At 40.8% G+C, this 65974-nt stretch overlaps 1 protein-coding gene across 1 annotated transcript; it reads right to left on the reverse strand.

Annotated features, from left to right (window-relative positions):
• Positions 1-52258: 52258 nt before the first annotated feature.
• Positions 52259-55166, reverse strand: LOC148022199 (putative N-acetyltransferase HLS1). The gene is made up of 3 exons (XM_087697840.1): positions 54522-55166; positions 54130-54338; positions 52259-53798 (listed from the first exon to the last, which is right to left on the reverse strand). Exons 1-3 carry the CDS (start codon positions 54930-54932, stop codon positions 52934-52936), a joined length of 1485 nt encoding a protein of 494 aa, XP_087553966.1. The 5' UTR covers positions 54933-55166; the 3' UTR covers positions 52259-52933.
• Between the last annotated feature and the right edge of the window lie 10808 nt (positions 55167-65974).

Here is a 65974-nt window from a genome sequence, read left to right on the forward strand (position 1 = left end):
CATGGTAAAAGAGAGAGAGACATGCACAGAGAGAGAGAGAGAGAGAGAGGACTAGGCTACCATAACGGAGGGAAAAACAATAGAGGAATAAAAGAAAGGAGGGAAAAAACTGAGCGCCATGCTTTTCACCAATTTGAATTTCGATTACATCAATCATTATCATTAATCTAGAAACATCATTAAATAAAAGTAGCCGAGACTCTATGCCATTAATACAAAAGATGTCATAATCACGAATATAAGAGACTAAAAATACATAATAAAAATACAAATTCGTAATATTATTATATTTATATATTTTTGTAAAATGATTTTTTAATTTTTTTTAAATAGAAGTTCCGTTACGGAGGCTTTGCTCTTATTGGTCTAGAGCACTCTCTCTCCACATCCTAAAAGGCATTTTTGAGACCTCAAAACTCCCCTAATGAGTGGTAGCGAGCCTCGAAAAAGAAAGAAGAGCAATTAGGAGAGCGCTAGAAGGCATAATTGCCTACAACCACGAGCAAATGGCTAGAAAGCTACAGCAAGACGTAGATATGTACGAGGCTAGAAGGGTGCTAGACCTAGTTGGGGCAGCCAAATCTGGACCGAATGAAGAGAGGGAACGGGCAGCAAAGGCTGACATGACATTGAGCGAACTTGTAGCCAAGCGACTCATGGACAATACGTCCGTTGAGCAGAGTGCTACAGCCCTAGCCACCGCACTACTCTCGGGATTGGGAGTCACGCAAGGGGCTAAAGGGCAGGCTAGAATCCCTATCGTAGCAAAACAGCTAGCGAAGTATGAGCCTAGCAGTGACCCATACAGCTTCATGGAGCAGTTCGAGCAAGTATGTGAAGCAAATGGTCTTACTGACCTTGCGCAACGCTCTCAAGCTTTTGGTCTGTGCTTAGGCAATAAGGGGAGAATCTGGTATTCTAGCCTCGATGATGTAGAATGTACAAACTTTACTTGCCTTAAGGGCCTCATCATCAAGAGATTCTCAAAGGCAGGGTATTCTGACAACCTCATCGTATGGTTGATGAATATCAGCCAAAGGGAGAAGGAAGACGTCAGGGACTACGTCACTCATGTGCGTAACCTCTTCAAAAGGATCCCTGCCAATGAACGACCTACTGAGAGGGCAATGTCTACAATATTCATGAATGGAATTCGAAGTGAGGAGCTCTACAAGGCTTTGGCCAGTAACTCTACCTTGCAACGAGACGTGCTAGCTAGAGTTTTCGAAGAGGCAATACATGTAGATGATCAGCTTAGGGAACGAAGCATAAGGACTACCAACCGAGAAAGTGCAAATCAGAGGGATCCAGAGAGATCAACTATTTCGGGAGAAAAAGAAACCGCTAGTGTGCAGGAAAAGGGAAAGAGTATAGACCAAGGCCAAGAGATGGCGGAGATGAGAATGGAGATTGCACGACTACAAGAACTAATAAGGAAGCCTGCGCGATCGCATGTACAGTGTATATACTGTGGCGGCAATCACCTCCCAGCTGAATGCCAAGATCCTAGACCTAGGCCATGCTCAAATTGTGGTAGATTCGGGCATGATGCATTGCATTGCAGGATGCCGAGGAGATTCCCATATGCACAGTAGTACAATCCTCCGTACTTAGGTAATAGACCACCCAATTTCTTTGGGAGGAGAGCCCAATTGGCACTCCCTGCAACAAATGACTCAAGACATGCCGTACCTAGGCTGGAGATGAACCCAACAGGTATACCAAGACCACCAGGGCCTCTTGTAACCCACCCACCGAGCGATGCTCTGGTTCACTATGTGGAAGAGCCTAGTGAAGAGAAGACATATGTCAACCCGTACATATCCTATGACGAGGAGGACAACCCAGTCCTGATGGACTATCGGCCGGTGCCGATGATGGCATTAGATAGAGGAAGAGGTAGAGGCTTTGGAGGGCCAAGCCAAGATCCGATCGCATGCTGCCATCTAGGCCACATTTCATCACGTTGCCCAGAGAAGGAACAGGCTAACAAGGACAAAGCGGATCTCCGATGCACAGAATGTGGGATCACTCACCTATTTCCTGATTGTCCTAGGCGGAAACCATCAGCTAGCTCTACCAACGTACCGTCAGTACCTCTGAGGCTGTTTGGAGTGGAAACCTTTGATAGTGAGGACACACCTATCCCACTACAGGTTATGACGCGAGCTCAAACAAGGCAGGCAAGTATCTCCTTGCCTGGACCAAGTAACCTTGACGCAGTATCAATAGAAAAGAAACGCCGAAGGAGAAGGAAAAAGAGAACAGACGCAAAGATAACCCTTAAAACCGAGGAAGCCACGACGTTAGTGATTGGAAAGAAAGTCACGGATGCAGAGCCAAAGACCTCAGCCTCGAAGACAACTGAGCTAGGGAGTGCCAAGGTAGGGAAATATCTCCATCCCAAACGGCAACTCGAAGCTGTAGCCAAAGTCAAGGAGTGGGTCAAGGATGCCCAGGAGCACCTCAAGGATGCTGAACCCATACTAGAAGATCCAATGGATGATTTTTCCAGCATGAGCACACCAGTCTCACCCACAAAACCACAAACTAAAAGTGTATCCTTGCCACAAGGGGAAACTCAGCAGTAAGGCCAAAGGGGGACTTACTAGGGTAGACAGAATGCATGGCCCAGGAGTGCTAGCCTTAGGGGAAGACAAGAGCCCAGCAGTCTCCTTGCAACCTTGCTGTCCACCCCAGTAACTCTAAGCGTAGAAGACTTGCTTAGGCAGAATCCTTCTTTATGGCAGGAGTTAAAAGATTTGGTGGAGGGACACACAGGACTTACGGGTGCTGATCAGCAAGATCATGATGCAATTACGCAAATCCCAAGTCTAACTCTACACTCAACTCCTAAGTCATTGCACATCAATGCTTTCGGGGAAGGCACTGAAATGCATGCAGTCCTACCTGTTCTAGCCTTAGGAGATATGACACGGAAAGGAATTGTAGACACAGGCGCTGGTGTTAGCGTACTGAGACATGCAGTTTTAGAGGCATGGGGAAACCCTCCTGTACAGACTGCCAGGGTCAATGTCACGTTAGCAAATGGAATGAAGGTAAGGCCATTCGGAGTCTTAAAGAACTGGCCAGTAAAGATTGCAGGTGTGCAATTTTTCGTGAACTTCATTGTCATGAAGGGAGTGGACTACAACATACTGCTAGGCCGACCTTGGATGAGAAACACTCGAGTCATTGAAGATTGGGGGAATGGTTTGATCTTCCTAGGGAGCAGAACTAAAGCAGTAAGGGTAGAGATGGACACTTGGAAAATGACCCCCGTTGACCTAAATGCCATCTCAGCCATGCTGAAAGGCGATACTCAAACGACCAAACCCTATGGATCACTCACTAAATATATTCCCTACCCTGAGGATGAGTGGGATTGGATGCACGTCTTGGCAACCATTGACCTACCATTCTCAGATGAGAAAGAACTATATCGGCAGGCTACTAAAGCCGCAACCATGCCAATAGAGGAGCCAACTGTGCCACTCTGCATGATGGCAGGAAGCTCACTCAACCCAAGGAAACCTGTCTCGTTCCATATCCCCAGCAATAAGCTAGAGCTTCAAGAAATCGTAGAGTATCTGACAGACACACTGAAGGGCAACTTGGCTACCAACCTAAAGCCTCTACGTGATCTGTTGACTAAGCCAAAATGGAAATGGACCAAATTCCACGATCTGAATTTGTTATACAATTGGGCTTTAGTTACTGACAACAAGGAGACTGACGAGGAAAGCTTAGGCGATGATGAATGGTCTGAAGAGCAAGACTCTGACGACGAGGAATATGAGGACTACCGCTCTACAGGAGATGAAAGTGAGGAAGAGATAGATACAGTAGAGTATGACACAGAAGGGAGAACAATAGAACAAATCAAGGAAGACTCGAGACCCAGGAAGGAAAAGACGAATTGGAGTGAAAAAGAAGTCATGCGGATGGAGTGCGATAGATTCTGGCTAGAACACATAGGAGCCGTGGATTACGAGCAAGTCGAAGTAGCACGACCATGGGTAATCCCAGTGCTCAAGACGGATGCACCTACTAAACTATGACCCCCTGGGGAAAATCCTTCCTCGAGCGAGGGATGCGAGTTTAACTCGGAGTCGGAAGTCAGCACTGAGAGTGATCCCGAGATACCCCAACCCTCTAAGGTCAAACGTACAAAAGGGGACTTGCCAGTCCACCTAAGGCACAGGAGATTAAAGGAGGAGGCTAGGACGCGAGTGAAGGACTCAGAAGCAGAGAGGCAAAAGAAACTGCAGGATCTACCCAAACAGTTTACAAATTTTAAAAAGGGTGACAGAGTAGTGATTCTGCTAGGTGCAAAGAGGCAAGGCCAAACTAGTGAACCGATCGAAGGACCCGCCAAAGTCAAGGAAGTCAACTTAGCTGGGGAGGGCGAAAAGCCAAGACCTTTATTCATTACAGACGATTTGATCGAGGATGAGGAGGCCAAACTTGTTCTTGCAAGAGTATATTGATGTATTTGCCTGGACATTGGAAGAACTTAAAGGGGTCGACCCTAGGGTTGTGACTCATAATATCCCAATGGTCCCTGATGCAGTGCCAACAAAGCAACGACCTTACCCCATGAATCCCAAACACGCCCATGCAGTAAAAGAGGAGATTGATAAGCTCATGAAGGCAGGATTCATATATGAGATTGAGCACACAGACTGGGTATCACCGATTGTGATCGTGATGAAGAAGAACGGAAAAATCCGAGTGTGCATTAATTACAAGAAAGTTAATGCCGCTACGAAGAGGGATAACTACCCTTTACCATACACCGAGCACATGCTTGAGAGGGTAGCAGGTAAAGAGGCCTACAGTTTTCTGGATGGCTTCTCGGGCTACAATCAAGTGTAAGTGCACCCTGATGACAGGCACAAGACTGCCTTCGCCACGGAATGGGGTGTATTCGCCTACATTGTCATGCCCTTTGGGCTGATGAATGCGCTTGCGACTTTTCAACGCTTAATGTGCACTATCTTCAAAGATATGCTTAGGTGCGAACTAGAGGTGTTTGTAGACGACTTATGTGTACACTCTAGTTGGGCCGAACACTTAGAGAAATTGAGAGCTGTCTTTGAACGGTGTCGGTTATACAACCTCTCGTTGAACCCCTTGAAGTGCCAGTTCTGGGTGAAACACGGATGTATCCTAGGGCACGTGGTGTCAAAGAACGGAATTGCCACGGACTTTTCAAAAGTCAGAGTCATTGTCGACCTTCCGCCACCTAACTACAAGGGAGTTCAGTCTTTCTTAGGACATATTGGATACTATCGCCGCTTTGTACTAAATTATGCACTGATTGCTAGACCATTGTACAAGCTGTTGATCATGTTTGAGTGGACTAAGGAATGCCAGCGCGCATATGAAGAGTTGAAGAAGGCTCTTACCACTGCACCAATCTTACGAGCCCCAGACTGGAACATAACGTTTCATGTGCACATAGACGCCTCTAAGTTTGCTATTGGGGCCGTGCTATGCCAACCTGGTGAACATAACTTAGACTATCCGGTGAGTTTTGCCAGTAGGCAACTCACAGAGACCGAGATGAATTATTCCACCACAGAAAGGGAGGAGTTGGCCATGGTATTTGCTGTAAAGAAATTTAGACATTATCTGTTGGCCACTCCCTTTGTCTTCTTTGTTGACAATCAAGCCTTGCGCTACAAGACCCATAGCTAGATGGTTACTTCTCCTATTGAAATTTGACTTCTCTGTGGTTGTACGCAAAGGAAAGCAGGATTACATGGCTGACCGTATGTCCTGCATACCCACAGGAGAAGCCGCTAGACAAGGCATACCTAACGATTTACCGGATGCTCATCTCTTTAACCTGTCTAGTGAGAGAGAATTGTTTAAATCTGATCTGACGCCATATTGGGCCGATGATGTAGTTCAAGTGCTGGAGAACGGATTACTTGAGAGACCAATTGAGAAGGTCAGGATGAGGAGACTTATTTTGAAAATCCAACCATACCAATTGATAGCCGGCCAACTCTATAGGTTAGGACAAGACGGTTTGTTGCGCAGATGCGTGTGTGAGCACGAGATGCATGATGCATTGAAAGAAGCACATGGCGGAATCGCTGGAAGACACTTTAGCGGGGATACAACAGCCCGAAAGGTGCTGCATTCCCAACTATGGTGGCCCACCCTATTCCGTGATGCTGCTAAATTTGTGAAGCACTGCGACGAATGCCAAAGAACCAAGGTGCCCATCCACAAAGATAAAATGGAGTTGACCCCTGTCATAGCCCGACCAACCCTTTGAAAAATGGGGCATCGACTTCATTGGACCTATCAGTCCCGCGGCACAGTACTCTCAGGCTCGCTACATCATAGTGGCAACTGATTACCTAACGAAGTGGGCAGAGGCAAGAGCTACAAGGAAGAAAGATGCTAGAACCACTACAAAGTTCTTGTGGGAGCAGGTCATTTCACGGTTTGGGTGTCCAATAGAATTAGTCAGTGATCAGGGCACACACTTCATTAATGAGGTGATATCGCATCTGCTCTCTACTTTTCTAATCATTCACAGAAAATCCTCGCCCTATTACCCTCGGGCTAACGGACAAGCAGAATCCACCAATAAAATCCTAGTCAATGTACTCACAAAGGTGGTATCTACATCTCAGAGTGACTGGGACAAGAAGTTAATGGCGGCCTTGTGGGCCTATTGTACGGCTTATAAATTGGCTATAGGCCAGACGCCCTTTAGGCTGACTTATGGAACGGAGGCCATTCTGCCCTTAGAGTTTTTTGTCCCTAGCTTAAGGATAGCAATGCAGGAGCGCTGGGAGGGAAGAGACGCTTGGACAAATCGCTTGGTAGAGCTAGAACGTCTCACGGAAACCTGGCTCTTGGCCACCCATGCGCTGATTTGTGAGAAAGCACGGAGGAAAATGTGGTTTGACAAGCATGTCAAACAATGCGACTTTGAACAGGGGGATCTCGTTCTGCTATACTCTGTGAAGGGTCGCAAAAAAAAAATGAAATTCCGTGGACTGGGACCTTTCCGAGTATATGCAATTAGTCGAATGGGCAACGTTGAATTAGAGATGCTCGAAGGTGAAGGAATCGGCTTTTTCAATGGCAACCGCATAAAAAAATACTATCCTCCTTCTCACCCGTTGCATGAGCCACCTATGTTGGAAGCCCCTATCAACGTCTGCGTGGCTACTATTACGGAAATTACAGATCAAGATGAAGAAGCAGTGGCACCCGCCTACTTACGAAACACCATCACTACGGAAAAGACCTATTCTTTTGATGCTTTGATTGACGAAGGTGCCGATTACAATATCTTGACGCATGACCATTGGACATGCATTGGTCAACCTAAACTGCAGCCCACCGACACCAAACTCACCCCATTTGGGGGCAATGCTTACACGCTCTTAGGGAAGTGCAAAGTGGTCATTTCTATCGAGTCAGCTTTCTTTCACGTGTTGCCTAACACAAAAGGGGTCGGTAATATGTCACTATTAGGTCGTACTTTTAAGAAGCAGACGAATTGTAATGTGGATTATAATCTAGATCGCATCCATCTTGCTATAGGCAATGTGCACATAGTGAAGACTTTCAGCAAGGGTGGTTCTGACCCTTTCAACATTGTGAAGCCACCAGTAGAAATCACTACGACCGCAGTTACGCTCAAGTCTACACAGAAGGACACTAAGGTCTCACGCCAAGCTCTAGACCCTAGACCCAAACCCACCAAGAGTGCTCACAAGGCCAAGGAGTCTAAGCTTATATGGGTGCCAAAGCGGCAAAGACCACCTTCGGGTAGACCACCCAAACGTGCTTCTAAACGCCAAAACAATCAGTCATCACGGCCTAAGAGGCAACTTGGACACTATCAACGTAGGCACAAAACCACGCCACGATGGATCCCCAAAGATCTCTTGCGAGCGCAAGGCTACTATGAAGGCAACCCCTAGATTTGGGTGCCTAAGAATGGCAAGTCTAAAGGCTCATCTCTAGGCAACCTCACTCCAGTGAGAGAGGCTTACAAACATAGCGCCCGGGCCTTAGTTAGCAAACCACTGCCGGCTGTGACTAATAAGTCCCAGCTAATTTATCGACCAAAGCAATCACTAAAAGCCTCAAGCTTACCTCACTCAAAAGAGTTGAATACTTCCGTGACTATGCACTCAGAACCCAACACAACTTCCATGCCACCAGAGCTTCCTACAGCACTTCAAAGTGCTTCGGAGTGCAAAGCCACACCCGTGACACCAGCAATGGAGTCACTGTTGTCCAGCTCAATTGCACCATCACCACCAGCAGGTCTTAGGCCTTCCTATGCGGTACGATCTTTCCTTTCCTTGGCTAAAGACATTGCTGAAACTTCGGGAGATGACCTTGTGACCTGCATTAAGGTGTTAGACCACACTTTCACCACATTTTCTAGGAGTTATGAGCGGTTGGACCTAGGTCTTCTTGATGAACCACTTGCTTCCGATGTTCGTGCATTACCATGCACTTGGGAGGAATACGAGTTTATGACCGTCAAATTCCCCAAGATTGCTATGCTGAACTAATAGCAAATGAAGAAATCTCAAAGGAGCAAGCTGTTCTCAGGCGACTAATCACCTCATACCGTAAGCCTCCTCGTTCTACTCCCGAACAAGAATTACATGAGCTCACGCAACTTGCAAGCTCAACTTCCTCGTTCTTACAGCAGTGGTTCACTTTGCGGACCCAATGGGAAAAGAAAGGTTGTTGTATCATGACAAATGCTGAACAAAGGAGGGCAATCAAGACCATTAAGTACGATCCTACTTATGTGGCACCTCTTTCATTTAGAGTTTTGGCCATTACCCGGAACCAACACTTACATGACCAGGTCCTAGCCCATCCTTACATTGACCAATTCCTTACGGAAGAAGAACTGCACGTTGCAAGCTGCCTTAATACTGGAGATATTTTTCACGATGTCTTGACCTATATCTCCCAAGTTTCTGTACAACCCTGTGAACTCGATCGACACGCTCAACTTGAGTACAACCCTGCATTTTATGAGTGGTTGTTGGCCGGAACACACCATCACAATCACCTTTGATATCCTCACCACTTCGTTCAATCTAGGAAGGATTTTCATCTTTCCGAGGGGGAGGAATAAGGCTAAGAAGGCATAAATAATTGTTGAAAGGTTGAACTCCGTGATCAAAAAATAAAATAAAATAAAAATTAGTTAGCAAAATTTTTCAAGTTCTTTGCATTCCTGTTTTGCGTATTTTTCATGCTTAGCTTCATTTAGCCATGTTTTCCTTTTCCACTTGTGATTAATGAAAAGTATTTTTGCTGGGCAGGAACCCAAGATGGCTCATCAAGATCGCGCTCATAAGCTTCCCTTCACGGAAGAAGAAAAGCAAAAATATATGTTGAGTCTGCCAATTCAAGCTTACGGACGGCTGAATTTCTGAACTATCCACAACCTATCCAGGGTCGTGGAACACGACCCCACATTCATGCCGTATCCTCGAAGGGTAGGCGTGGATTTTAATCCATCCATCCACGGCATGTTTGACTTCCCTATCATCTATAACACCAATAGCACCTCCTATAAAGATGCCCTTGTATTTACCCTCCCTAATTTGTACAGTTCCATAGATAGATTCCTTAGTGAGTTCACATCCTGTCCTGACCCCGCCTTCATAACAACCTATAATTATCTTAGACTAATTAGGGTCCTAATCTACCAAGAGCCTGCACCTCAAGAATGCCACCTTCCATCCCTTTACTTCGACCTCAATGCCATAGATAGCAACACCATGACTCGCCTCATGATGCGGGCTACTCTTTTGCAATCCTTCTGTATTGCACTGCTTGAGGATATGAGTGATAGTAAATTCACACAGTGCAACCACCCTTTCCTTTCCACTACCACTCTCAAGACCTGCCTCAATCTCAAGGGCTACATGCTAAGCCGCAGATTCCTTAACAAAACCCCTCGCCCTCCACCATCCCCTACCCGCCATTCGGACAAAGATCTAGTAATCACCACTTGAGGAAGACGACACGATTGTTCTATGTTGTAATCAACCCTATGTTGTAATCAGCATAGTGGGGGAGAAGAAACATAGCGAAAGGTGGGGACTCGGGAGAAGCTGAGAGAGAGAGAGAGAGAGAGAGAGAGAGAGAGAGAGAGAGAGAGAGAGAGAGAGAGAGAGAGAGAGAGAGAGAGAGAGAGAGAGGGAGTCAGGGGAGAGGAAGAGCAAGGAGGGTTGATTTAAATGTGATTGTATTATTTAAATTTAATTTTTTAAAAGAGGAAGAGAGAGCATGTGTATTATTATGGAGAGAGAGAGAGAGAGAGAGAATGAAGAGTTAACCCTAAACCCATTACAATGAAGAGCACTTTTAATTGCATTTAGTTCTCTTCACTACAGTGTCTACATAGTGTGCTAAGAGTTGGGTTGCCCTGAGGGCTAGTAGGGGGAGTTGAACACCACTTCCCCCACTAGCCCTTGATTACACAATGTGGGTTTGAGAGGAGTGGGGCTATGCAAACCTTAGCCTCCCTCTACTAAACATTTGAGAAAACATTGTGCGAATACAAGTTTAGCAACATTAACGAATCACTTTTTCAACATGAAGGTAAATGTGCACATGATTGACCAATTGTGTGTTTATTCCTACCTTAAATGTTGAAAAGCTTTTGAACTTGGCCAATCATATGCTTGCATACTTCACTAATACTCAATAAGCTTATTACACAGAATGTTGGTGCGACCACACTATTTTGAACATTGCTAAATTTTGTATTTTTCCTCCTACCCCTAGTGTAACCTAGCCCTAAGAATATGTTTATGTGTGAAAATAATATACTAAGAATTTGGTGAGAACTTACTAGCAATGTGCTAAAGGTGAACTGGAAAGAAGAGACAACAGCAAAGAATAGCAAAGCCAAGGGATGAATCTACTACTAAGCAAAGATAAGAGAGAGAAGACTTCACATGATGAGCTTGCAACTTCCCTTCGCCTTGTTGTGCACCATAGTCACTGCATCTAGGGTTCTTTCTAGCCCCTTCCCCACTTCACACTTAGGGCACATCAACGGCAGGACTTTCAGACCTGTCACCCTAAGATTTGCACCGCACCTCCAACGACACACAAACTGGGTCCTCAAGTGTGGGACATTACCAAGGGCCTGCCCAATGTTAGACCCATCTCCCAGTTCCACTTCCATGGGCACCATGCACTACACGGTGAGGCGGACACACCCCTTAAGGAGTGTACAACTTTTCTTGCAGGTTATGTTCGTGTTTCAAGAATTGGCTACTCAACTAAAGAAGATCATCCACGGCATCCTTTAATGACCAAAACTTTTTCCATGTGTCGAACATGACACCATTGCTGCTGTTTCAAGAGCTTTTCTGCATTGGATTGGACGGACCAACATGCTTCATGTCGCCAACCATCTGCCTGTTGATGGCTACCATGACTGAACCAAATCAAGCAAAAGGAGTACTCAGTAATAGATCTGCCATTGGCATAGATTTTGGAACCTCATCTTACAAAGATGCATGCCTAACGCCTCAAGATCTACGGATCGCTTATTGATTCCATAAGCCTGAAGATTTTCAATGCAAGGTTGAAGATCTTAAGAAGGATACAAGAGGAGATGCATTTGGTGTGATAGTTTATAGCATGAAAAGCAAGATTGTACAACCTACTGTGAAGCGGAAGCAAAAAGGTTAGTCTTTTGGAAAGATGGCAAAATACATGTAACAGAAATTGATCTTCCAATAGAGTCAAATTTTGGAAATGGTGGCATACAAAAGAGGTTGGAAGAGATGGCTGCAAGGAAAACATTTGTTGCCATAGATGCAGCCACATATGGGTTGATGAAGCTCGTAAAGGAGGCATGGCTGAAGCAAAATCTCGCATTTGGATGTAAGCATTAGATTGCATGGAAAAGGGCAAAACACAAAGTATGAATTGGCTGATGCAAATCAGAGTATATGAGGGAGAACAGGATGGAGTGCACTAGTGGATTCATTTTAAGGTTCATAATCAAGAAGCTCTTGTGGAAGAAAAGAGAAGAAGAGATGAGGACACTGCTGGTCCTTCCTTTTCACGTCCATCTAAATGCATAACACGAAGTAAAATGGAGCAACAGAAAGAGGCTGAAAAAGCCATACCTAAGCATGTTATGGAGGATGCATCTCAAGAGAAGAAACAATAAGGGAAAATAATGTCAAGAATTGCGTGGTGGAGGGGGTTGCTCGAGATGCTGCACCGAACACACACAAAATGCACAAGGAGAAGCTCACTCAAGAGACAAGAAGAGAGATGGAGGCCAAAAAATTTTCTTGCTGATTTCTTCTTCTTCTTCCACACCCTTTACAATGTACACAAAGTATAGATAAGATACAACATAAAAGGAAAGTGGCCTACTAAGTCAAACAATGAATAACCGACTACACTAGTCGACTGGCGCTATAACTATGCCAGCTGTAAATAGGTGTAACGATCTGAATATAATAAGTAATGAGTCAGTGGCCATGTGAGATGCATAATGACCACCGACGTGCTAAGTGTAGACGTGTGGACCCATCTAACCAGGCGGTCCATCATCAATGTCTGCATGTGTTGAGCTTGTCATCTCAACACTCCCCCTCAAGCTCAACTGCATCTCTGCAACTCCAAGTAAGCTTCAAAACTTTTGAAGCTTCTCTGTACCCAATGCCTTCGTGAAGATGTCAGCTATCTGATCCTGTGTGCTGACATACACCAAGTCAATCTCACCTGCTAGTACCTTCTCTCTCACAAAGTGGTAGTGTACCTCAATATGTTTTGTCCTGGCATGGAACACAGGGTTCCTAGCCAACTGTATACTGCTCATGTTGTCACAATAAATGACAACTGGACCTTCCACCTGGACATCCAAATCAGCCAATAGCTTTTGCAGCCATACTACCTCACATGCTGCAACAGCAGCACCTCTATACTCAGCCTCTGTACTCGACAAAGCAACTGTAGATGCTTTTTGCTGCTCCATGCAACTGCTGCACTACCAAGACAGAACATGTATCCGCTGGTAGATCTTCTATCAGACATACTACCAGCCCACTCTGCATCTGTGTATCCAAATACCTGTATATCTGTACCTGCCTCATAGAAAAGTCCATAATGTAATGTGGACTTCACATATCTCAATATGCGTCTGACTGCATCCAAATGTGGCTTTCTAGGTACTTGCATAAACTAACTCACAAGACCAACAACGTAGCTCAAGTCTCGCCTTGTAATGGTCATGTAAATCAAACTCCCCACTATCCTCCTGAACATAGTAGGGTCTTCTAATTCATCCCCAACATCAGCACTCAGCTTTACATTCTGCTCCAACGGGACTGAAAGTGGTTTGCATGCAGTCATACCATACTTGGACAACATATCCAAGCCATACTGTCTTTGGGACAGCCATATACCATCATCACATCTGATCACCTCAATGCCAAGGAAGTACCTTAGCTCACCTAAATCCTTCATCTCAAACTTCATCTTCCAATACCCCTTGACTTCAGCAATCCCACTATCACTATCACCTGTAATAATCAAGTCATCCACATAGATGACTATGATGACCAAACCTGCATCTCCCTTTCTCACATAAAGTGAGTGATCAGCATCAGAAACATAAAAGCCAATATTGACAAGATACTCTCTAATCTTGTCAGACCATGCTCTAGGTGCTTGCTTGAGCCCATAGAGTGTCTTCTTCAACCTGCACACATACGTGGGATGCTCTAAATCTTCATAACCTGCTGGCTGATCCATATACACTTCTTCCTGCAAATCACCATGCAAGAAGGCATTCTTTACATCCATTTGCTGCAACCTCCAACCTTTGGCTGCTACCAAAGCAATCACACATCTGACAGTTGCCATCCTAGCAACTGGACTGAAGGTTTCATCATAATCTATGCCATATGTCTGGGCATAGTCTTTTGCAACCAGCCTAGCTTTGTAGCTACTAATAGAACCATCTGCATTGTGCTTAATCTTATAAACCCACTTACATCCAATAGCTTTCTTTCCCTTCGGCAATGATACTAGATCCCAAGTCTTATTGGCCTCTAATGCAGCCATCTCCTCATCCATTGCTGCATCCCAATGAGCATGACCAACAGCCTCCTCAAAACATGTGGGCTCAATATCCTCAACTAGTTTCACCATATAAGCATAATGGTGAGCTGCATAACCTTCAAAACCAAATCGTTTAACAGGGTATCTCACCATGCTAGACCTGCGTACCACTGGATCACTCAATGGAGTCTTTGCATTAACGCGTGCTCTCTGCACACCTGGAGTCCTCACTGAAGGAATGCCAAGCTCATCATCTAAGCTCTCTGAGCCACTGGAGTCTCCATCAAGAACTGCATCAATGCCTTCTGACACTTTATTCTTTCCTTTGTCTTTACCTGTAGTGCTACTAGATGCACCCGAAGATGTAAAGGTACTCCTTAGTCTCCCAGACCAAGGACTACCAGATGATGTCTCTGGTCCGCTAAGAGTTCGTGATTCTTGCTTTTCAGCCTGCACATGAGTGTCATGATCATCATCATCATCCAATACATCACCACTAGATGCATACCAACTACTCATTTCATCAAAGATGACATCCCTGCTCACTCTGAACTTACATGTGATAGGGTTGTAACAACGATACCCTTTCTGCTCTAAAGAGTATCCAATAAAGACACACTTTTCAGCCTTTGGATCCAGTTTCTTCCGCAACTCATCTGGCACATGAACATACGCAATGCAGCCAAATACTTTCAAGTGTGAAACATCAGGCTTCTTACCTGTAAAACATTCTTCGGGGGTCATACCATGAACTGCAGCTGTGGGAGTTCTGTTCATAATATAAACAGCAGTATGAACAGCCTCAGACCAAAAATGATTAGGCATATTCTTTTCAGCCATCAAGGCGCGTGCAACTTCTGCAATATGCCTGTTTTTCCTTTCTGCAACCCCATTTTGCTGTGGGGTATACCTGCATGTGAACTGTCTCTTTATCCCATGAGACCTCAGAAAATCACTGAACTCATTGGAGAGGTACTCTCCCCCTCCATCTGACCTCAAGCACTCTACTTTCAAGCATGTTTCTCTTTCAACTGCAGCCTTGAAAGTTCTAAAGTACTCAAAAGCTTCACTCTTTTCCTTCATAAAATATACCCACAGCTTTCTAGAACAATCATCAATGAATGTGACGAAGTATGAACTACCTCCAAGAGATACATTTTGTGTAGGCTCCCAAATGTCTGTATGCACAACATCAAGAATATTTCTGCTTATGTCATGTGAAAAGGGTTGTCTTTCCTGCTTACCAAACTGACATGCTTCACATACCTTCTGAAATTCTGCAACTTTAAATGTAGGCAAACCTGTAACCAACCCTTTGGACTGCATTAATTTCAGCCTTTGTATATTTGCATGTCCAATGCGTTTGTGTCAAATTTCAATGTCTGCAACAACACCTTTTCCTTTGGCATACATAGCAGCATTCATAGTAGGAATTCCAGCATCTAGAGTGAACATACGTCACTCTACTTCCCTTTGCTACCAACCTGAACTTGTCATTGAAGTCTTCTACAAAGCAGCCCTTTGCATTAAATCTGACTTGCAGCCCTTGCTCTACCATTTGACCGACTGACACCAAGTTCTTTGTAATAGATGGCACATGTAATACATCTAAAAGACTCTTTGTCTTACCATCATGCAAGGACAAGGAAACTTTTCCAATGTGTGAAATTGGGTGGCATGAGTCATCACCCGCCTGCACATAACCTGCATTCTGCAAATCCTGCATCTCTCCAAACCATTCTGCATGGCTGGTCATATAATTGGATGTACCTGAATCAACATACCAAACATCTTCATGTGTTCCCTTTCCTGTAACAGCATTCAGCATATGCTGCATAACGAACAAACGTTCATTTTTGTCTTCATTCTGTCGTGAAGACGATGCATAGTTTCCTTGCTGCAACTTACCACTGCGGATATCATCTTTCTTAGCATAACATTGGGCTGCAATATGACCTGTTTTGCCACAGTAGTGGCACACAATACCAGAGTTGTTAGAACCTCTGTTCTGCCATCCACCTCTTCCTCTAAAGCTCCCCCTGCCTCTAAAGTTACCACGACCTCCTGAAACCTGCATATCGCCAAATTGCTGATTCAATCTGTTTTGCTGGTTGTCACTACCACGTCCTATACCACGGCCTCTTGAAGAAAACCTGCCACATCCCCTTCCAGAACTGGAGTAGAAAGCTTGGACCTGTTCACCACTTCTTTTAGATGTCTCACTCTGCATGTTGATCTCTTCAGTGATCATAAGGGAGACCAATTCATCGAAATCTGGAAATGGCTTTCTGACATATATGGAAGTTACAAAAGACTTCCAAGCCTTTTCATTGTTAAGTCCACCCAAGGTAGACGACACCAAATCATCATCATCGGGCATTGCATCAATCGATGCCAATGCATCTGCAATGCTTCTTACCTTCAGTGCATACTCATTGATAGACATCTTCCCTTTCTTTAATGTATTCAACTCTTGCTTGAGTTGAATCTTTCGTGCCTTTGTATTTACAGAAAACATACTTTCAAGTATGGTCCAAGCTGCATATGAATTCTCTGTATTTCTAATGTGTCCCAGCATATTATTGTCAATTACTGCAGACAACCAATACATGACCTTTTTATCCTTTGCATTCCATTCTTTCCGTGCCTTTGTCTCTTCTGCAGTTGGAGGATCACTCATCTCCGGCTCCTTTTCTTCACCTGAAACGAACTCGTAGAGGCCTTTTCCAATAAGGAAGTTCGTGACACGGAACTTCCATGAAGGGTAGTTGTTCTTGTCGAGCTTCTCAATGATGGGGCTTCCACTGTTCTCTGCCATTATCACAAAATTAATACCAACAGCAAGCAAATCTTCTGCAACCCTGGACCTGTAGTGCACAGCAATACACCAGACAGTCTTTTTCACTGTCTGCTCAACAATACATGAAATCTGCAACCTGTTTGCAGATAAACCTTGTGTTTACTCACTGGTAAACACCTTTGAACTTACAGATCTGAAATCTGTAACCTGCGCACCCACTTTCAGTCAATACAGTCGAAGTCACAGCGTACCCTGAAACTGCTGTCCGCAACCTTGCGGCTCTAAAACGGGCCCTGAAACGGTCTCAGATGCCCAAAATAACTGCGCGGCTAAGTCGTAAAGGGCTTATTTGCACAATACACAGCGCTCTTCGCGCACACCAAATCTCACTGCAATCTGAGATTTTTGCTCTGCCCTTCTTCCGGTGCCTCCACAGGCACTATCCAAGAGAAAGAGTTGAAGGATGGGAGAGCTTCTTACCCGTGGCTTGCTTGCTCGAACCTTGCTTCTTCTCCTTTGCTTCAACCTTCGAAATCAGCCTCTCTCAATGGCGCGGCTCTGATACCATGTCAAGAATCGCGTGGTGGAGGGGGTTGCTCAAGATGCTGCGCCGAACACACACAGAATGCACAAGGAGAAGCTCACTCAAGAGACAAGACGAGAGATGGAGGCCAAAACGTTTTCTTGCTGATTTCTTCTTCTTCTTCCACACCCTTTACAATGTATACAAAGTATAGATAAGATACAACATAAAAGGAAAGTGGCCTACTAAGTCAAACAATGAATAACCGACTACACTAGTCGACTGGCGCTATAACTATGCCAGCTGTAAATAGGTGTAACGACCTGAATATAATAAGTAATGAGTCAGTGGCCATGTGAGATGCATAATGACCACCGACGTGCTAAGTGTAGATGTGTGGACCCATCTAACCAGGCGGTCCATCATCAATGTCCGCATGTGTTGAGCTTGTCATCTCAACAAATAAGGGGCAAGCATCCTGGTTAAAGGTTACAATCGGATCTTGAGACTACCACAAATGTTAAAAAAGTCTTGGAAGATCACATACTTGGTAGTAGAGTGGAATTCACACTTGGTAAAGTTCTTGGAATCGCAAAGCGTAAATTTCATGATGCAATCATTGATATGCTGAAACGAAAAAGATAGTTTAATGGTGAAGTTTTGCAAATATTGATGCAAGTTGACAAAGACATAGAGAAACATCTTCAGAGGGAATATGATGATGCATTTAATGTTGTTTTGGAATGGCTGATGCTAAAAATAGATTAAATGGGAGTGTAGACAATAAGCTTGTGGTTGAAAATGGTATTATGGGTAGCACTAAGCATAGAGAGAAGGCTATGTATAATGGGGATGTCCATCAACAAGCACATAAAAAAGAAGATGTGCATTTTATTCTAAGCAATCATTATCACAAACGCATTGGGCTCGTGCTACAACAGAGACAATTGTTAAAGTGGGCGAAAGAGAGACACCTTGCATAACTCTCTTAGATCATGGTTCCAAAATCAATGTTATGGCATGCAGCTTGTATGAGAATGGAGATTGGCCGATTGATGTAGATCTGGGATGGCGCATGGGAGCAACAAAAAATTCATCAAGTGATCTTTATGTGGCTTTTTTGAATGTACCCATGACTATTGGAGATGTTAGGGATGAATATCATTTTTTTGTACAAGATTCATATAGTTTTCCAGTGATTTTGAGGCAGCCCTATATTTCGAAATCAAGGCTAGAAACAAAAGCCTTGGATGATGGTTCTTCATATGCTCGAGTTCAAAGTAAAGACAATGCAAAGGCGGTACAGTTTCTCACTATTTGTGTGAATCATCCCCGCAATCAAGAGGCTGCAGAATAGTCCCATGCTACCTAATGCACAAGAATTTAAGGGTTTTTAGATAGCACTATTGTAAATGGAGGCTATGGCAGTGCTTGTAGGAAGATAATTATGCCTCCAAGAAAGGGGAAACTATGTTTGTGTCTAGATTGCAGGAATGGATAGCATGTAGTTTTGGCAATTTTAAGAATATTTCAGCTATGTGCAGGGCTGAAAAGAAATATGTAGGCTGGGCTCAAAAATAACTAAAGACATATGGTTTGATGGCTACAAATGAAGGTATTTCAAGGCTGGTGGTTGTTGATACAATGGCTGAAATTTTTGCAGTAATCAATGCTGAAAATAGGGCAAAAAAATAGATTATTTATGTTGACACTTTAGAGATGTATGAAGTGATTCAAGAGTTTACTAAGCATGAACATAAGAATATGGAAGAAGAAGAGGCAGAAGACGAAGACATTGACATGGTAAAGGATATTTCTTCTGACGCTGTAGATCCATAAGACTTTGGCACATACCAGAGGATGTGCAAGTTATGAGGGGGTGGATGTCATGCCACTACACGGTCACAGTGTGAAAAACTCTAGAGTGCAGCTTTCTTATTGATCTAGAGCGAATGCCATATTACTCATTAATGTCAGTGTTCGTAAAGTGGATGGTTCAAAATACTAGATTTTTGAATAAGTTTAGCCAATTTTTGATATTTTAGGTATTATCTCTTGTAAAAATTCAAAAACTATAGACAACTTCTAGAATAGGATGACATGTAAAAGAAAGCATGTAGCTTTCAGCATTTTGGGAGGATTTTATGTAAAAAGAAGGATTGGTGAAATCGCCGACGCGCAATTGCAGTTTTCAAACAGTGAATAGCACTCCAAATTGGGAGATGGAGTGATTTGGTTGAATTCTAGTTAGGTATCCTGGTATTTTACCTCCCCTTTCGGAGCCAATGGAAGCATCATATTAGCGATTTGAGCAGCATAGAGGAAAGTATTGTTTTATGCACATTTTTTGTCTATAAGAGATTTATCTTGTCATAATGCAAAAATAAATTGACAGGCTTCACCTCTATGAGTATTCTTCTACATCTTCTATTTCTTTAAACCCCTTCTCTTCTGTCTACTCCCCTCCTTGAATCTCCCTTCACCCTACTATCTCTTACCCCGGTGGTAGACTTTTGACCCCAAATACTCTGACACCTCCCACTCTATCAATTATGTAATCTATGTAGGGCAACAGTCACTGCATTGTCCTTCTTTTAGTTGACACATATGCAAATTTTGCCATTCTTTTTTAGTACCACAACAATGGGTGATACCCAGTCAATATACTCAATCTCATAAATGAATTATGATTTCTACAATTTGTCTGATTCCTCCTTCGCATGCTGAGCATAGCAAGGATTCATGAGGTAGGGCCTATGTTTGACAGGTTTAGCATTTGGATTCATGGGAATAGTGTGAGTAAGTACCTGAGGTGGCACTCCTTTGAGATCTGTGTAGTTCCAGGCAAGCACGTCATGGAACTCCTTGAGTGATTGGATGAGCACCTCCTCATCATCCTTGCTTAAATCCTCAGCAATAAAGGTAGGTTTAGGTATTTCCCCCACCTCAGCCAAGTTAACTTCCTTGACTTTTATTGGGCCTTCAATAGATTCACTAGTTGCATCCTGGCGCTTGGCACTAAGCATAATGACAACCCAATCCCCTTTCTTGAACCTAGTAAAGTGTCTAAGGAGATCACGGGGTGTATGTTGCAAGCCTATAATAGAGACTGGGTTCTTCTAAGCTTTCTTAAGATGCTTCCTTTGCAAGTGAACTGACAAGTTCATCTTAAAGCCTGGAGCTGGGGTAGGCTAATGGATTTCAGGATCTGATTCAATGCTAGCATCGGACTCAAAATCAGACCCCTCTAACGTTGGTGGAGCATCAAAAGGTAGGTCTTCGGAGGGCTCAGTAGTAAACAAATCAGGGTTGGAGATGGGGTCAAAAGTGTGGGATTCCCGCCGAGCATAATCCATGGCCTTCATGTACTCCAACCATTCTAAGTCGCATTTAAGACGGACCATGCCAGCATCAATGTGCAAAGTGAGGTGTTTGGAGGGTTTTTGGTCAACTGTGATTTGCTCAATTATTCATCCGTAAGTCATAGTCTATGTCACAATCTGTAGCGCTTTCATACTCAGTCGGTTCATCTTCACACTCACTATCCTCCTTTGTGTCCGAGTCATCAGGGGGGGGACATTATGGAGACAAAAAGGCTATTATGATAATAAAACAAAACCTGATGTAGTTCAGTCCAATGCCAAATGGGACATGTTAAGAGCTCTTCAAAGATAAATAGGTTAGCCTTGCCCATGTTCTTGAAGGTTGGTGACCATAGTGAGAGGATTTGATAGAGTTCAAGTCTATTAGTGGGTGAATGGAAGCCCTATGGCTTAGATCTTCATGATGAGCTAGCATGCATCATCAACAACAACACAAAAGGAAGTGCATCAAGGATATCAAGATTATTTATAGGGGCTTTCTTAAGTCTGTGTTGACTCAAATGTTTGTGAGCTCCTCTATACCCTCTTTCTTCAGTGAATGGCAACTCCAGGGTAGCAAGAATATGAAGCCAATCCTCCTCATCTTCTGGGCATGGAACATATTTGTTCAAGGGCTTTTGTGTTGGGGGACAAATGGTGTCACCCCGGAGCAAGCTAGAAAGAGTATCCAAGTCGACTGAGGTAGTCTTCCAACTATCCATTTCAATATGCACAGCCTCAGTAGTACGATTTTCCAAAAAGACTAGACCGTTTTCCCAATCTTCAATGAGTCATACATTACACATCCATGTTTTTCCGAGCAAGAAATCATAGTCAACTCCTTTCATGACCACAAATGTGACAAAGAACTTGACATCTGCGATCTTCACTGGGCAAGTCATTTAACTCCCCTAGGGGGTGCACCTTAGAACCATTGGCAAAAATGAGATTAAAGTGGATAGGCTCAATCAAAGGATTGCCCCACGTTTGAAGCACTGTCTAATTCACAATATTGACACCAACTCTAGTATCTATAATACCTCTTCTCGTGGAATCACTGAATGCTTCCACAAGTAGAACTACATGTTGTTTAGCACCCTCCCAAAACGTAGCAATGCCAAGAGCATCAAGGATAGGAGTCAATGGGGAGCTAGCCAATGGAGGTAGTGGAGTGTCTGCAATAGGTTGGATTTCATTCTTCCATTGATCCAAGTCTTACACGTTGTCCAAATGGCATGAGCATGCCCAATGGGATGGAGACACTTGTAGAGGCTAGGGCAACTAAAAGCCTAGGGTCACTTTTCCTGATACTGGAACTTCCTTGGCTAATCTTGGGCAGGTAGTTGTACACCAAGCTCAATAGCAAATCTTCCAAAGGTGTTAGGGCCAATTGTGGAGGCCAAGGAAAGTGTGCTATCGACGCCAAGTGATAGTAAATTTTCCTTGGCTTCTTCAATCCTAATTTTAGCTTGTGCCTCTTCCACCCAATTCTTCACCTTGCTAATCAACTTGAGTTGATGCCTGGGATCAAGGCATTCACCTACTTTGGCCGATGCATCCATTTCAATGTGTGGAGCAAATGTAGCTTGCTCAGCACTAGGAGCAACTACAGGAACTAAGGACTCCCCATTACTCTTGAGCTTGAGAGCAGCACGCTTGGTTTTCTTCTTTGCATTCTTATCGCCAATGATAGAGCTAGTAGCCAAAGATGGGCCATGGATACTCACACCACCTTGCTAGCTTGTGCTCGAGTAATGGCATTAATCAGGATGGGAATCACATCCTCATCTTTTAGCATTTCTATTGCAAAGAGAGTCAAGGGAACAGCGGGTACTATAATAGCTTTGCTAGAGCTAGCTTTCTGCTTCGGGCAATCGGAATACATGTGAGTGATTCCATACTTGAGACACCTTTGATCAACTTCCTTCTCCTTTGGTTATTCTTGTTTTTATAGGCACTGTGTGGATATGTGATCGAGTTGACCAACAAACAATAGTCTTACAGGGTTGCATCAACCTACGCCCTCTACCTCATCCTAACATCATGATTGGGATCGGTCTATAGTCCATAAGCATGACATTTCCATCTTCATCATAAGAGACAAATGATTGGGTATAATCATCAACTTCGGTAGGCTATTCAATATAGTGGTTGGGGGCATCACTAGGTGGATGAGTTATGATAGGGCTCGTGTGACACGCGATGGATTAATGTAAGCTCGAGGAGCTGCAAGACATTGTTCAAAGGGAGCAAGAAGGGCCATCTGTTGAGGTCTTAGGTATGGGAGCCCACAATTGGCATATGGTGTAGCATAGGAAGCCACCTAGGGGCTCGACATGTAGATGCCTTGTGACTGAACCGCCCACAATTAGTGCAGGTCCTGCTCTGTCGAATTCAAATGGTAAGTGATCGCCGCCGCAATGGACGCACTGTACATTTTGTTGGTAAGGTCGAGTTTGCCTAAATGAGTTGATGATTTTCAAGAGCTCTTGTTGTTGTTTCATTACTTTGGCCATGAGATTTTAAGTTTGGATGTTACCTATCTCAAGTTTTGCTCTACTGGATTGGGAGTCAGATTCGAGGCCTTTTCCTTTCTTGTCATGGGTTCTCTCCTTGTCTAGGTCTTCTAGGCAAATTGCTTCATCTAAGACACCATTGAGATTTGCTCGATCTAGCATGGAATTGCTAGCTAGCACCTAATAGATCTCTTCATCGCGAATGCCCTTGATGAGAACCTTCGTGACTCCTTTAGCAGCTGGTTTTTTAGCTAGTGGGATTCTCTTGTAGAGGCCTTTTAATCGAGACACATAGTCTCACATGCTCTCTTCGTCCTGTTGCTCATTATTCATGACTCGGACAATTAAACTATCCCCATAGCCTGCCTCTCTAAATCGCTTAATGAAGAGAGTCTTAAGGGCTACGAAGGAAGCCCTCTCAATAGCATCGAGGCCAGTAAATCAAGAATGACCCTTCTCGTCCATGTAAAGTCTAAAGGCTTGAGCTTGCTTGGCATCTCCTACAAGGTTATTGGCCTCACAAACTTTCTTGAACTGCTCTATGCAGCTGTATGGGTCATCTCTAGTATGATACTTGTCAATTTCCTTGGCCACTAAGAGTACTTTGGCTTGGTCTCATTGGGCAGGTGTGTTACCCATCCCAATTAGCAATGTTTGTGCCATATGAGCTCCTACAATGAGGAGATCCGTGTGATCAAAGAGCCTATGTTGGACAAGGTCAATTATGGTGTTGGTGGATGATCCTGACATTCTTGCATTCAATAGCATATTCTTGATCCCATCTAGTTCAGATTTCAAGTTCAAAAGTTCTTGCTTTGTGTCCATGGTGTGTTCAAGGATCTTGTTAAAAGTACTAGTTCCTTGATCTTTAAGGGCCATAAGTTTTTCCTCGAGGTCTATTGGGGAGAGTTGAGCATGATCAAAGCATGCAACTAGTTGATAGCTATCTAAGGACTCTCAGACATCTCATGGAAGAGAGTCGAGAAATGCTACTTCATCCATGGTGAGAACTGTTGGGACACAAAGAGTTTCAGGGCTAAGGTTATGCTCCCTGGAAGGAGAGAGGATCACCTTGCTGTTTTGCAAGCGCATACAACTAAATCAATGTGAGAGATTAGCCTAGGTCTTGTTGGCTGTGGTCCTTAGTAAGTGATAGGTCAAATATTTCAAACTTTCCTTGTGTGTTGTTGGTGTAGTTGATGAGTGGAATTGGAAAGTAGTACTTTAAGGGTTCTCGCAATGTGGGTCAAATACAACACATTCTCCTCATCATTTCCATTTTCAAGGTTAAAAGAAACACAAGGTGTGAAATCAAGCTTTCTTCCTTTCAAATGCAATGTGCATGGGTGCAAGCAATTCCTCAAAGTGTCACAACCATGTCATGCTGATAATATGGCAAGTAAGGGTAGCAGTTTGATGCAAATGTGTAAAGCAAGGGGTTCAAATTTAGAATGTGAGTAAGACAAGCATGAGTAAGCTTAAGGCATAGTGTGTGTGTGAGTGGGAGTGTGAGTGAGTGTGTGAGTGTGTGAGTATAAGTGAGGGATAAGTGAGGTGTGAGTAAGAGGATGTGATGGATGAGTAAGAGAATGAGTGCATGGATGAGTAAGAGGATATGATGGATGTGTGGGAGTGTGGGTGTGATGGATGTGTGTGAGTAAAGAATGAGTGAAATGTGAGTGTCATGGGTATGAGTGAGTGTGGATATAAGTGAGTGAGTAGAGGTACAAGTGTAAATGAGGGTGTGGGGATGAGTGAGTGGATATGCGATATGAGTGAGTGAGGGATGACTAATGAGTGAGGATGAGTGAGTGGGTCTGAGAGTGAGGGATGAATATGAGAGAATGAGTGTGTGGATGAGTGAGTAGATGCGGTATGAGTGAGTGAGGAATGATTGATGAGTAAGTGAGTGTATGAAAACTTGTATGTGAATGGGTGTTGCATGGGTGGAGTGTGTATTAATGTGTGTGTGTCTTTGTGTGATTATGAGTGTGTTGTGTTTGGGGGTGGGGGTGTGTGTTAGTGTTTAGGTGTTGTGTGTGTGAAGAAAGAAAGAGCATTTTAAAAAAGAGGGAAAAAACTAAAAACAAAAAATTGAAAAAAAAAACGAAAAACTTACATGCCGTGGTCACCGCCGTCGTGTCGTCGCCGCCTGCCACGTGACGTCGCGCCGCCACAGACAACTGCCATCGCAGCCTGCCGCCGCCACCAGAGTCGTGCCGCCACCAGCCGTCCAACCACCAGACGTCGCAGAGCTTGCCAGCCGTCCAACCACCCGGCCTGCCGTTGCCACAACAAAGTGCCGCCGCCACCAGAGTCGCACCACCACCAGACGTCGTGCAGCCTGCCAGCCATCCAACGACCCCGGCCTACCATCGCCAACGTAGTGCCGCCACCACCAGCCATCCAACCACCAAACGTCGCGCAACTTGCCAGCCATCCAACCACCCGGGGCGCCTGCCATGTCACCAACGCACAGAGAGAGAGAGAGAGAGAGAGAGCGAGAGAGAGAGCGCCAATGCAGACATGTGTGTATAAAATCCTTCGCCGACCTTTTTTTTTAATAACTATTCTTCTTCTTCTTCTCGTCCTCTTCCTCTTCTTCCCTTCGTTCCTTTCTTCTTCTTACTCCTTCTCTCTTCTTCTTCTTCTTCTTCTTCTTCTTCAACCTCCAATCTTCTCTTCCACTCCTTACTCCTCTTCGCTCTTCTTCTTCTTCTTTCCCCTTCTTCTCCTCTAATCTTCTTCTCTTCCACCCTTACTCCTCCTCTCTTCCTTCTTCTTCTTTCCCTTCTTTTTCACCTCTTTTTCTCTCTCTTCCTCTTCCTCCTACTTGTTCTTCAACTTCTTCTTCTCCTCTAGTCTTTTTCTCTTCCTACTCTTTCCATCTCCTCCACCCTTCTTTCTTTCATTCACCTTCTACTTCTCTTCTCTCATCTTCCTTCTACCTCGTCATCTTTCTCTTCTTCTCCCTTTACTTCTTGTTCTCTTCTTATCCTTCTATCCTCTTCTTCTACCTTCTTTGTTGTACTACTCTTCTTCTTACTCTCTTCACCTACTCCCTCTATACCTTCTTCTACACTTCTTACTCTACCTCAAGACAAGAGCTTCATGAGACAACTATGAGGATAAGCAATAGATATGATTTACATTTAGTTATTAACATGTAGTATGGAACCACTGATGAGGGCAAGCAATCAAGCAACCTTGCTATACAACATGCCCAACAAGAAGAGTACCTTGAGTTTGCGTTTTGTATTTGAGATTTGAGTTTTGAGTTTTTTTGTGTGTTTTTGTTTTAGTTTGTGTTTTGTATTTTTCCCTATCCTAACAATACCTATCTTCACAATCTCAATCCAACGAATCGGTTCCTTCCGATTCGGTCTTCCTAACCTAAACCCATGGGTTTCGGAATGCTAGCCCACAAATGTGGACGATCAGAACCCCATATATCCCATTCATTCCCATGCACAAGCCTCCTATTCCTCCACATGGTAGGAGTATGAGAACCTCGTTGGTTGCACCATCTTAGGTTTTCCAAAAACGGAATCAAAATGTTAAGCTTAATGCACCAACAATCAGGACTTTGGACGGACTTCTATTGTTTTAGAAGTTGCAACTCACTTCAAAGACAATCTCTGACCTTGTCTCTCAACACTCCACTCTAACTAACCAAGCATCCTCCTCTCCAACCCAAGAAAGCAAGAACACAAGACTAGCTCGAGTTGAAGTGAACTCACCTAACTTACATGCTTGCATTTGATGACTCGAAGGCTTGAAGATGGTTCCATGACCACAATCAACACGATCCAATGCCGTTGCTCCTTTGCATCTACAACAAAGCACACCAATGAGTCAAAGAGCTAATAGAGAAGATGTGATAAGCAAGATGATGGTGAAGAGCTTCATCTTCCCTCAGTCCCTCTCTCAATACACCTCTCACTCTCTCCCTTTTAGTCACTCTCAACACAATGGAAGTAGATGATAGAAGGAAAAGATAGAATAGAAAGCTTGAGTAGTCACACTGATAGAGCTTCTGTATCATGGATCATTGATGCTTGGTTCTTTGACAAGGTGCTTGGGTTTAGCAGTTATGGCTTTGTTGCTTCTGTGTTGCCTAGCTTCTATGCTAGTTGGGTTGCTTTTGCCCATACAAGTCAGACAGCAATTGCTCTTGATGCTTACCTGGCTATGCACTTTGTCTACTGTCATGTACTTTACAAAGCCACTTATTTGGAAGTTGTTGTATAGATACTTGGGCTTTTCCTGGAGCTTGAATCTTGCAGGATTTTTTACCTCTTGCCAGTCTTGGCTTGACTTGGCTTTTCCCAGATGGCATTATGTACTGCAAACCTATGCTTATGCATATGGTTATGGGCTGATTTCATGGCCGAATACTATATGCTCTTATGACAGATGTCTTATGCTTTATGGTATTGTGGTTGGTTATGTCATGCAGTTGGCTAGGACTCTTCTTCATGTGGGAGCTTTTGCATTCTTGGTTGATGCCTTTATGTCCTCCCGTCCATTGAGGTTTCATGAGCCTTTGCAGCATGCTTCTACCACTAATGTACTCACAGATGATTGTCTTTATGAGCAGGTTCCCTCCATTGGGACAGCCCCCGACTCCTTGAGCTCCGTGAATGCTATGGATAGCCCTATTCATGATGACATGGATTCCTCGTCATCTTTACAGATTCTTCTTCTACATATGTATGCTTCCATTGTGGGGAGCTTGGGCATGTTAAAAGAAAATGTTTCAGATGGATTAAAAAGCAGTAGAGACAGAGACAGACTCGACATGAGTAGAGAGTCAGAGATACAAGACATGCAGGGGGTGTTACCACTGTTACTAGTGGTGAGGTACATGTTGTTACCCATGATGATGCAGTTGAGCATGTACTCCTGTCATCTAGTTTCCCTACAACTTTCTTGCTCAATGATATGGCCTACGCCTCAAATTGGCTATTGGATTCTATGGCATCTTATCATGTTACTCCACATAGAGCATGGTTCTCTACTTACAGGGAGTTTGATGGATGCATTTCTTTGGGCCTTGAGCAGTCATGCTATTCTTGGTATAGAGGACATACGCCTAGCATTGCCTAATCGGACTTCTCTTATACTGAAGATGTTTTACATGTTCCCATGCTCAGTAAGAGCTTGATTTCTGTCAGTCAATTGCATGATGCAGGTTACTGTATTTATCTTCAGGATAGGTCATGGAAGATCTATCGTGATTGCTTGGTTTTGGCCAAAGGTTCTAGAGTTGGTTCTCATTACCCAGTGCATGTCTCTCATGTGGGAGATTTTATGGTTGCAGTTATCCGGATACCACATGCATTGTTATGGCATTATCGCCTAGGCCATATGCACCGCAGAGAGATGGAGATCTTGTCTCATTCAGACTCATTATTGCCTCCTATGTTACTTACAGATCTTGATGCTTACCCTGATTGTACTCTTGATCCTTGTAGAGCTCCCTTGGCTTATGGCGATCGTACGAGGCATGGTCCTCTAGATCTTGTCCATTGTGGAGTATATGGACCTATGCCTTCCCAGTCACTTGGTGGAGCGTCGTACTTTATGACCTTTGTTGATCACGCTACCCACCGTGTTTGGGCTTTTCCCTAGGTGCAGATTCAGGATGTTGCAATTATGCTTGACAGGTTTATGGATTTTAATGGTAGTAGGCCTAGGTGCTTGCAAATGGATTATGAGATTCATGCTCTCTCTCCTAGCTTTCAGACCTCTTGTCAGCAGTATGGCATTGATTTCTTGTGCCCACAGTATTATGGGATTGCCAATGGCATGTGCCTAACCTTACAGGCAAAGGTTGCTTCTATGCTTACCATAGATGGGTGCCAGTCTATTTGGTTAACAGGACGCCGTGCTTGACCTTGGATTGTATTACACCCCATGAGGCATGGAGCGGCATGCAGCCCTCCTATGATTACTTGAGGATGTTTGGCTACCAGGCATCTCTACGTATGCCACATGAGCCTATGTCACATAGATATATCCTCCTTGGTTATGGAGATGGTGACTTTAAGGCCTACAAATTATAGGATGTGGATGCCAAGCACGTCATACACAGCTGTTATGCTATCTTCTATGAGATGCAGACACCTCTCAGGCCTCTTGATGAGCATTCAGTACGTTGTTTATACTGAAAATGAGGCACTTATTGGCCCAGATGACATAGCTATGCATAGCAGTCAGGGTCAGGATGTTGGTGGTCAATAGCTAGACCCCTTGCAAGCTCATGAGAGCCATTTTCTTGTAAGTTTGCAGCTGGACAGTCAATCATACGTCAGTCTTCCACTTCGTTGAGGCCACATGTAGTCTTGAGACCCCATTGGACGAGTATCCAGGATGTTGGATCTCTTTCAATGATTGACTCTGGAGAGTTTAACTACTCTCAGCTATCTTGTATGCGCTATGGTGATGCTATGTATGACTCTAATGCTTTATAGCCGTGCACTAGTGAGTTGTGCTTGCTTCATGAGAAGCATTCTTGGATTGCTCCATTGTATGGAGTTGTGGAATCGCTTATCTCCTGGATGTCATGGACTCAGGGATGCTTGACTCTTCTTCTTCTCAGAGGTTCCCGACACTTCTTGCACAGCTCGCTTTCTGATTGGGCGTTGGGTGAGATGTCATGATTCCTCACCTTGTCTTTTTTTCTCTTTTCTTTGTTTTCACTCCCCAACCACATTCTCCTTTTAGTGTGAGGTTGTTGGGGTAAAAGGCCTCTAGGCCTACCCATGTACATTGTGACAGCCTATTCTTTATTCATATATAGTATGATAGTGCAATAAGGCTGTCAGTTCAGTTGGATAGCACCTACATTGTGTGTGCTCTTCTATCCCGCATCTTCCTCTTCTCCTTCTCCACTGCCATTGCATCCCCTTCAAATTGTTAATTATGAGGCAAGAAGTGGCAATCCATTGAAAAGAAGGCGGCTTGACAATGATGATGGCCAGGATATACAGTAGTGTTATTGGTATATTCCGCAGGACAGGAGGTGGCACATTGATGAAGTGACCTATTTGAGGTGGTGCGACTGATATGGTGGCATACTTTGACGTAGAATGGTGAGTGTTTTCAGAAGTGAAAAAAGATTTGATGGCAAGCAAAATCAATGACGCAAAGGAATCCAATTTGAAAAGGTGAGTGTTATAAAACGTAGGTGAAGGACGTCGCCAGACGTAGAAGGTTGTGAGTTTGAAATTCACTAGAGCCACTAAACAATGGCAGCTGATAAAGGGCATTGATGAAGATAATAATAAGATGACGGTCTGATTAATCAGGCAATGATTGCAAACAATGACGGTGGCCTCATTCACAAGGATAGTTAGTGTTTTCAAAATGCTAGCTTTAAAGCATAAGGCTATACATCTTATTTAGCCTTAAAGGCTTACTTTTAACCTAAACATTTAGCCTTAAGAGAAAGCAAAGCATTAAAAAACCTTAGGCTTTTTGGGAAAGCCAAAAGCATAGAGAACTTGAGTGTATGTCAAAAACTATATAAAGGGATGTAAGTGGAGATCTTGCCTTGCCCTACCCCATGTATTCTTATTGTATCTTGTGAGAGAGGAGAGTGGAGGGTCGCACGTATGCAAGTGGAGTCTTGACGTGTTAGTGAGAAGTTGGAGAATTTGGTTGCTAAGATGCTGAGTGTCAGCTCAAGGTTATCAAGGTATGAGATTTTCATTCAATTGTTTTTGTCTTCAAAGTGTTGGTGTTTTCAAAATTTGTGTTGGGTGTCTTTGTGATGCTCTACCCGGACTTGGGTTTTTAGTTGTTTAAGCTACAAGAGGCATATTGTGTTGTTTGGTTTTGTGTATGGTTCGTGTGGTGTTTGTCAAATATTTAATTTTTTTGTGCTTTGTTGTGCATTCTACAAAGTCAATTATATTCACCGGCACTTCTTAACATCACGTTATTGGGTTGTGAGTGAGGCTTGTTCTCGATCACCGCTCGCGTAACAATGTATTGTCAAGTTTCTCTCCTGTTGATACTAAGAAAGACGATGACTTGAATGATTAAAAGCAATGAGTTGGGCAGTCCGTTAATCACAGAATATGGTAGCAATGGTTCCAAAGTGGCCTATTGAGCAGATGTGATGACATTACGGTCAGGATGGCGAGTAATGAAGACGTTCATTGTTAATTATGAGGTAAGAAGTGGCAGTCCATTGAAAAGAAGGCAGCTTGACAATGATGATGGCTAGGAGATACAGCAGTGTTCTTGGTGTATTCCGCAAAACAGGAGGTGGCAAATTGATGAAGTGACCTATTTGAGGTGGCGATTTTCTACACGAAGGTAACTGATATGGTGGTATACTCTGAAGTCGGATGGTGAGTGTTTCTAGAAGCGGGCAAAGATTTGATGACAAGCAAAATCAATGACGCAAAGGAATTCGATTTGACAGGGTGAGTGTTATAAAACGTAGGTGAAGGACGCCACCAGACGTAAAAGGTTGTGAGTGGAGCCACCAATGACAACTAACAAAAGGGCATTGATGAAGATAATAATAAGGAAGATGACGGTTTGATTAATCAAAGGCTATATGTCTTATTTAGCCTTAAAGGCTTACTTTTAACCTAAACATTTAGCCTTAAGAGAAAGCAAAGCATTAAAAAGCCTTAGGCTTTTTGGAAAATCCAAAAGCATAGAGAACGTTGTCGTCGTGTTGGGGGTCGAAGGTCTACCACCGGGGTTTAGAGCAGAAGAGGAGTGAGAAATTTAAGATAAGGAGAGAGAGAAAAGAATAGGGTTTGATAAGTCTTGGGTTAGAGATGATTCAGTTGGAGAAGAAGACCTCAAGCTTTACTTAGCATACATGAATGGCAACGAAAACTTTGACTCAATTACATCAAATGCTTGTGAGGTTAATAGACCATTACATGTAGAGATTTTATCTCAGATTTAATCCAAATACATATTTCAAATGCAAGCCCAAATGGATACAATTTCATAAATGCCAATAAACAACAACTCCAAGGTACAAGTATTTGAGTGGTAGATTCCACTACTTCCAAGACATAAAACCAAAAGCTCCTGAAATGCACTGACAAAGCTTTTAATTCACTTCAGCCCTATTTTATAACAGTAAATTCTAGCCCATAAACAAGCCCCCAAAACATACATAAACTCAAGAATATGCCTCTCTATTCACTTTCAAATGAAGCCCTGATGTTTAGAGGTCAATACCAACACTTACAACCACATAGATCACTTGATTTCCCTTTAAGAAGACAAGAATAGTAGGCTGCCCTATTTACGACAGGTTGTAGTAGTCCAAATCAGTCCCATACACCTCCAAGATCTCCCCTTTACTTGCCCCAAAGTCACTCAAGCACTTGTGAGCCACTGAATTTGTAGCTCCTTGGGGTAGAGTATACATGCGCACTAAACCAAGAGGCGTCTTCATTGTAGTAATGTATGGCTCTCCAAAGCAAGCTGAAATTGGTCATAGCCTGAATATAAATCACCCATGGAATAAATTGCTCTACCTGCAAAAGCCTCGGCAAATTCATCAACAATTGGCCCCAAACCAACATTTCTAATAGTGACTTTATTGACAGGCTGTAAATCTTGAATGAATCGCAAAGATCCATTCTTCTTAGGCACGGTAAACCATCTATTCGAATACGGAGCTGAAGATGGCAGCAATATTCGCATCTTTATCTTTTCATTTAAAAGCTCCAGTAAATTAGGCAAATGAGCCCTTGGTACCGTAATTGGTTTAAGATTCCAAAGGATGCGTGGGACCGTGAAAATCACCATTGGTGCCACAACACTTGGATCCACACAGCCAATTTCATGAGGCTGAAAGGAAAAAGCTTTTCCATATTTCTTTAATATCTGTATAAAATCTTGCTTTTCAGCTAGCAAGAGAAAAGAGTCTTCACCAGTTTTTAGCTCCTGTAAGCTTTCAGTTGTAAATTGGTGACCAATATCTTTGGGGTCACGAAGACTTGGCTGTTTGGATACCCTTTCAGCCAGTCCCTCACTTTTGGGAGGTAGTGGAGTTGCCACCAGCTTGACCTTCTTGTCAACTGTCTTGTACTTCGTTTCTACTCTTGCCTCATCCCTGTTTGGCTGTCCAAAAGCTTCATGATCAGTAAATTCTTGAATTATGTCATAAATATCGAATGTGCATACTTGTATGGAGTGATTTTCAGCATGATTTTCTGCATGAACAACTACATGTATTTCATCCAATGTATCATTATAAGTCAGCCCATAAAATAGTCCTGAAATTTCTTCATTGTCAGCCAAAACATCAACTTGCTTCAGCTTCCGTTCCATATGACATAAATGCTTTCTTTCAGCCCTATTCATGGCTAAAAACTGTTTATAATAGCCCACACTGTTGGCCGTAAATACCTGCAAGTCAGCCTTCGGCATAGCCCCCTTTACATGTGGAGGAAAATTTTTATGACATGAAGCACTGCCATAGCCTCCACTTACAGCAGTGCAACCCGAAAATCCTCAAATTCTCGAGCATTAGGAGGCATAGGATGATCTCTCAATCAATCTCTATTCCGGTGATGATTTACACAAACAGTCAGAAATTGGACAACTTTGTCATTATCCTTACTTCTTATCCGAGCATAAGATGAACCATCATCAAGGGCCTTTGTCTCTAAGCAAGACTCAGAAATAAAAGGTTGACCAAGAATGATAGGATAGCTACAGGAATCTTGAACAAATAAATGAAATTCATCTTTTACATTACCAATAGTAACCCGTACATAAGGACACGCTACATAGAGATCACCAGAAGAATTATTGGCTGCTCTCATGCCCATCCCGGGTCCACATCTATGGACCATCCGCCATTCTCATAGAGACTTCTTGACATGACGTTGATCTCCGAACCATGGTCTATAAGGCCAATGCATGGAGTCTCTCTTTCTCCAATCTTGACAACGGTTTCGGTAGTCGCCCTTGCCCAATGGGTACGGGAGTAGTCACAGCTTGGAATAAAATAAGCATCAATCTCTTCTTGCATGTTGTGAAGACGAGCTTCTTTCTTATGCATGGGCTGCTCTTTGGATTGAGAAGACCCCACCATAACATTCTCTACAATAGCTTCTTCAATTTCATCTTCATAGATATCTCCATCTTTGGCTTTTATGGCTACAATCAATCCTTTGATTGCCTCCAATCGAATTCCTTGAGTATTCAGCTTCTCTTCATCCTACAAATACACATGAAGAGTTTGCAAAAAAGCATGCACAGGTTCTTCAATTTCTTCACCAACATATTGTCGTTTTCGTTTAATTACATCAATTATTACATCATGAAATCCTCGTTTTGCAATTCCGAGAATTTTACCCAATGTAAATTCAATTTTGCTCCCAAGAATTCTTTCTTCTAGGATCTGCTTGAGATCCGGCGCAATCTCTATGTCAAACTGCAGCTTGTAGCCAGGATGTTTGCCTTTTCTCTTTCCTTCCGTCTTCTTTGCTTGTGGGGCATCTTCCATATCATGCTTTGGCGGTGGTGGTGGATTTTCAGCAGCCTTCTGCTAATCTGGTTTACTTCTTGTCACACATTTGGTTGGCCCTAAAGAGGAGGGACTGGCAACATCTTCTTCTCTTTTCTTCTACCACAGCTTCTTGATTATTGATTTCAGCCAACTGAGGAAAGCTGAAAATGAATCAACCGGCTCGGTCCATCCAGTTCTTCCTCAGGTGCATTGACTGGCAGTAGTCAGATCATCTTTGGACGTCTTGCCTCGCTCCATGCGATCTAAGGCCTACATCCACACTTTAGATTTTACATTAGCTTTACATGCTTTAACAATTTCGTTGGTTGGCTCAATTTGCAACCCATAGGTAGCTGCATCAATAGCTACATAGGCTGTTCTTATTGCCAAATCCTCCAGTCTTTTCTTCATGCCACCCTTACCGAAATTTGGCTCAAGAGGAAGCCCAGTTTCGGTCGCATGAATTTTATCGTCCTTCCAAAAAACTAATTTTTGCGCCTCAGCTTCACGAAATGCACTGCACTCCCTCTTATTATGTTGTAGGCTGTCACACCAGATACAACGTCTTTTGAAGCCTTCTCATATGGGTCTTCGGACAGCTATCCGTCCTCTTTCTTCCACTTTCATATCAAGCCTTTCCACCTTGGAATTAATCTCCGTTAGATTAAGATGGAGATCCCGCATGCTCTTGATCAGCTCGTCCATGACATCCTTCTTTGGAGGTGGAACAGCAGGATTTCTTGGTTGCTCGGCCATAGAAACATACAGTCGAGATACAGGAACATGCTCTTTTATGGACTCAGATGGTGCAGAGGTAGAACCCCACCTTAGGCACATCCGCTCTCTCCGAGCAATCATATTAACTACTTCAATGACATCTCCCCAAGCAATCTTCAATCCTATCTCAAAGTCAGGATCTTCAAGCCGATTAGTCAGCTTCTCTTGAAGAAAAGGATCCGCAGCCTTCAGAAACAATTCAATCTTCTAGCTCTCCATACTCTGCTGATCATCAGGATCTAACTGAGCAAATTTGCTTTCAAATTCGCGGTGAAGAGCAGTGGCAGTTAGTCCCTTATTGGGCCTTTCAACCCATTCAATGAATATTTTCTTCGTCATGAGGCCAGAATCTTCAAGCAAGAATTCTTCTCGAAGAGCCTTTTTGAATGTAGACCACCCCGCATCTTTTTGGAAAAGACCATGAATCCGGTCTTGGAGGCCACACCTTCACATCAGGTTCACCATTGTCATCGTGTTGGGGGTCGAAGGTCTACCACCAAGGTTTAGAGCAATAGAGGAGTGAGAGATTCAAGGTAAGGAGAGAGAGAAAAGAATGGGCTTTTTCTAACTTTTTTAGATTTTTACAATAAATAATATCAAAAATAGGCTAAAATTATCCAAAAATCTATTATTTTCAGATAATCCATGCAACTCACACTACTACTCATGGCTTAGATCACATTGACTCTCTAGATCAATAAAGAAGTCAGATGATGATACATTCCATACTTTTTCACACTGTGTCCTCATAACATCATGACAACATGCTAGTGAGAAGTTGGAGAATTTGGTTGCCGAGACGCTGTGTGTCTGCTCAAGGTTATCAAGGTATGAGATTTTCATTAAATTTTTTTTGTCTTCAAAGTGTTGGTATTTTCAAAATTTGTGTTGGGTTTCTTTGTGATGCTCTACCTGGATTTTGGTTTTTAGTTGTTTGAGCTACAAGAGGCATATTATGTTGTTTGGTTTTGTGTGTGGTTCATGTGGTGTTTGTCAAATATTTAAATTTTTTGTGTTGTGTTATGCATTCTACAAAGTCAATTATACTCACCGGCACTCCTTAGCGTTACATTATTGGGTTGTGAGTGAGGCTTGTTCTTAATCACCGCTCGCGTAACATCTCTTTTTTTGTGCCCCTGCTGAGGAGTGTTGAAAAAGTTGACTTTGTGTGTGATTTGTGGATTGATTTCTTGTTTGAATTGTTTTTCGATGGGTGGTTATTTTCCTGAATTTTATGGAAAGAAGGGAGATGATCCTCAATGATTCCTCAAAAAATTGGAGCTTTGATGTATTATCCAGCGAATAAATGACTTAGCCCAGAAACTCCAAATTCTGAAATTTCGATTATTTGATGAAGATTGAAATTGGTTCGAAGATTATGAAAAGACCCTTAGAATGAGAAATCCTCCTGTTTCTATGGAATATGAAGCAACTAAGCAGGTGTTTCTTGACCGTTTTAAGGAAACTGAGACTTCACAGGACCTTAGGAGAAAAATAGAAACTTGCCAAAAAAAAAGAAGACTAGACCATAGAATTTTTTGCCACAGAGTACACCAAACTTTGGGATCATTGGAATTTATCTTTAGGCCCAAGAGAGAGAGCCTCGGAAATGTTGAAAATGTGTAGGGAGAGGTGAGGACAAAATTGGAAAGTAAGAAACCAAGAAGTTTTGAAGAAGCTGTGATGATTGCCATAGAAAAGGAGAGAAATTTTGAGAAAATTTAAAAAAAAAGAGTCATTTAGAACACATGTTGAAAATATAGACCAAAATTGGCAAGGGAATGGACAAAACTATCAAATGTTGATGAAACAAAATGCCCAATTAGCACCAAAGATTGAGGATTAGTTGTCATGCCAATTGCAAAATATGAGATTAGGAGCTTTGAGAGGAAGACCTTGGGGAAGAGGAAGTGGAGGACCTGTAGGACAGTCCAATCAAGAAAATTTAGGAAGTGGAAGAGGAGGAAATGGGAGAGGATATTTTCGTAGACCGATGGTGACTTGTTTTTCTTGTGGAGAGTTAGGTCATGTGAGTACAAATTGTCCTTATCCTAGAGCAAGAGGGGATATGTATCCTTTACCTCAAAATTTGCCTAATAGACATAATGATTTTGGGATAGAAATTAAAAATGATTCCATAAATCAAGAGCCTAGGTTGATTGAAGAGGAGAAATGAAAAAGTGCTATAAATTGTATTCTTTTAGAAAATCAAAAAGAGGAAAATAAAAATGTTGATGTAATGCTCGCAATTAAAAGAAGAAGAGATGCTGAGAGAGACGAACCTAAAACTAGTAAGGCTGGTGAGGAAAAAGGAAGAAAAACAAAGAGAGGAGAGAAGAGAGAGAAGAGAGAGAAGAGAAGAAAATAAATCGAGAGCGCCTAGAAAACATTTTCATGCTACTGATATTCCAATAGGGAAAGGAGAGAGTGATTATGACCTTAAAAAGGATATGATGGGTAAGAAAGCTAATATATCTTTTGCTCAATTGATGGAGTTGTACACCCTAAAATGAGAGGAGAGTGGAAAAATTTAGTGAATCCAAAGTATAAGGATAGAAAGAAAGGATAGTGAGAGTTTTGAGTGTTGAAGAATTGCCTGATATTTGTCCTATTGTTGATTCTTGGCATAAGAATCAGAACATAGGTGAAGCATATATTGATAGAGGAGCGCAAATTAGTGTGATTACTCTGGCTTCTGTTGAGTAGTTTGGACTTTGAATTATCAAAGGGTCTAAATTTCGAATCGGGCTTGCTAATCATGCTAAAGTGAGGTGCTTAGGTCTCATTCAAAATTTGGAAGTGAAGGTTTATGGTGTTTCTGTGAAAATTAATTGTCATGTTATGCCAGCAAGGTTGGGAGCTTTTCGACTCATATTGGGTAGACCTTAGCTTAGGAAAGCAAGAGCAAATCAAGATTGGAAAAAATGGATATTAACAATTTATGATCGAAGGGGAAAAGTTGAGCGAAAAGAGATCTAACACTAAAGGTAAAGAGTGTGAAGAAAATTGTGAGGTTGAAGTCAAACAAGATTGGATGATAGGGTATTTGGATGAGGATAATGACCTTAATGTGTTGCCTAAGGTTTCTGTATGTGATTCTTGTGGAAAGTCTCAACACATTGTTTGTGAGAATGATGTGGGAAAGATTTTTTGTTGTGATTGTGTTTTTGAGAAGATGAAGTATTGTTGTTTTGAGGAGGTTTCTTGTTTTGATAAGTTTCAGTTTGTTGTGGATAAAGGTGTTTCTTGATATTTTGTGATGTTGGGAGATGATTTTCTAGTTTTTCCTTAGATGTTTGCAATCTTTGTGGATGGAATAGATTTTGGCAACATAGAAAGGTTCAAACCTTGTTTCAAAACTCTAGTTTTATCATGTTTTCCTTATGGGAGGATGGGAGGGGTATGTGGATTGTCATTGTGGGTGACAAGATGTTTTGCTTTGACAATGTGAGTTGTTTTGAGAATTTTGGATTTGAAAATTTTGAGTATTTTAAAGAGAAATTTATGGAAGACTTTTGTGTGTTAATTAAGGAGTTGTTTGAGAATTATGTGTCAAGGATGTCTTTGATTTATGAGTTTGAAGAACTCAAAGATGGAGAGTGGGATCCTATTTTTATTTGGCTCACAAATGTTGCATAATTTTTTGAAAACAATGGCTGCACATAAATGTTTGTAGACTAGGGGGAGGGCTAAATATAACAATTTTTTTTCTAAAAATTGAAAATCCTAGTCAAACTATAGTTAGGTTTGGTTTTGTTAGTTTAGTTGTTTATGTGACTATTTTTTTTGTCGTTTTGTGATTGGATTTTCAGTGTTTGTCTAGTTTAGGATTTTCTTTTTATCATTTTGTTTGGTTTTTTGCATGAGTAAACTTGATAGATTTGGTTGAGTTTGGTATTTTCCTAGATAGGTTGGAGCTGGAGTTTGTTAGTAGAGCTATTGAACATTGTGGAACTAGGTTTGTTTTCTTGCTGAGACTCTTGCACATCACGGGGATTATGGGTTCACGAGCACTTCACATTACACTTGTTTGATGCACTACATTCGGGGTTGTCTCTTGTTCTTATCGAATACTTCCATGCCATGGGTTGGGTTTATGCACATTTTGCACCATCATTAAGCACATGCACTGCACGAGGCCCACTGCAGCTATATGCAGCAAATCTTAGATGCATGCCCACATGAGAGAGCACCTGTCATTGAGCACGCACTATTTTCTTGCACGCACGATATTTGGGATATTCATCACCAAGTTAGGAACCTCTAGTTGAGTGGGAAAGGTCGTTGGATGAGTTTGAGGGTCATGAAGGACAACGACAATTGTGAGATGGGTTGTTTTATATGGTCAACATCTTGAGGACCATCATTAATTTCTTGAGTGACAGTGAGGTTTTGGGTGGGTGGAGTGGAGATTGATATTTCTTTGATGAGCGTTGGCAGGTGAGGATAAGGAAACTTAAATTAATAAGGAACTTTGTCTGCACTTTGCGAGACACACTAGCACATGTAGATAGGCTAGGCACAGTTCTTTAATGCATCCATATTTTTTCGTATGAGCATTGTTTGAATGGTAGCATATCATGGATCTGAAATTGTATATTTTCTCAAATCATGAGTGGATGAGCATGAAGTTCTATTTCAAAGCATATTTTGATGGTAGGACACATCGCATGAAATTGTCAGCAGGAGGAAAAATGGAGATTATTATCAAAAGAGTATTGACATGTGATATGAAGGACATTAAGGATCCAGAACTTGAGCAAACAATTCAAAGATAGGTTCTTCATGTAACAAGGCCGGTACATACTGAGGCTATCAATGTTGAAGGTTTAACATTTGACAAGTTCTTAGAGTGACAAAATGCTCATAATGATTGTAAAACAGAATGTATTGGTGGACAAGTATGGGTCAAACATACAACATGGATGCAAATCTATACCAATATGGACCTACTCAAATGACTATTTGGAAGCTAATAAAGAGGACATTGATGAATGAATGTTGAGAAAGGATGCCCTAGCAAAAGCTCAATTATTGTTGACAATAGAAGAATCGTGCACTTAGAGTCAGGATGGCGACATTATAAGGTTGACAAAATGGCTACCATTGATCATGGCAAGTGTTGAACGGCATATGAAAATAGTAGGCAAAATGATGACATTATCATAATAAGGAAGACAATGACTTGAATGATTAAAAGCAATGAGTTGGGCAGCCCGTTGATCATAAAATATGGCAGCAATTGTTTTGAAGTGGCCTATTGAGTAGATGTTATAAAACGTAGGTGAAGGACACCGCCTGACATAGAAGGTTGTGAGTTCGAAGCTCACTAGAGCCACCAAACAATGACAGCTGATAAAGGGCATTGATGAAGATAGCGGTCTGATTAATCACGCAATGATTGTAAACAATGACGATGACCTCATTCACGAGGACAGGTAGCATTTTCAAAACGCTAGCTTTAAAGCATAAGGCTATACGTCTTATTTAGCCTTAAAGGCTTACTTTTAACCTAAACATTTAGCCTTAAGAGAAAGCAAAGCATTAAAAAGCCTTAGGGTTTTTGGGAAAGCCAAAAGCATAGAGAACGTGAGTGTATGTCAAAAACTGTATAAAGGGATGTAAGTGGAGGTCTTGCCTTGCCCTACCCCATGTATTCTTCTTGTATCTTGTGAGAGAGGAGAGTGGAGGGTCGCACGTATGCAAGTGGAGTCTTGACATGTTAGTTAGATGTTGGAGAATTTGGTTTTGCTGAGATGCTGAGTGTTGGCTCAAGGTTATCAAGGTATGAGATTTTCATTCAATTGTTTTTGTCTTCAAAGTGTTGGTGTTTTTAAAATTTGTGTTGGGTGTCTTTGTGATGCTCTACCCAGATTTGGGTTTTTAGTTGTTTGAGCTACAAGAGGCATATTGTGTTATTTGTTTTTGTGTGTGGTTCGTTGTCAAATATTTAATTTTGTTGTGCTATGTTGTGCGTTCTACAAAGTAAATTATACTCACCAGCACTCCTTAACATCACATTGTTGGGTTGTGAGGCTTGTTCTCAATCACCGCTCACGTAACAATGTATTGTCAAGTTTCTCTCCTGTTGATGTGGATTCAGATTGTTCTAAGCAAAGCTTGGATGAAGAGTTTGGGATTCTGTCTATTAAGACGTGGTGTGAGGAAGGCACAATAGGATGCTGAGGCACTTGGTAGTGATCTAGGTCCACACAAGTCAACCTAAGTAAGAAATCCCACGCACCAATTGACATATGATAGCTATGTAGCTCATCACTATGCATACATGGCTAAGGTTGTGAAGGATGTAGAGCGCGCTAGTTTTGAGGATGAAATGGGCAACGAGCATTGGAATAATGCTACGAGTGAAAAAATGATTGCACTTAAAGCAAATCACACATTGATTTGGTGCCTTTATCAAAAGATAAAAAAGCTCTTGGCTACAAATTGGTTTACAAAGTGAAACATAAGTCTGATAGATCAATTGAGCACTATAGCTCAAGTCTAGTTGCCAAAGGGTATGTATAGACTCATGCTATTGATTATGAGGAGGTTTTTGCTCAAATAGCTAAAATGGCTAATGTGAGGGTTGTAATAGCAATGGCTATATCAAAGGGTTGGATCATGCCTCAAATGGATGTTAAAAATGCATTCGTGCATGGGGAGTTACAAGAAGTTTATGTTGAGCAGCCACCTAGTTAGTGGATGGCAGTTATCTTGATTATGTATGCAGGTTTCTTAAAGCCTTGTATATTTCTGAAGCAAGAACCCAGGGCATGGCATGACACGATTGTTATATATCTTATTAGCATTGGATTATGTAGAGTATAGGCTAATCATTTCATTTATGCATGTGAAAGTGATGTGGGTATTATGGGCATTACTATATTTGTAGATGCCTTGATTATCATGGGTGAGAGTGAAATAGAGATTGTCCATGTGAAGAGTCTTCTCAAGGCCAAGTCTGAAATGAAGGATTTGGGAGAGTTGCACTATTTCCTTAATATAGAGATAATCATAATGATATATGGTTGTCATAGATGCACTATGCTTTGGATATGTTGAAAAAGTGTGGTATGGCTTATTGTAAGCCAATCTCCATATCTCTAGATGTCAATGCTAAGCTTAGTGCACATGAGAGTGATGTGATTGAGGATGTCACTATGTATAGAAAGATTATGTGAAACCTTATTTATTTGATGATCACTATGCCAGATCTAAACTACACAGTTGGTTTGGAGAATCAATTCATGTAACTTCCACAGAAGCCACATTTGGATGCAGTGTGGCACACATTGTGCTATGACACAGGTCTATACTTGACTATGTCTTGTTCTATGCTATAGATATACCCTTGGACTTGCATGGTTATACAAATGTAGATTGAGCTAGTAGTATTTTAGATAGGTCTACTAGTGGATTTATATTTTCTTTGAGAGTGGTGTTGTTACTTGGAGTAGCAAGAAACAAACTACAATTGCAATATCTAGTATTGAGATGACAGAGTACAAGGTTGCTATGGTTGTAGTGTGTGACGTAGCTTGGCTACAGAAGCTACTTGGTGATTTGGGACTACTAGTGGATAAAAAGGTTATCATCTACTATAATAACCTTAATAGCATTTAGCTTATCAAGAATCCATTGTATCATGTACATACCAAACACATAGAGCTCCATTACCATTTCATTCGAGAGAAGGTTCTAGCAAGTGATATTGACTTGGGTTATGTCAATACAAAAGATCATGCTACAAATATTTTCACCTCGGCCTTGGGAGCTAGGAAGCTTTTTCATTTCAAGACTATACTTGGAGTACGTATGTGCTCATGTTGAGCTTGAGGTGGAGTGTTGAGATGTCAAGCTCTACATGAGCTGATATCCACTACATGCCTTAGTGATATGGTACAACTTTACTTACTACTTTACTTACTAGTATGTTAGGTGACCAACATGGAGGATATGCCCATGCTTCTATAATTGGACTACACCCATGTAGTCCCACTCTTGGTTATGGAATATTCATTGTGTCACCTCATCTATTGTTAGCGAGTTCACATTTAGTGAATCAACATACATATGCTCTAGTACTTTCATATTAACCTTTTTATCATGTTGTGGACTAAGTTCTTGTATGTGTAAGAAGTAAAAAGAAGAAGAAGATTTCAAACCTACTTCTCTATGTGCTCAATTATCTATTGCGTGAGTGTACTCTTGATCACTTCACCTCTCTCTCTCCTCTTATATGTCTACAATTTCTCCAAGGGAACTACCTTGGGATAGTTGCCAAGGGAAATTATTGTAGGATATGCTTTATAGCGTAGTTTAGCTAGTGAAATTACATGGGTAACATTTTCAAAAAATCATAACTTTTAGTCATAAGATCCAAAAGTGGTCATGGAACCACTCAAATCTAAAAGTGTGAAATTTAGGCACCTAAAAAGTGTTAAATGCTAAAAATAAGGATGTAGTAAGGAAAATTTTGTGATTTTAGGTAGATTAGAATGAAAATATATAAAATTGTTATTTTTTCCTCTTGACATCTATTACATTTATTCCCTTTACAAAGATGTATTAAACTATATTATAAGAGTTTTATATTCTTGATGATCCCTTCTATAGTTCTCCAACAAAGCTATGTATAAGTGTTTCATATGCTTACGTTGTTCTCCTATTCATTAAGAAGTTTCTTTAACAAGTGGACCTTAGAGTGGGTAGTTTATTTCTACTAAAGATTACTCTCTGACTTGATTAGTTGTCTTTTGAAGAGATTGTAATCTTTTATACTTGAAAAACACCCTACTCAAAAAACACACTCAAAAGTTTTTTATTGGACTATGTATGTATTTCCTAAAGAGAAAGACCACATAGGTTCAAGGAAGTAAATATTAATAAATAACCTTGCTAAGTGTAATAATACCTCTCAATACACTACTTAGAGAGAGTGTAGCTCTTTGGAGAACCTTCAAGGCTCAAATAAATGGTGACTAAGAAGATGCAGCAGGGACAAAGAAGGCTAACTTAGCTTGCCAATGACAATCCTAATGCATAGTAGAACCAAAGAAGATCCAAGAGTCAATGCCTCTTGAAAATGACCGAACATTATGCAATGCTTCTTGTTCTAGCTCTAGGTGATACTACACGAGAGGCATTCTAAACATAGGACTTGCAATTATCATAGTCAACAATTGAGTGCTTGAACCATGGGGGAATCAATTCATAGAGAAAGTACACTTTCATCTAAGTGATCAATCCCATGTTATAAAAGTAAAATTTCTAGAAAACTCAAAGAATTGAAAATGATAAGAGTGCAATTCTTAGTAACCTTGGACTATTAAAATCCTCCTAGAAAGACCTTAGATGTGCAATGTTAGACTCATAGAAGATTGAAGATTCAAGTAACAAGCTAATATTCTTTAGCAATAGGATGGAGGTAGTACCAGTGAAGATGATACATGGAAAGCCTATCTAATAGATGTGGATGCCATCCCCGAGCTACTTAAAGGATATGGAGATCTCACATAAAATAATAGCAACATAAACTTTGAGTGCAAAAAATGAGCATGCTTCAATGCACATTGGAGGAATGCCAATGGAGGAATGCCAAACTTACCATTCACAAACTAGAAGGAGTTTATAACAAGTGAAATTTTGAATCTGAAATGTATCTATGGACCAGATCTTTGAGATGAAGTTGCAGGAACTTTCATTGTCATAAATTCAACACTATCTTCAACTTCAACAAACAAGTTAAGAAGAACCAATTATGATGAGGGATTGAACTTTTTATGTGTAAACCAACCATAGTAATCTGTCAGTAAGAACTAGAATACCACTATAGGTTGCAAGGCATTAGAAATTCAACACTAGTTATATTGTCACATCATAATTAGTATAACTTAAGTAGAAGATGAAGACAACATCATTCTTGCCAAGAAAATTGGTAGCCACAAGAATAAAAAAATATTGAAAGGAGTGGATAGGATGCTAAGAGAAGGCAAGTGCTATTTACATAGGAACCCAACCATATGAGATTATTCAACTAATTTTTTGAAATAGTAACAATGTCTCATTGATACATCATTTGTAAATAATCTTACTAGATAGAGAGAGTTTCCTATGGAGCTTATGATTATTAGGTGCCAACGATCATTTTCCCATCCTCTTTGAGTTCTTTTACATACTTTAACTCTCCTCTTCCAAAATTAGAAATTCCAACTCTCTAGACTTGAAATTGGTCAAATTCCTTATTAGTAGTCTGTAACTCCTTCTCAAGTTCTTTTTCTTTGCTCAAATAGAGAGATAAGGCCTCGAATACATCAATAAAGTTGTCATTTGACATTTTCAGATGTAGCCAAAGAAACTCATCATTGGACTCATTTTTCAACATCAAGTATGCCTTTGGCATTTGTAGAATCCTCTACAATAATAGCCAAAAATATTTCTCTCTCAAATTGAAGAGTCTTTGGAAAGTAAACAATAGTAAGTATTGTAAAAGAGTGGAAATAGAAGGGTACGACATGGGGCTAGCATGGGAATACCTAGATACACTGATGGGGGTATTTAAGATGTTGAGAGAGTAAATTAGGGATCAATTTATCAATAATCAAGTCTCTTTTACCCTTCCTTCCAGCTTTCATGGCTTTTCTTCTATTTCTCTCTCTTTTCCTATCTTTCACTCTCTTCTGCTAGTCTTTTTCTCTCTTCTTCTCTCACTCTCTCTTCTCTACAATCTCTCCCTTCTCTTCTTCTCTCTCCTAGGTCTCTTTCATTACAAATGGTATCAAAGCTTAGGTATTTGGCACTACCATTGCCAAATAACAACACTTACAACATGTGCCTTTGCAAGAAATCAATTCTTGAGTGTGAATTTTCATTAAAGGTTGAGGAATACTTCCAAAATACATCATCTAAATAGCTACAACCTATTAAATAAGTGGATATTTTTTGGGAAACCATGTGAGCATATATAATCATTTAAATAACAAACTATTTGTGCATTTAGTAGATTGGGAAAATTCCATGGAAAAGAAACCTCCAAATGCAAATTGGGTAGCCGGTAAATTACCAATATGTAAAAAGAAAAAATCAACAATTTTGGGATACAAACTCCTCTTATTGCCCCTATGTAATATTTGCATACCCAACACAAGCACCCTGTCAATCAAAAGCTCTACCCCTACTACCAATTAAATAAGCATAATCCAAAGAATTAGGTAGGTACAAATACATCAATGGCTACCATGACAATCATGTCAATGTAGGACACATTCTACAAGCAAGCCACCTCTAACTGGGCCTTCACATTGTCAATGAGATCTAGTCTTTGCACCTCAAGGTTACCTTGGCCTCTAGCTTTGTTATCCCTTTTGGCTCTAATTTGGCTCTAACTCAAGCAATATCGATGCATTAGTGGCATTTAGTTTCATACAAAGTTTCTCAAACATTGTCGATCTCATGATGCTTTCCACATTAGGGTAGGTCATTGCATAGTAGGTGTTGCTCACTTGTGCATCAATGAAAGAGCTTGTAGAAACCATATCCCTAAAGAAGAAGCTTTTTTCATTTGCATCTATTTGTTTATTTCTCCCAATACCAAAATTACTAGGCTAGGTGGTGAGAACCCCCAAACTAAACTAAGCAAGTAGACAATTAGGCTGAGTAGTGAGCAACAAATTTGCACAATTCAAAGGAGGATTGAACTCAAAAGGTAGTGAGGTAAGGAGGACTAAGAATATTAGCCCTCTGATTGTTGTGCACAATCAAGATTGGGCAAAGGGGTAATTATGGATGAACAAAGAGATTATGAAATAATATTATCACAAGTAAGCATGATGCCCTAAACTAATGAGAGCAAGAAGCACAAATGATTACATACTTATAAGCCTTACATTAGATGAACTATACATTGATCCTATATAGGACATGCACATATTGCCGCTACACATCCACATGTCACAAAGAAGGATGCCATTGTCCTAAAAGGTATCACTGTTGTTGACGCATCCACTTTTACAATATCCCATAAAGATTGTTCCCACATATAAACAAGATCGTGTTAGCGATGGTTCAAATACAAGGACATTTTATCTCCTGCTAGATAATTAAATCATTTGGAGGATGTTCCCACGTATATACGAGTCCTCTACATTGACATTTCCATCATACACCTTTATTACTTGTCAAGTAGGGGACTGTTAAGCAAGGAGATGCAATACTTATGAGTATATTAGAGAGTTATACTGACCTTTCTTTTAATCAGTATACCATTAATCCCATCATAGAATGTAAATATATTGTATACAACAATAGTTTATTACAAGCAAGTAATATATGCATCTCTATTACTTCACAAGTAGATGTGTGCTTAAGATAGGAGATGCAATCATTTGAGAATACCAAAGGGTTATAATGGCCATTTCTTTACCTTCAAGCTATTGCAGATGAGAGGGAAGGAATGATAATATATAAGGACAAAGCTATGGAGTACAGGGATAAAATCATACAAGAGAGTTTAGTGGGTACAATGGATGGTATCCTTATTCTTTGTTTCTTCACTTATATATGATTATACAATGCATATTTATACAAGGGGTGCCCATTTGGCTATCGTCCATTGGCCTTTGCCGCAATACCTCCCACTTAAAGGCCAATGTGCCTTTGCAAGAGTATAAGAAGAAAGTGAAGGTACTATTCAATATCCATGAACACTTTGTAATGTGCAAAGTGCTCAGAAGGTAAACTCTTCATGAGAAGATTTGGAGGGTTATTATCCAATGGATTACTAGCCTCTTCTAAAACTATAACTTCTCTAAAATCTGCAATCCAACGGATTACTAATGGATTACTAGGAGACTTATTTATCAAATGCCTTGGTATCTTTACAATTTCAACCCAAAACCAAGCAATGAGACCAACATTAGAGAGCATGTTATGAGCCCTTTCTTGAATGGTCCTATTCATCTTCTCATGCACACCATTTTGAGTAGGACTTTCAAGAGCAATAAGACCAACATTAGAGAGCATGTTATGAGCCCTTTCCTGAATGGTCCTATTCATCTTCTCATGCACACCATTTTGAGTAGGATTTTCAAGAGCTATAAACTCTTTTTGATATCACAACTTGCACAAAAGTTCATAAAGGCATGACAAATGTATTCACCACCAATGTCTCGTCTTAAGCAATTAAGCTTTTTTCTTAAATAATTCCCTAGCAAATACCAAGAACTTTTGAAATGCATCTAGCACATCATTATTCTTACAAAGAGGGTAAGCCCAAAGCTTCCTCGTGGCATCATCTACGAAAGTGAAAATGTATGAAGCTCCACCCAATGAGACTATGGGCATAGAACCACACAAATCACTACGAACCAAATTCGAGCACCCTCATCTTCTAGTAGCATCACCTCTCTTATGCAACAATTTAGCTCGTTTATATTGAAAAGACAATGATTTAAAAAACCAAGATTAGAAAATTTCAAATACGAAAGATAGTTCAAACAGCACAAAGCTTTCATTCTAGTAACTGAAATGTGCCCTGAATTGGTGATGCCATAAAGAAACTAATGGTGGTTTGGTTATACCACAATCTATAACCCCAAAAACATGCAAAGAATATAAAGTACCAAATTAGTGGTGGTTTGGTTATAACACGATCTATAACCCCAAAACATGCAAAGAATATAAAGTACCAAATTTATGTGTTTTGGCCACAACAACAAACCCTTGCAAATTTCTATGCATGATCTCCAAAGATTACCCTTATAACTATAATCATCAAATTGTTTATTACTAATCAGACTCTTCATCAAGTTTGGAACATGTCGTACATTCGACAAGACAAAAGAATATCCATTAGGCGCACTAACAAATATACATCCCCTACACTAATAATACCACCTACATAGTTATTGCCAAGACAGATGCATCCTCGTCTCCCAACATCATAAAAAGTAAACCGTCTCTATGTGAAGTAAACCACTCTCTATGTGAAGTGATATGGAATGATGCTTCTGATTCCTAAGCCAATTCTATTACATGCCATTTTTCATAGCAACCAAGAATGCATCACTAAAAGAGAAAACATACAAGATATATTCATCATCACTCCTACACTTGTCCTTCTCTTCCTTTTTTCCATCATGATCATTATGCTTTTTTCCCCTTTTGCTTGTTCTTTCACTTATAGCAATCCTTCTTTTTGTGTTATTTCCTATTATAATAAAAGAAACATTCCACATCCTTATTGCTATGACACTCACTTATTGACTTGCCTCTCTCATGAGAGTTTCCCTTTACATTTGACCTTCCTCTCACATGAAGTGTACTAAAGGTATTTAACCCTACATTGTTATTTCTATTCACCTCCCACTATCTCAACATTAGCACTTGTAAGACCACATGCAAGTGCGGAGTTACTAATGGTTGTTCCAAAGGTATCCCAACTCTTAGGGAAGGTAACCAACAAGAACATGGCCTTAATCGAATCATGAAATTTGATATTTTGTAATGTCAACTAGCAAAAAATAGTATTAAATTCATTGAGATGGTTAGGCATAGAAGCCCCCTCCTCTGTGTGGAGATCAATGAGTTTTTCCAATTAATAACATGTGAAACAATACTTTTTTTCTCATACAAGTCACTAAGCTTCTTCCATATACCAAATGCATGACTTGTTTTGTCTTTTACATTAAAGTAAATGGACTTTAAGAGTGTCAACATGATGGCGGAATGTGCCAACTCATCCACTTCTTCCCATGCATCTATATATATGCCCTTAGGCTTAACACCATTGCATTTGATTCGTTTTACATGCTTCTTTTGAAAACAATGCGTTATATATTTGCTCTTTAAAGGAAGAAAAATTGGTACCATCCAAATTTTGAACATTAAATAATCCATTTTCAAAAGTGGATCAAGAAGCCATAATAGCTACAATATGTCATATGCACCAAAATACTAAGATATGCCCAACTGCAGGCTCTAAACTATGGATTTATTACATTAGTTGAGTCAAAGATTTGATGGAGTGAAGGCTTTTCTAAGAAATTATATAAGAGGCATTCATAAAGTCATTGATCTTTCAAGGTTGTGCCTAGGATATACCACATCCTTTAGAGGTTATGCAAATATTTCTTAAATGGAGCTTTGCACTGCTTTCTTGTTATGCTCCTCACAATACAAACTATGTCACACTTGTCAGCATTTTTCTAGTTTTTCATGTGTATCTCTTTCTAACCTCTAAGAAATTTTCTTGTCCTAAAAATGCATCTTTAGTTTTGGGACAACATTACTATCATACTATCATCAAGGCATAGCTTTTCTCATCTTTCTATTGGTATACTTTGTACCACTAGTTGAATTATTCGCTATTTCACATTTTTCTACAAAATATCATCTCTAATGAGTGCTTGTAGGCCTTTAAGCCTATTGGTTTTAACTTGTGAGTGCTTCGTAGGCTTCTACCCATTTCAATTCTACACGCATGTGAGCTCTTGCTTCATTTTTTTGAATTGTTGAAATAGCAAATCCGAAGCATGGACATGCATACAAGAGATTTGCATGTGTCAGCTACTAAAGTATATGGGTACAAAGACAATATTTGCATGCATGTACAAGTATCTATTTGCTTTCAAAGAGTAAAGAAGATTCCCAAATTGTATACACATGAGGGCACTCGTGCACTTAGAGCATATGTATTTTGGTGTGGTATAAGCCATTCAGTAAAGGAGTGTACATGTGTGTGCACGTATGCATGAACACGTACATGTGTTTGTACCTCACTAGCCATTTTCTTAATTTGTATTCCAACTTTCTCCAAGTGAATAGCTTTTTCCTTACATCTCTTGTAGCCCTTGCTCCCATCTTCTAGTTATTTCTTTAAACAAAATAGTCTACCAATAAAAACTTCCAAGTACATGCACATTTCAAAGACTTTTCTCACAATAAAGTACACTTGAAAGTTATGATGGGCTTCAATCCCTTTTCAAACTTTGAACCAATGAGAGAGAGAGAGAGAGAGAGAGAGAGAGAGAGAGGTGCATACTAGTGTTCTTATAGATGCCTCAAAGGCACATAAGACAAAAATAACAAGTATCTAGATCTTTGTTATAATCCACTTTAGAGTGCCTTGGCACAAGGGAAACCCAACCAATAAAGCTACAAGTACTAATGTGAGTACATCATGGCACTAAGGCAACTCAATGCTTACATTTTTTGAACTCCTCTATAATAATTCTACTACCTCAATAAACTACCCATTTGTCTATTTTTCCAGGTGCTTTTAACTTGGTGAGAGAGAGAGAGAGAGAGAGGTGGGGGGGTTGGGCGGGGGGGGGGGGGGACTTGGGTGTGTGAATTGAAGTTCATGGGTATATACATAACAAAGCAATTAGTTGCATCATGAAAAGTACATAAGTTTATGGGAATACACCTAACAAAGTTATTAGTTGCATCGTGAAAAGTACATATTGTTATTGTTTGGGTCCAACTGCTATAGTTATGGTACCTTATTGTCACAAAATATCATTTTAAACATTTTTTCTAAGGAGTTGCCTCAATTGCAAATTATATTGAAGTGCTCGAGTTACATATATATCATTTAGTTAAATGCATAAGATGAAAGTTCTTTAATCTTCATGATTCATGAGGTATAAGCTTATCACTTAAAGGTTGTAAAATAGTTCTAGAGTGTACAAGTGGATTTGTTATAGCAAAGAAATAAACTTCAACATTTGCAAAATTTCAGTGGCATGTTATGACAATACCTCTAATGCAATGATATGCCCATATACTTGGCCTACATTATTGTGAAAAATAGCATTGAATACCATATACAAGAGACACAATCAAGGCTTTGTGGCACAAGCCATATCATTGAGTATCTTATTAAAGTGAATACAATGCCATTATTTTTAATGATTGGATCTAAGGATTATAGGCACAATATCTTCTAGACAAGAGAATAGGAATTGAATATCTTCCAAGGTTGTGGCACAAAACATTTGACTAAAAATTTTCATTGGAAATTTTTGAGGCCTTTACTCCAATCTACAAGAATTGTGGAACAATGAATATGCCTAACTAGTAAAAATTCATGCATGACCTTGCTTAAACATGCAAGAGATTATTGGATTTGTTCACTCTACACCATCGACGGGGACCAAGGCTTGATGGACAAAAGTATATGGCTTCTCTAATTTTGTTGATTGTAAGTTCTAAAATCATTGACATGTAACTTGGTAGTTCTTGCTTTATGGCTTATGAGATTCAAGCCTACATGTGTATAGCCTTGAATTGATTTTGATTCTAGGAAAAGAGAACTAACAAAACCTCCTAGAAGTCCCTAGGATCAACAAATAAGGATAGAGGAGGAGGTGATTTGCACCATTCATTCACATCATCACTACAATTGTTAGTGGCTAGGTGTTTGAGGCACCACAGGTCTTCATCACACGAGAGGCTTGGCCAATGAGGGATGGAGTGCCCCAAAGGATCACATGAGCCGAGCTCTGTAGCAAGTATGGAGCATCCATCCTGCTTGGCCATATTGTGGGCAAGCCAAGAGAGGCTAGCCAATAGCTCGTGGGCACGTGGCCCTTGGGCATGAAGCCCATACATGAGTTGGAGGCCAAAAGGCTTGAAGACATTGGGGGGGATCGGGAGGGTAGCTTTACACACAACCTTAGCGATCTTCCCGGCAAACCGGGAGGCACGCACAAGGGTGCGGAGCTTGAGGGGGGCCCCTTTAACTTGGAGTCTAAAGATCTCATTGCATTTCCAGAGGCTCATGACAGCCCATGAAGGAGGGGAGGGTTCACATGGCTTGCCCTTGTCTTCTTTGCTTGGTATGTGTCTCCACTTGGCCATCCATGTACCCTTGTGAAGGTTGCTTCTCATGATCTTCCCCACATCCTTGGGGAAGAACTCCTTCTCCTTGAACACGTCCCTATACAAGGCCTCTGCATTGTCTTTGCTGAGCTGCAGGATTTCCACATTGGGGGGCAGCTTCTTCCTCCTTGCATAGATGGGCTGGACCAAGATGGCTGGCGTCCGAAATTTGGCATAGCCCAGCTTGTTAGTGAATAAGTTGAGGCATGCCTCATTGCCTTTCTCAGTCGCCATGTATGCATACTCTGCCCCTTTCTGCTTACACCATTCCTCCATCCTCTGCACCAGAGTGGCCCCTATTCCCAGGCGCCTAAGTAGAGAATCAAAACACCAAATGTATGAAATCGAAGGGCTGCTCATGCTACTGGTTTATGCTCAAGCAACCACAAATATGATGATACCTCATCAGCCAATTCACTCATATATGAAGGGAGAATTAGCCATTAGTATCCCTAATTGACATGATTATGCAATGCCATCAGCTGTTTTGAGACCAGGTTACATGGACAACCAGCCGTGATTAAGAGAGAGCTCAGAACAAAAAGCTTCACGATTGAAGAGTGAGCTTAGCAGAGAGTGTTTTGATGATTAACCTAGAATGCTTCGTGATTAAGAGTGAGATTAAGCACCAGATTATATACCTGAATTCGGGATCAATGCGCAGGCCAAGGATGTATGCAACAGTTTTGAATCCGGGGGAGTGCTGCTGGCCACCGACTTGTGCTCCATCTGGGGGGGGAGGTCTGGTTTTGCCTAATCTAGGATTAGGGCCACAAATCACCTCCTTAATGCCAGCTCGAATCATGCCAACGATGCGCCTCTGGTTGTGGGGGAAGTCCATCTCGGCCACCTGAGGGAAAGAGAGAGACAAAGACATAGACAGAGACAGAGAGAGCACTCCAGTCTGAGAAACAGCCCTATGTGTACAGAAGGAACTGATCAGAAAAGGCTATGGTAACAGATGAGACTAAATGTGTGTGTGTGTGTGTGTGTGTGTGTGTGTGTGTGTGTGTGTGTGTGTGTGTTTTCTTACCAGCATTGAGTAGATTGGGTACCTTCTGACCCTGCCAAGGGGATCCCCCAACAAATCAGTGTAGAGAGAGAGCCCTGCCTCCCACTTCTTCTCCAGCTCATCCACAATCCTGCAATCTAGAATCTCATTGTAAGCCCTTATGGTGACCTCAGAGGCCCTAGTGCTCCTCTTCCCCTCCCCATGAAACCTCACCATGTGTGCACTCATCATCATCATCTCTCTCTCTCTCTCTCTCTCTCTCTCTCTCTCTCTCTCTCTCTCTCTCTCTCTCTCTCTCTCTCTCTCTCTCTCTCTCTCTCTCTCTCTCTCTGTGACTCTCTTCTTCTTCCCCTTTGCCTTCTCAGCTGCTACACCTGCATCCCCACCACTCCTCTCACCATGGAAAGAGAGAGTGAGCTTCCTTCTCCACATCCATCTTATAAGCTTCCTTTGATTGGTGGCTCACAAGTTGGGTTGGGTTGGGTTGGGTATTATAATTGAGAAGGATCCATGGGGGAGGGTGATGGGGGCTGATTTGCCCCTTGGGTCCCTACCCACAGCTGTCTACCTAGCTGTATCTGCTCCTCCAAAATATTGCCCTTCACGAGCTCCCCTCTCCTTGGGTGTCGCAGCAGCCTTCCCCTTTCCTTTCTCTCTAATAAGACCTTGCCTCCTCTTTATACCTACTATACTTTCTCTCTCTCCCTACCCTTTTTATGCTCCCAAGTTAACCAAGAGCTTTTAGGTCTAGTTAATCACATTACAAGTTCAAAGACATTCGCACCCCCTCCATACATGTATCAAGAGCACTTCCATACATAACACATGCATCCGTACATACATGTGTATGTGCGAATGATTTGGATATATGTACTTGGAGAATGTTAATCCTTTTTGAAAGTTGTTCTCCCACACTTGTGCATGTGACTTACCAAGTCCATGTGTACACATGATTTGCCAAGAGTCCACTAATAGGGCATATTTGTATATTGTAACGACATAGGCTAAAGGGACCAATACAGTGCCCCCACACCCCCCGCCCCAAAAAAAAACAAAAAAAGTAAACTCATCCCACCGCAACTCTGTGGCGTTTTTTGCATAAAAGATGCATTTCTTTTAACCATTTAAAGTTACGATACAAATACTTGTGTATTACAAATGAGCCTAATGTGACCCAAACAATTGAGCCATGTAAATTTTTTTATCTTTTGGATTTTGTTAAATCTTAAAACAATGCATCCTTAAGTGTCACTCTATTTGGCCCCTCGTTTGTCACTCTTTTGTGAACCCTTTGTTTATAACAAAGCTTTCTTGATAAAAATATCAAAATACCTCGATTTTTTTTATTTGAGTGTCACATGATGTATATCGCTTGACTATTTTAAAAAATTTTAAGTAACTCACTTGAAAAAAAAAATGATACAATGGAGGACCATTGCATGACACTATATTGGCCCCTTTACCCTAGGACATATTTTATATACATTTAATCTAAACTTAATAAGGATTTGCGAAAAAACTATGAGTTTTCCTTTTGCAAAGAATATTTATGATGTTGAACCATGTGAATATTTAACTAATCTCTAGTATGTGTATTAGTATGAAGATGAGTACTAAAAGCGTATGTATGCATGTAGATGTCAAGTACTTATGTGTGCATTCAACACTAGTTTGAAATGTTTTGTCATGTGCACATGCATCCAAGATCATTCATGTCTTGAGCTAATGTGTATGTGGGGCTTAGAGCAAGAGGGAGTCACGAGGCATCGCACGAGGGGCAGGGCGGGATTATGGGAGTGCATTTTGTGGGATAGACTCAAAGAAAAATAATACATGCATGCGCTCTAAATCTTTTGCAAGAAAAGAATATATGATAGCATAAGAACATGCCAACATTGTTGCATACAAGCAAGTTCTCAAGGTGTCAAATTGTGTAAGTGAGTGTGTAAATAAGCATTGTCGTAGAGTATCACATATAGGTTGTTTGTTGAATTTCTATGTATTCATAGCATGTGAGAGGTGAATTGTGTGATATATTGCATACACATCTTGCTCTTATTTAGTATCATCTCCAAATGTTGAGCTTATTAAAAGGGTGTTATGATGTGCATTCTAATGGATTGGTTCTTCTCATGAACATGGATGTTTGAACAACGGCTCAGTCTCTGCCCTTTTGCAGCAAGTACCCTTGGCTAATGATTGTACAATGACTTTCAAACTTGAATCTTTGCCGTTTTTACTTTATACTGCAGGAAGTACCCTTGGTTAAAGAATGTACAATAATTCTCAAACTTGGATGGTTCTTCCAAGGGTGCAAATATCTTTGTCTCTAGTGTGTGCATATTTCTAGCATGACCCATCTTACAAACCAACCCCTTGTGTCTTGCATCCAACTAGATGAAAGTGGTTTGCTTTTTTAAGTGTTTTTAATGTTTTGGAGCCTACTTCCCAAGTACTCTTTGGTACTTAATGTTTGGGCATGTGCTTTGACTTTACTTGTGCATTATTTTATATTCTAGTATTTCCAAGCATCGCCATTCTACTTCCAAGGGTATTTACAAAGTATGAAATGATCATCTTCACATATTATATTTGCACATCTTTTGGATAGTTACTACCTTCTCAAGTGAAGAAAGGATGCTAAGCTAAATTAGAGCAAGTGATAGAGGAGAACCTTATTCATCCTCCACATGCTATTTACCAAATAAATATTAAGTTTTTGGCATCACTCCTCGTATAGTTGTGCTATTACAATTACCCCACAATTTATGGTATGGAAGGTGTGTAAAATGCTATCTTGATGTGTAAGAAGTTTCTTCTTTCTTACATAAGCAAACACATCGGCTTGTATTGTTCTAACTTAATGTAAAACCAACCTGGATAAGTGATTTCTATAGATCTTTGCTTTAAAATGCATCTACAATAAAATTTGATCATATTGGATTGTAATACTCTTATCATTGATGGATTGATTTAGAATGGTTTGCTTTTGTTTCTAATCAATCTAGTCAACTCCTTTCTCAAGTGGGCTTGCTACCTTCACGAAGTAGCCCCAAAAGCTAGTATGTTGTTCTGAGTGTCCTCCACATGACCCCATGGAAATCTATTTCTCCTCCTTAATCCATGCACCGCCTCAAACCTAACAAGACACTTGGATATCCTATATTTGATGCCAAGGGCAATCGAAAGGTTAAGAAGTGCAATGGAGCGCAAAATCCTTAAGATTGGGCTTTTTGGTTTAAGACTGTGGGCTTTGGAGACACACTTTTAAAATTGGGCATTTTGATGAGAGGTTGGGTGCTTTGGATTTTGTGTAACCGTCCGTAAGCTGATATAGAACCCATACTACAGGAGTATTGCAAGGGGGGGGGGGGGGGGGGGGGGGGGGGGGGGGGTTTTGTGAACAGGCAAGATATCATGGAGCCAGGCACAAAGCCCATTGCCCGATGTTACCATGTTCGCATGCCAAAACCCAAGATTCACGAGAGAGAGAGAGAGAGAGAGAGAGAGAGAGAGAGAGAGAGAGAGAGAGAGAGAGAGAGAGAGAGAGAGAGAGAGAGAGAGAGAGAGAGAGAGAGAGATCTAGTGGTGGTACACATGCCTAGCAGGGTCAAATACCCTCTTAAAATATTTGGTTTTGAAGGTAATGCACAAGAGAGAGAGAGAGAGAGAGAGAGAGAGAGAGAGAGGGATTTGTGTTCCTTTTATGAACCACAAGAGAGAGTCAATCGTGATGGCGCCCCTTTGTCTCTCTGCATAACACAAATGGTCTATTCTATGTAGGATTGCCTTGTCATCATCATCTATAGCCCCATCCATATATACAAACATTGCTCGTATATTTAACGTACCACACTCCATTCATGGACCACAAATTTCACAAATGATATCCACTCACCTAGGCTCGTACATTAGAAGGGGCTACCTCGTAACCTTCATGCTACTTTAGGCCGCCCTACTAGTGGTGCAAGTCATAGAGTGGCTCCCTTACCACCTTTCTTTTTTATAATGTGGTTTCTTAGTATCAAGATCAAAACTAAAACAAGTATAGCATCATAGGAGATGCGACCACCAACCTAGGCCATAGACTTAAACAATCTGAAGATCCAATGCTTGGATTTTGGGTTCATCCAAAGATTCAAGTTTTTTTATCTGAGGTCTTCAATAGACCCAGTAGGGGGTTTCCTTGGGCAATTTCTCAAAACAAAGTCATTCCTTTTGGACCAAAGGAACTTGATTATGGCTTCTTAGATCAAGTTAATGAGCTTCTAGGACAAATTATCTAGAGAGTGCTGGTCTCACCAAAGAGGGCTACCGTAAATCCAACATTGGACCTTAAACTGAGCTTTTCAAATCCATTGCTTAAGCTTGGACCCAAGTATATTCGACTCGCCCTCATGAATTTACAATGATGACACATGTTTGTTGGATTTGTCTCATGAAGGCACTTGTGCCAGCAAATGTGTGGATAGGGTCATCGACTTGGACTTGCATTCGCAAGACATCTAACTCAACTTTGAGAGAGTAACCTCTTTTTGAGGGGGTATTCCAATAGGTTGGAGAAGTTAATGACACATGGCAATATTGTACTTCTTGCTTCACATGCAATCATCTTAATCTTATCTTCAATTTATTGCATGCAGTGGGTTCCACCACTAGTTACACATGCGTATGGGCAACTTATCTTCAAGCAAACAATGCCCTGCACAATAAGTCAACAAACTTGGCACTCTTCATCCTTAAGGCCAAAGTGCTAATTCCCTTGAGTGGAGATTGAGAGAAAGGCATATTAATGGTCACAATTCTCAAGTAACAAGGTAACCATGAGACCTTGTCAACCCTATTTTAGGTGCTAGCTTTAGTACACTATGCTCTACGAGTATTGCAACCCCATCAACTAGACCTCAATGTTAATATTATGTAAAGGTCATTCCTAGTGCCATTCAAATCAAGCAAGTCTAGTATAAAGGGCCTCTACACATATTGATTATTTTAACATCGTGCAAATAACCTTTTCCAATCATTTGATGCTTTTCTTACAAACCTACAACTTTATCTTTCAAAGACTAATAATTAATTCCCCATGTAAATATGAAAAAGTTTATGAAAGTAGAAATTTGAATTTTGTGCTGATAGATGCATATATATACTTATATACCTTTAGGTGTACATTCTAGAGAAGCACACAAAACGAAAGGCAAAAAGGAAATTATTTGTGCATTGCACTTTTGGTTAAGATACATCCATTGTGTTATTAGTGAGCTTAAGATTAGGGGATCTTGAACATGCATAGCACCAAATCTCAATCGATCCGAGCTTGTAGTACATATGTTTATCTTTTTTTAACATCAAATCTCTCTCTCTCTCTCTCTCTCTCTCTCTCTCTCTCTCTCTCTCTCTCTCTCTCTCTCTCTCTCTCTCTCTCTCTCTCTCTCTCTCTCTCTCTCTCTCTCTCTCTCTCTCTCTCTCTCTCTCTCTCTCTCTCTCTCTCTCTCTCTCTCTCTCTCTCTCTCATACGAAGAAAAGAAAAGACAAGTCAAGGATTTGTTGCTTGAAACTTTTTATCCAATCATTCCAATTCCTTCATCAAAAATAATCAAAGAAAATATACAATAAAAAGGAATATACAAGCATGTGTGTCCATGTTACTGTGGCTATATAACTTGCTTGCCATGTGAATGCAACAACTCTGAGTTTCCTTATGCTCAATTTGTGGAAATCAATGCATAGTAAACCTATTGATTTTCCATGCCATGGCTATATGCTTGCATATTATGCGAAAGAAGCAACTTTGAGTTGCCTTGTTCCCATTGTGTGGAAAATAAGAGAGTCAAACCTTTTGAGCTTCTAATAGGGCTTATAGAATTTTTGGACCAATTGTGCATAGTGCCTTAATGGGATTTGGGTAGTCTCAAAATACTAGATCATTTCTCAAAGTCTTGATGCTTGTTGCACTTATCAAATTCATACTCTCATCTTTTCCTACGTGTGCTTGAGGCTAGCCTTTCACTTCTTTAAATAAATTGCACACCTTTCTAACTTTTCCTGGCACATGTAAATCTCTAATCACTCATTGACCCATTGAATTTATCCATAATTCTTTCAACATTATCTATTTTACATGCGCAATTTCAATCACAAATCTTAAAAGAGATCAGAAGCCATAAAGGAATGGATTGCAATATTAGAAACCTCCTTTGAGTTCTATGAGAAGGCCAAAGCTAAAGAGATTGAATTTGCATCCTTGCACATTGAAGGATATTCTATTTAGGGGTGGCTCAACGTCACAAAGGAGGATTAGGATGCCTGATAGTATGCATTCAAAACTATGATAAGCAAGGAATTTTGTCTCTTCTCTTGACTCCTCCAAGAGTAGTGAATCATTGGTGTAAACTAGCATAGAAGGTCAAGTTGGTATGGAAGAATTCATAAGCCTTCTTGAGAGTCTCTATGCAAGCCCCTATTTTAGAAGAAAATGTGCAGTTACAAAAGTTCAGGGGCTTGCTAGAGCTAGTTGGGTAGATGTATCACCGAGGGAGCCTCAACAACCTCAACAAATAACAAAGGCCATTACAATGGTTTAGGTTTATTGAGTGTGTACACAGACATTAGAGGCCATCTTATCCTACTCCTCATTCAGCCTCCACAAGTATTTTTTCTATAATTACACACTTTCCAAATATCTTTGCTAGGGATAAGGAGAAGGGCAATTCTAGTAAATGCATGCCTCATCCATGCACCTAAAAGGTCATCATCACTAACCACCTCAAAGGATCCAAGATCTTTGAGAGAAAGGATTGTATGAGGTTTGGGCAAAGAGGACCAATCAAATGGCAAGGATATAGTGATGATGGATTGTGATGAGGGTAAATTTGACTACATGGAGTACCTTGCCAAAGTTGCATGGGTAGCAAACTCTATTGTTGAAAAACTAATTTTGTGGCAAAGAAACCCATGTCAAGTTTGAGTTAGGGAACTTGAAATAAGACATGCACACCCTAACATTGCCTCAACAATAATCCTTGTTGTGATTGACTCCTTAATCATGGCCTCAAGAGATGTCACCAGGAATTTACACAATAGGAAGGGGTTCAAGAAACATGAGAAGTAAGTAGATTTCTTTGGTAAGCTTGGATCCACTAGAGTAGAACACATTACTTTACAATAGTTATAAGCATAATTAAAAGAGCCAAACTCAGTGTATGCACTTTAGTTTGGAGCAAATACATAGCCCTATAGTGCTCACAAAATGAGAGTTTTCATGCAATAACTCAAGATGTGGATTGTGATTCCTAGCTTACTTGCATCAAAGAGAGTGATTGAACATGCATCACATTGTCATTGTATGCTAAGAATTGTTAATTAACCCCTTATTGATTCTTTAAGGCAGACATTGAAGAAATGGGTGAACATGTCTAAAAGTTGATGGACACAAGTTGTATGGAATGTAGTTAGACCTTTGGCATCTCCTACTCTCTTCTCAAGAAAAGTATGAGCCATTCCACATGCTTCTTGACTATCGAGACTAAATAAGGTGTCTACTAGGAGTAAGCTTTTATGTGTAGACTGGATGACTTATTAAAAGTTGCATAAGGAAAATATCACCACCAAAATAGAATGAAGGAAGGGACATAATGTATTCTATACTAATAAATGGTCATTTTAGCATATTTATATCCTCATTTACAAAAAAAAAAATGGATATGTACAACATTTGAAACAAGTGATTATAGTCCATGGAGTACCTTCAACATATCATTGATACTTAGAATATGCAACCTAGCCCCAATTCAATTTGTGAAGGAATGGACCTCATCTACTAACTCTACACACCTAAGAGTCTTTTTAGTCTTTCATCCTTTTATAACACGCCATGTGGCATTATGTTGAAAGTGAAAATCTCCTCACAAATAGGTTGAAGAAAAAAGTTTCCATCTGGGTTTCCATTGCAAATGCTTACTTCTAGCAATTAGTTGGACTTCTAGCCATTATAGAGAGCAACTTTTTAGGAATTAAAGCTTGCTCATATCAACCCCTATACTTGTTTTTTCCAAATTTCTCACAATCATTCACTATTAGATCTAATGGTAGCGACACTCATATTGGGGAATGCTAACCATGGAGTGATGGTGGTGGCTTATGAGAGCAAGAAGTTGAAAAAGGAAGAAATCATCTTGTTCCCACCATGCAAGGTATGAGGGTCATAGTAGGTTGGTGTGTGCATCCATGTTGAGATTCCTCCCCGAATTGGCATCTAGACATGTGCTTCCCTAAGTATCAGCGAGGAATGATTTGGCGTGCTTGAAATGTGCTTCCCCAAGTATCAATGAGGAATGATTTGGCATGCTCGACATGTGCTTCCCTAAGTATTAATGAGAAGAGAAATTTTTCTATTTTTCCCACCATGGGCCACATAAATGTTTCCCATTCTTTATGTGATGTATTGTTTCTTCCTAAGCTAAGTTTTGTTTTTCCCATGGCTTTTGGGCTACAATATCCTCATTTCAATGCTTAGGAGGATGCACATCTCTTTTCCAAGGCTTGCAAAGCTGGATAATCTTAGTCCCAATACTTATAGTCTAAAAATTGAAAGCTATACATCCGATGTGATATATCCACACAACCTAGTCAGTTGAAGTATTGGGGCCCTTCCCATGTTCATCCTCATCAAGAAACAAAATCTCTTCTTGCTCTTCAATAATATGTTCAAAAAAAGAGGCTCCCTTATATGTTTTACATGCATCCCCCTTGGAACGTAAATGGATGCTTTAAAGCCAATGGGGTAGTTTTATTTTTCCATAGGCTTCTTAACTTCATGATTCTCATGAAAGGAGAGGATTCTCCATGCATCCCATGTGGCATGTCCATACAACCAAGAGAACTATGGTTAGATGAAGTATTGGGACCCTTCGCTTGGGCATAATCATTGGAAGACTCAATCTCTTCTTCCTATTCCAAAATAGGCTCAAAGAAAGAGGCTCCCATGTAAGCTTTGCATGCATCCCTCTTGAGAGGTAGTTGATGCTTCAAAACCAATGGGTTAGTTATTTCTTACGTGGGCCTCTTGCCTTTACAATGCTCGTGAAAGGAGAGGATCTCATTAAAGGACAAGATCATCCATAGTTGTCACAAGTGGACATATGATTTGAGCATTTTTTCTTGACATGGCCTTAATAATAGATTCCCTAATTTTTCTTGTAAATGACTCACACCATGAGTGGGTCATATGGCTCGAGGGAACTCTATGAGGTAAAACAAAGTTCATTAGGTCCATAGGCCTAAATGGTGATCTCCCCTTCAAGGAGCATTGACTCCATCCTTGCCATTTTGCTTCTATGGATGGGTGGTTGTGACCCCATCCATAGATGGGTGGTTGTGACCCCAAAGCTCAATTGATCTTCAAGTTTTTCCTTTCTTTCCCTATCTTAGACCAACAAATAACTAATTATATCTCTCACCGAAACAAAAGAGAATCCACGTAATCTCATGAATTGCATTAAAGGCAGCCTAAAGTTTGTAGGAAAATATATGAATTCATCATAACTCTATAATTTTTGCTTGATAGAATCATACATCATTGCAAAAATTGGCACAAATCTCTTGCACCAAATTTACTACATAAAAGTGTCACCTTGCAATCAAATAATTTCAAAGATTAAGAGGGATAAATTTGAGAAGATCATGAGAAAATGATGCTTGCACTTGCTATTCTATGCTTAGGCCCCATGGCACCTACACTTGCTATTCTATGCTTAGGCTCCATGGACATGAGGTTGATTAGTCATGTCATGGTATTTTTTCACACTACTTTCATGAACCTAGGGGTATTTATAGGGTGATGGACCCTAGACCCTCTTTAATAGTATGCTATGCCATGCAAAATACTATTATCTATGCATGGCATGTTCTATATGGAGAATTAGCTTCAAAGGGGATGGTGGGCATATCCATAGCCTACTAACCATTTATCTAATGGGTTGGTCTCATCTATAAGGTTGCACTGCTAGTCTAAATATGAAAGTGAGACACAGACAAGTAAAAAATTGATGCCCCAACAAAGATTGATAGTTGAGTAATAAGGAGGAAATGTAGTGTGTAGTCACCTTCAAAGATCGAATGCCCCTTCTTTGTATCCTTTTAGCACCCAACCATGGCAATCCCAACCTTGGTTGGAATCAAGCTTGGTTGCCATGGTTGCTTGACTATGCTTCCAAATGTGCTTCCATTGCCTATGTTTGTCACATCAAACTTAGTAGCCAAGCCACTTCACAAAAGTGTATGGAGTACCAACAAGATCTACTTTTGTGGTCAAATTTTTTGCATTATTAGTATTTGACTTATTTTGTGCTTGACAATTTTGTTGCCCAATTTTCATCCTTATCATTCCTTGGACTAGTTATTCTCATTTGGTTTGGAGTTTCCATGGTCTTCCTTTGATGGTGCCAAATGTTTTCTCCTTATGCTATTATTGATAATTATCTTTGAGAACTTCATTCTAAAGCTTCCTTCTTGCTAACTTTCAATGGTCAATTCCAAAAATCGTCTCTTCTAGACTCTTAGATTCCTACCACATGTTCAGGTCATGTACCTAGCCTATGGGCAAATATTTCTTAGAGCATGGTTGGTACAGGAAACCTTTTCAATAAAGCCATAGAATTATACAAGAGGTGGCCTCTAAAATGCCCCCATGGAGGTGGATGCATTTCTCAACATTTTTAAGTCACTACTCTAGTTTAACCTTTTCCACCAAAAAAAGATCCAAGAGGGGTTGCTAGCAACCCCTTCTATGCAATAATGTCTTACTATTGGTGACTATTTCTTAGACCAATTGTCGTTTCATGAAACCTTTTGAGGAAGACTTAAAGAATTTTACAAGAGGTGGCCTCTTACAAAAATCCCATGGAGGTGGATGTCTTTTCAAGGTCTTTTAAGATTCTACCCTAGTTTGGTATTTTCCACCAAAAGAAAGATCCAAGAATGGTGTTAGCAATAACTTCTATGTGATCATCTCCTTGTATGAAATAAATTTGGCATAACCTTTGCCTCATTTGAAGGAATCATGACTCTCAATTCTCAACTAATGAAGGGCAACCATCGATATAGATGGATACCAAAAAAACTCCCATATGCTATAGTTGGACATAGGTGCCTTCTAAAAATGGGTCTTTAGGTACTAGGTAAACATGTGTTTATGTCTCCATTTCCAAGACCACACTTATCAATTTTAAGAGAACTTTAGGATTTACTTTATGAAGTTCTAACTTCAAAACAATGCTAATCATAGACTCAAAGAAAGCATGGTTTTTATCTTAATTGTTAGTTTAGTCACATAAAAGTAGACCGATTGTTGCAAATTAAGAGGAGATAAATTGCAAATTAGTGTCTTCAAATGTAGAATGTAAAATGTAAATGTATATTATATCCTATGTTATTTTCCTTGTAGTTTTCAAAACCCCAAAATAATTCCAAACTTC

The sequence above is a fragment of the Lygodium microphyllum genome, chromosome 17, assembly GCF_053477565.2.
Source record: "Lygodium microphyllum isolate KBCC chromosome 17, Lygodium_microphyllum_v1.1.10, whole genome shotgun sequence".
Taxonomy (NCBI): Eukaryota; Viridiplantae; Streptophyta; class Polypodiopsida; order Schizaeales; family Lygodiaceae; genus Lygodium; species Lygodium microphyllum.

Excerpts from the sequence above, each read along its gene's own strand:
- LOC148022199 (XM_087697840.1), bottom strand. The coding sequence starts at position 54,932 with ATGTGGAGAAGGAAGCTCACTCTCTCTTTCCATGGTGAGAGGAGTGGT. Across the intron at positions 54,339-54,521 it reads ACCCAATCTACTCAATGCTG|GTGGCCGAGATGGACTTCCC; the intron begins GTAAGAAAACAC and ends TCTTTCCCTCAG. Across the intron at positions 53,799-54,129 it reads CGCATTGATCCCGAATTCAG|GCGCCTGGGAATAGGGGCCA; the intron begins GTATATAATCTG and ends TTCTCTACTTAG.